The 72,089-nt window shown below is 39.2% G+C and overlaps 2 protein-coding genes across 3 annotated transcripts; both read right to left on the bottom strand.

Annotated features, from left to right (window-relative positions):
* Positions 1-3,362: 3,362 nt before the first annotated feature.
* Positions 3,363-4,331, bottom strand: LOC309859070 (olfactory receptor-like protein OLF4; the record flags this gene model as incomplete). The annotated part of the gene is made up of 1 exon (XM_082719477.1): positions 3,363-4,331. One exon carries the CDS (start codon positions 4,329-4,331, stop codon positions 3,363-3,365), a length of 969 nt encoding a protein of 322 aa, XP_082575603.1.
* Positions 4,332-17,834: 13,503 nt separating this feature from the next.
* LOC309852923 (olfactory receptor-like protein OLF4) lies at positions 17,835-43,916 on the bottom strand (the record flags this gene model as incomplete). 2 transcript variants are annotated; one of them, XM_082710455.1, is made up of 2 exons in its annotated part: positions 17,835-18,731; positions 43,842-43,916. In XM_082710455.1, 2 exons carry the CDS (start codon positions 43,914-43,916, stop codon positions 17,835-17,837), a joined length of 972 nt encoding a protein of 323 aa, XP_082566581.1. The 2 variants fall into 2 exon arrangements, with proteins under 2 accessions (XP_082566581.1, XP_082566580.1); XM_082710454.1 differs by lacking the exon at positions 43,842-43,916 and having other exon boundaries at positions 17,835-18,803.
* Positions 43,917-72,089: the final 28,173 nt, after the last annotated feature.

The following is a 72,089-nucleotide window of genomic DNA, read 5'->3' as shown; positions in this document are numbered from 1 at the left end:
CCTCAGATTGTTTTTTAGAGACTATAGTCTCTCATGGTTCACCTCCCCTTCCAATTTACCCCAACTCCCTTCTCCTCTCTAACTCCCCATGTCCTCCAGGCTATTTGTTATTCTCCACAAATAAGTCAAACCATATGATAATTGACTCTCTCTGCTTGACTTATTTCACTCAGCATAATCTCTTCCAGTCCTGTCCATGTTGCTACAAAAGTTGGGGATTCATCCTTTCTGATGGAGGCATAGTACTCCATAGTGGAAATGGACCACATTTTCCTTATCCATTCATTCGTTGAAGGGCATCTTGGTTCTTTCCACAGTTTGCAACCATGGCCATTGCTGCTATAAACATTGGGGTACAGATGGCCCTTCATTTCACGACATTTGTATCTTTGGGGTAAATACCCAGTAGTGCAATTGCTCTACTGGTCATAGGGAAGCTCCATTTTTAATTTCTTGAGGAATCTCCACACTGTTCTCCAAAGAGGCTGCACCAACTTGCATTCCCACCAACAGTGGAAGAGGGTCCCCTTTCTCCACATCCTCTCCAACACATGTTGTTTCTTGTCTTGTTAATTTAGGCCATTCTAACTGGTGTAAGGTGATATCTCAATGTGGTTGTAATTTGAATCTCCCTGAGGGCTAGTGATGATGCGCATTTTTTAATGTGTCTGATAGCCATTTGTATGTCTTCATTGGAGAAGTGTCTGTTCATATCTTCTGCTCATTTTCTTTTATGATTGTCTTGTTTTGTGTGTGTTGAGTTTGAGGAGTTTTTTATAGATCCTGGGTATCAACCTTTTGTCTGTACTGTACTTGCAAATATCTTCTCCCATTCCATGTGTTGCCCCTTTGTTTTTTTGACTGTTTCCTTTGCTGTGCAGAAACTTTTGATTTTAATGAAGTCCCATAAGTTCATCTTTGCTTTGGTTTCCTTTGCCTTTGGTGACATATCTTGAAAGATGTTGCTGTGGCTGATACCGAAGAGGTTACTTCCTATACTCTCCTCTAGGATTCTGATGGATTCCTGTCTCACGTTGAAGTCTTTTATCCATTTTGAGTTTATCTTTGTGTACGGTGTAAGAGAATGGTTGAGTTTCATTCTTCTACATATAGCTGCCCAGTTTTCCCAGCACCATTTATTGAAGAGACTGTCTTTTTTCCACTGTATATTTTTTCCTGTTTTGTCGAAGATTAATTGACCATAGAGTTGAGGGTCAATATCTGGGCTCTCTACTCTGTTCCACTCGTCTATGTGTCTGTTTTTATGCCAGTACCATGCTGTCTTGGTGATCACAGCTTTGTAGTAAAGCTTGAAATCAGGTAACGTGATGCCCCCAGTTTTCAAACAAAAACAGACAAACAATTAGACTGATAGAAGGGGAGGTGAACCATGAGAAACTATGGACTCTGAAAATCAATCTGAGGATTTTGAAAGCGTGGGTGGTGGGAGGTCTGGGTACCAGATGCTGGGTATTATAAAGGGCACGGATTGCATGGAGCACTGGGTGGGGTGCAAAAATAATGAATATTGTTATGCTGAAAATATAATATAAATTAAAAAAAGTATGTGACAAGAGAAAACTATATATATGTATGTATGTAAAACAAACAAAGAAAGAAAAAGAACCTTGTCCAAATGAACCCCAAGTATAAGATTTATATACTACCAGGACAAACACAGATACACAGAAACACTGTCAAAGAAAAAGATGGGAGAGTGGTTCTAAATTCTCAGTGTTTGGTGAGGAAGGTAATTTTGATTCTTTCTGAATGTATCTTGATATCTTTGTTAAAGGACCCATCTTTCCTACAATAAAGGTGGATTTAATATTGGTTTACCTAAAGGGTAACATTGATTGGGGAAATGGGACTACCTTGAATTTTAACTCTATATGAATACTTAAAAAATAAAGAGGCAACCCACGGAATGGGAGAAGATATTTGCAAATGACAGTACTGGCAAAAGGTTGATATCCAGGATCTATAATGAACTCCTCAAACTCAACACACACAAAACAGACAATCATATCAAAAAATGGGCAGAAGATATGGACAGACACTTCTCCAATCAAGACGTACAAATGGCTATCAGACACATGAAAAAATGTTCATCATCGCCAGCCCTCAGGGAGATTCAAATTAAAACCACATTGAGATATCACCTTACACCAGTTAGAATGGCCTAAATTAGCAAGACAGGAAACAGCATGTGTTGTAGAGGATGTGGAGAAAGGGGAACCCTCTTCTACTGCTGGTGGGAATGCAATTTGGTGCAGCCACTTTGGAAAACAGTGTGGAGATTCCTTAGGATATTAAAGATAGAGCTACCCTATGATCCTGCAATTGCACTACTGGGTATTTATCCCAAAGACACAGATGTCATGAAAAAAAGGGCCATCTCTCCCCCAATGTTCACAGCAGCAGTGACCACAGTCGCCAAACCATGGAAGTGGTCAAGATGCCCTTCAAGAGACAAATGGATAAAGACGGTATGGTGCATATATACAATGGGATATTACACCTCCATCGAAAAGGATGAATACCCAACTTTTGTATCAACATGGACAGCACTGGTGGAGATTATGCTGAGTGAAATAAGTCAGGCAGGGCGAGTCAATTATCATATGGTTTCACTTACTTGTACATGAAGGACATTGGGAGAAGAAAGGAGAAGGGAGTTGTGGGTAATCAGAGGGATAGATGAACCATGAGCCTGTGGACTCTGAGAAACAAATGGAGGGCTTTGGATGGGAAGGGCATGGGGTGTTGGGTGACCCTGGTGGTGGATATTAAGGAGGGCACGTATTTCATGGAACACTCGTTATGATGCATAAACAATGGATCTTGGAACACTGAGAAAATAAAATAACGCTTTAAAACTATACCTAAATAAATAATATACTACATATTCTGCACTTTTTCCACTTTATGTTTCTGAGAATTGCTTATATTGATACATGTTTATTTTGTTTTTCATTTTCACTGCTATAGTGTAAGATTCCATTGTATGAATACAGTGTTTTTGGTTTTTTTTTTTTTTTTTTCATTTCTCTGGGAAAAAAAAAAACTGGAAAAAATACTATGATATTTTATTTCAGAATAAACAGATTTATGTAGTCCTTTGAATAAGTGAGAATGCCCAAATATTTCACATCTGAGGTTGAGAATGACTTTGAGGAGGTAGAGAAATGACAAAAGAATAATCTGCTGTATACCAGAGCTATCAAAAGGCTTAATAAAACAAGTTATGAACATTTTTCAGCGAGGTCAAAAGAAAGGAAAGATCCTCGAAAAACATAGAGGAGGCATGTTCGACTTTCACATTCTGGTCAAAGTTTTGCCTCACACTTTGGGCCCGGCAGTCATGGACACTTCTTCAGTCCCAGGACAACTGGCCCTTTTAGAGCTGCCACCTCAGAGAATCTCATCAGAGCCTCCTTTATGTCTTTGTTCCTCAGGCTGTAGATGAAGGGGTTCAGCATGGGTGTCACCACCGTATACATCACTGAGGCCACTGCACTTGCATGGGAGCTCTGGGTAGCAGTAGAGCTAAAGTACACGCCTAGGCTCGTACAATAAAATAAGGAGACAACTGACAGGTGAGATGTACAGGTGGAAAAGGCTTTGTACTTGCCCTGAGCTGAAGAGATCCCAAGTATGGAGGAAACTATCTTAGAATAAGAGTAGAGGATCCCAAGGAAGGGACCACCAGCCAGGAACATAACTGCAAAATACATCACCACGTTATTGAGAAAGGTGTCAGAGCAGGCAAGCTGGATCATCTGATTGAGTTCACAGAAAAAGTGGGGGATTTCCACCTCTGTACAGAATGACAGCCGCAACGCCATTAAGGTTTCTAACAAGGCATGCAGGATACTTAGGATCCAGGACATCAGAACAAGCAGTCCACAGAGCTGGGGGTTCATGATGACTGTGTAGTGCAGGGGGTGACAGATAGCCACAAAACGATCATAAGCCATCACAGTCAGGAGAAAAATGTCTAACCCTGCAAAGAGTTGGAAAAAGTACATCTGTGTAAAGCAGCCTGCAAAGGTTATAACTTTTCTCTCTGTTTGTATATTCACCAGCATCTTGGGGATGGTGGTGGAGGTAACACAGATGTCTGTGAAGGACAGGTTGGCCAGGAAGAAGTACATGGGGGAGTGGAGGTGGGAGTCAGAGGTGAAAGCCAGGATAATGAGTAGGTTTCCAAGCACAGTGATCAGGTACATGGAGAGGAAAAGCCCAAATATGAGGAGCTGCACTTCAGTTTCCTCTGAAAATCCCAGAAGAAGAAACTCTGAAACTCCTGTAATATTCCCTGACTCCATCTGTTGGTGGTAACTAAAAGCATATAGAAAAACAAATGACTAATTTTCACACAAACAAGCATTCATGATCTGGCATGACTGTTAACCACTTACACTTTAGATTCGGGAAGTTAAATTCAATATATGCGGTGGGTCTCATACCATTAGGGCATCACATCCAAAATTCTGTTTCCACCTCTGTCTGTTCCTCAAGCATAAAGGAAATTCTCATTTTATTGAGAATGTTTTGCATCCCTTGAGGAATACATTCTGAGTATTGACCTTGTTCTAGGCACTGTTTGGGTGATGAATACAAGGTACTGATAAACAATTTCCTTATAATTCTATGATAGAGAGAGATTTTATGAATACATATAATGTCAGATGGTGACAGAAGCTGTGAAGACAGGAAAGCAGGCATAAGGAGAGACTTGATGAGGTGTTATTCTTTTACTGGATGTCCACACAAGACCTGCAAAGAAGGTGACATGTGAATAGGACCTCAAGGGAGATAGGAAGGGAGATTGAGGTTATCTAAGGAAGAGTTTTTTTCCAATAGGGACAAGGCTCAGTGTCAAGGCCCCAAGGAAGCTGCTTGATTCAGAAAATCAAGGCTCAAAAGAAAGCCAGAGTGTCGAAGGGGAAGAGGCATGAGGGATGATGATGAGAAATGGTGGCAGTACGTGTTGGGGAATGAAGCCACTCTGCACCAGCTGAAACTTCAAGATATGGGGAATCCTTCATTTTACTGATTTTGTAGGACTTTCTTAATTTTGTTATAAAGATATCCCATGAGTCGAAATGGACACCCCCATTAGTAACTTCTGTTGCTTGAGTTCTGGCCTCTGTCAATAAATGAGCCCTGGTACCCCTGCTCTGAGGACTGGCCCCAGTTCACAACACACACACACACACACACACACACACACACACACACTCGCATACACACACAATCACACACACATACACACACACTTTCTGGGCTACTGGCTGCCGTGCCTTTTTCACCCCCCAGCTACACTAGTTAGGCCAGCAGTGGATGCATGTCAAGCTCACCAGATCTTGATATCTCTCCCCTAAAGATGGCAGAAATAATACCCAGGAATTCCTATGGACAAATAAACTAGGCGATACCTATCAGTATGCTAATTTTCTGATATCAACTTAAAGAGACAAGAGCAATCTGATCAGTAAAGACAGAGAGAAAAGGGAGGAGCGACATGGACATGAGAGGAAACAAAACAAAACAAAACAAAACAACCAGATCAAATAGTGCAGGTGCCCCCAAAATACGAACCACGAGGAAGAAAAAGCATCTTTGGTTCTGGTGACACTCCTGCTCTCGTTAGATTCCTTGATACCCTGAAAAAAAAAATAAAGAATCTAAAAGATAAAAGTAGTAACATTTTCATGGTGTAAAACATGTGATAGATGGAATGCTCTGAGTGAAAATGGGCAAAAGGTATAAACCAACACTTCAGAACAGGAAATGTACAAGGTAGAACAGCAGGTAGGCTGTTTTAATACCAAGAAGCAGAAGGTTTGCTTTCCCAGTGGCTAGTTCATCTTTTTTTCCCTAATTTTTTATTTTTTCAGCGTAACAGTATTCATTATTTTTGCACCACACCCAGGGTTCCATGCAATCCGTGCCCTCTCTGATACCCACCACCTGGATCCCCCAATCTTCCACTCCCCACCCCTTCAAAACCCTCAGATTGTTTTTCAGAGTCCATAGTCTCTCATGGTTCACCTCCTTTCCAATTTCCCTCAACTCCCTTCTCCTTTCCATCTCCCCTTGTCCTCCATACTATTTGTTATGTTCCATAAATAAGTGAAACCATATGATAATTTTCTCTCTCTGCTTGACTTATTTTACTCAGCATAATCTCTTCGAGTCCCATCCATGTTGCTACAAAAGTTGGGTATTCATCCTTTCTGATGGAGGCATAACACTCCAGAGTGTATATGGACCACATCTTCCTTATCCACTCGTCCGTTGAAGGGCATCTTGGTTCTTTCCACAGTTTAGTCCATCTTTATTTGACCAATTTCTCTTTATTTGGCCTGATGAGTTTGGGAGCTAAATCAGACTTCTTCCTCATTTGTCTTGTGTGACATTTTTAAAATTTGTTATTCCTCTCTCTGCTTGGCTCATTTAACTTAGTTTAATCTCTTTCAGTCCTGTCCATTTTGATACAAAAATTGGGTTTGCATCTTCTCACAGAGGCATAATTCTCCATTGTATATATGGACCATATCTTTGTCCCTTTTTAGGTTTTTATTTAATTCAAGTTAGTTGACAGAAAATGTAATATTAGGTACATGTTCATCATAAAGTGATTCAAAACATCCATATAGCACCTGGTGCTCACTACAAGTGCCTTCCTCAATCCCCATCACCTGTTTTTCCCCCCATCCTCCACCATCTTTCTTCTGGTAATCAGGGGTGTTTCTCTTTGATTAAGAGTCCATTTCTTGATTTTCCTCTCTTTCTTTTTCCCTTTGCTTATTTGCTTTGTTTCTTAAATTCCACGTATGTCTGAAATCATGTGGTCTTTTTCTTTCCCTGATTGATTTATTTCACTTAGCATGATACTCTCTAGATCCATTGGTGTCATTGCAAATGACAAAATTTCATTCTCTTTTAGGCTGACTACTATATATACCACTTCTTCTTTTCCATTCATCTCTCCATGGACACTTGGATTGCTTCCATAATTTGGCTATTATATATACTGATGCTTAAATACCGGGGTGCATGAATCCCCTTTGAATTAGTATTTTTGTATTCTTTGGGTAAATCCCTAGCAGTGCAAATGCTGTATCATAGGGTAGTTCTATTTTTAACTTTCTGAGGAAACCCCATACTGTTTTTCAGAGCTCTGACAACATTTTACATTTCTAGCAACATTGCAAGAGGTTTCCTCTTTTCCACTTCCTCGCAACACCTGTGGTTTCTTGTGTTGCAACAGGTATGAGGTGATATGTCATTACAATTTCTATTTCTGTTTCCATGATGAGATATTTTGAGCATCTTTTCATGAGTCAGTTGTCCATCTGTATGTCTTCTTTGGAAACTGTCTATTCATTTCTTCTGCACATTTCTTAACTGGTTATTTCTGCTTTGGTTGAGTTCCAAAATTCTCTATAGATTTTTGCATATTTACCCTTAATCAGCTATGTCATTTGCAAATATCTTCTCTTATTCTGTAGGTTGCTCTAAAGGTATTTACCCAAAGCATACAAAAACACGAATTCAAAGGAGTACATGCACTCTGGTGCTTTTAGCAGTATTATCAACAATAAATAAACTGTGGAGAGAGCCCAAATGTCCACCAACTGGTGACTGGATAAAGAATATGCGGGTATGTATATATACAATGGTATAATACTCAGCCACCAAGAGGAATTCTCTTACCCCGTACACAAAGATAAACTCAAAATGGATAAAAGACATCAACATGAGACAGGAATCCCTCAGAATCCTAGAGGAGAATATAGGCAGTAACCTCTTCGATATCAGCCACAGCAGCTTATTTCAAGATATGTCTCCAAAGGCAAAAGGAAGAAAACCGAAAATAAACTTTTGGGACTTCATCAAGATGAATAGCTTCTGTACAGCAAAGAAAACAGTCAACAAAACGAAGAGGCAATCCATGAAATGGGAGAAGACATTTGCAAATGACAGTACAGACAAAAGGTTGATCAAAGATCTATAAAGAACCCCTCAAACTCAACACACACAAAACAGACATATAAAAAAATGGGCAGAAGATATGAACTGACACTTTTCCAATGGAGACGTACAAATGACTATCAGACACATGAAAAAATGTTCATCATCACTAGCCATCAAGGAGATTCAAATCAAAACCACATTGAGATACCACTTTACACCAGTTAGAATGGCCAAAATTAGCAAGACAGGAAACAACGTGTGTTGGAGGGGATGTGGAGAAAGGGGAACCCTCTTCCACTTTTGGTGGGAATACAAGTTGGTGCAGCCACTTTGGAGAACAGTGTGGAGATTCCTCAAGAAATTAAAAATAGAGCTTCCCTATGACCCTGCTATTGCACTCCTGGGTATTTACCCCAAAGATACAGATGTCATGAAAAGAAGGGCCATCTGAACCCTAATGTTTATAGCAGCAATGGCCATGGTCGCCAAACTATGGAAAGAACCAAGATGCCCTTCAACAGACGAATGGATAAGGAAGATGTGGTCCATATACACTCTGGAGTATTATGCCTCCATCAGAAAGGATGAATCCCTAACTTTTGTAGCTACACGGACGGGACTGGAAGAGATTATGCTGAGTGAAATAAGTCAAGCAGAGAGAGTCAATTATCATATGGTTTCACTTATTTGTGGAGCATAACAAATAGCATGGAGGAAAAAGGGGAGATGCGGAGGAGAAGGGAGTTGAGGGAAATTGGAAGGGAGGTGAACCATGAGAGACTATGGACTCTGAAAAACAATCTGAGGGTTTTGAAGGGGTGGGGGGTGGCAGGTTGTAGGATGCAGGTGGTGGGTATTGACAAGGGCACAGATTGCATGGAGCACTGGGTGTGGTGCAAAAACAATGAATACTGTTACGCTGAAAAGAAATTAAAAAAAAAAAAGAAGATGGGCACATATATATACAATGGAATAATATTCAGCCACCAAGAGGAATGAAATCGTGCCATTTACAGTGACCTGGATGGAGTTAGAGAGTATTATGGTAAGTGAAGTAGCTCAGTCAGAGAAAGACAAGTACCATATGATTTCACTTGTGTGTGGAATTTAAGAAACAAAGAAAATGAAGGTAGGGGAAAAAGGAGAGGATAATCAGGAAGAAGACCCTTAACTATAGAGAACAAACTGAGGGTTATTGGAGAGATGTGAACTTGGGGATAGGTGAAATAGTTGATGGTGATGAAGAAGGCCACCTGTGGTTATGAGCACCCTGATGTTGTACAGAAGTATCGAGTCACTCAGTTCTACATCTGATACTAATATTGCACTGTATTCTTACTAACTGCAATTTATATAAAAGCATGGAGAACAAATAAATTGCTATAGAATTCAATGATGAAGAAAGAAGATAGAGATAAAAAAATAAAATCATATACCATGTCCGATGGTGACCGGTGGTGCTATGAAGGAAAAAAAATAATCAGTATAAAAAGGAGTAGTTAATAGGAGTTCAGGAAGATCTGCAAAGAAGGTGGCATTTTAAGAGGGGTTTCCAGAAAGACAAAGCATGAGGCAGAAGGTTATCTAGTAGTGTGTATCAGCAGAGAAAACAGAGCAATGACCCTCCAGAAGGCACTTTCTTCACATAGGCAAATATCAAAATGAAGTCAATGTGTGAGAGAATGAGCAAGAGGGAGAGTGATGACAGGTGGTGGCAGAGAATGTTGAGGAATGAGATGGCCTTCCTGCCAGAGGGAATACTTCCTCCACATGATGTTCTTTGCATTTTATTAATTGTGTTTCAAGGAGTTCTGGGAATGGAGATAGATCCCTTCCTTATTTCCATCTGTTGGTTAACATTATGGCATTTAAGAACCACATATTTAAGTATACAAACTCAGGTACCATTGCCCTGATGATTTTTTAAGCCCCACAACACACACACACACACACACACACACACACACACACACGCCCACGCGCGCTCAAACACAACTCACACACAGATGCACAAAGTGCATTCTGACCTCCTGGCACTGTGTTACTACCATGCTTTTCTCACCCCGGGCACAATAATGTTGAAAGAAATGATACAAGGCAAGCTGTCAACATCAGATTACCGTTACCCTGAAGAATGTGTAAATAGTACATAAATTCTAGTTAATAAGCCTCCCAAGGACATGGAAACATGAGCTCCACTATAATACAATAATCTTGTGTCCTGTACTTACAGAACATAAAAAAGCAATTCCAGACATACAGAGAGGAAAGGGGAAAAAATCTAATAAGTTCAGGGGGTCCCTAAAAGACTGGGATGAGCAGAAATCTTCCCTGGTTCTGGCAGCATTCCAGCCCTGGGTCACATCCCCTGATGCCAAGAATAATTAACAACAAAAGAAAAAAATGCATCCAAACAAGAAACGAGTTGTATTTTTATGATGTCAAAATATTTTACTGTAGAAAAATGTGCAAAGGGAATAAACCTGCAATTTAGAACAGAATATACACAATGTAGAGCAGTAAAGGGGATTTTTAAAGATGAAGTAATAAAAGGCAATTTCAAATGTTTTTAAATGCAAAACTTTTGGAACCAGAAAACCAGGTTTTGAATGTTAGATCTACCACATGTAAGTTCTTTGAACTTGGGAAAGACAACCAATACATTCCAAATTGAATGTCCTTACTCAAATAGTGGGGATAGCAGTATCCATCCTCCTAAGGTGGCAGACATCATTAGTCAGTATATGTAAACAGTTTACCATATAGTTCTTTCCTGAAAGTAAATGAGTGATTATCACACCAGTAAAGAGATTTGGCTGGCTTTTTTTCTTCCACCTCACAAATGTGAATATAGTTTCAACAACTCTTAGTAATGAAGTATTGCAAAGTGAGGCGGATTAGCATACCCCTTTTTGTATATTAAATACAATTTTTATGTGAATAGTCACCTTGAGAGAGATGCTGAGAAATGCATGTAAATATAGAACTGCTGTTGCAAAGAAATAGCTGACTGCATGGGTCTGGGGCTTTCTATAAATACAGAACGTACTCAAAACCACCAAATGGTATTAAGTTCACAGCTCACATATCCAATCCTAATACTCTGTTTTCCTGCTCCCCTTACCAGCAAACTCATTGGATATATTCTAATTTCATTGGAACAACTTTAGGTCCTCCATTCCCTTTCCCTGTCTTCTCCAACTGGTCTTCCATTCCAACCACATATTGTCAACAATGTCTGTATTGCTGAGTCCAATGGACACTTCTCTTTTGAAGACACTATGTAAATAATCATAAATGATTCTACCTTGTAAATGAGTCTTAGGTGACCTCAGGCAAAACTTATCTGACTCCTTTCTCTCCAAACTTTTCCTGAAATACCTTCTGAGCTCTCAGACTCACTGGATGGTGTCTATAAGATGAAAGTCTCTATGTGAAGGTCCAAATTTTTCCCTGGATGGCTGATGGAGATGAAAGTTCTTTTTCTAGAAAGGATAACAGGAAGCAGCCTGGGTCCTCCAGGCAGGCTTAGGAACCCCAAAGCAACAACCATGTCTGGGTGATTCCAAGGATTCCCTTGCTTAAGTTCTACAGCAGAGGAGATATTTACAGCTCCCTGTTTCTGATCATTAGGTACTGTTTCCATTGTTACTCCAACCACATAACACTTCTTTCTCAGTGGGCCACTGATGTGGACAGAAAGGAAACATTCCCTGCTGAGACTCTGTTCCCAGGAGACCATATTAGAAGTCAGGTGAATCCAGTTTTGTAGTCCTCATACTCATGAACTTGCCTGCCTTCTAGAGATCTAAACTCCTTGCACATCCCTTTAACCTTGAGATGATATTGAATTGTTTTAGTTGAGGGTTTAATTTACCAGTTATAGCTTTGGGGTGATGTTAATAAATAAGCCGTGTGTTCCTTTTCATGTGTGAAATAAATTCTGTGTTTGATTTTTCAAAATGAAGGTTCCTAAGTGGACAGCAAATACACCACTAAAAAGACTTTCAGTGTGCAGAATAATGTCCTCAAAAATATTTCCACATCTTGATCTACAGAATCTGTGGATATGTCTTGTCATGGCAAGGGAGAATTGAAGTTGCAAATGGTATTAACATTAATAGTCAGCTGACCCTAAGATAAAGTTATTCTGATTACCCAGGTGGACTCAATAGATTACAAGGGTAATGCAAATGTGGAAGAGGGAGACAGAACCCTTGGGGTCAGAGAAAGATTTTGAGGTGCTATGTTTCTGGCTTTGTAGATAAAAGGAAGACACATGAGCCAGGGAGTACAGGTGGCTCTACACCTGGAATAGACAAGAAAACATATTCACTCCCAAACCTCTAGACTGAACACTCTTCTGCAGACAGTGATTTTAGCCCAGGGAGACCTGTTTCAGACTTGTGACTTCCAGAACTATGAGAAAATAAATTGATTTTTTTAAAGGCAGAACCATGGTAATTTGTTACAACCACAATAAAAATCTAATCCAGACATTTATCCAATAACACTTTGTTCAAGGTTAATGAATTCTGCCTTGGATCTTATTCATTTATATTATCTTGGATAATGATATTTGGTATTGAGATCCCAGTTTAAGTAGAAGAAGAAATCTGAAGTCACTTTGGAGTTGTTCAAACCCAATAGCTGGTTCAGAAAAATAAATCTTCCATGCCATAAATCACACTGACTTATAGGAACTAAGATAGAAAAATTGAATCATTAGGGCCACTTGTTCTATGTTAAATATTTGTATCAAAATGTTTACATAGTTTTAGTTTCACATTAATCCAAAGTTTCATTCTCTTTATTCTTATCCTATCCTAGTTTCTCTCAAGTTTGCTTGTGATATGAAAGATATCTTAATAATGAATCTGTACATGTGTATATGAGTGCCAATGTTTACTTGAAAGAAACATGTATAGACACACATGTATAAACACACACACACACACACACACACACACACACGTGTCTCCACATTGAATATTTTGATTTCAGCAAAGGCAGTCATAAGAGAGTAATATATTGCAATATAGGCTTTTCTCAAAAAACAGGAAAAGTCTGAAATACAAGACCTAACATTACACCTGAAGGAGGTTGAAAAAAAAAAAGAACAACAAATAAACCCTATATTCAGCAGAAGAAGAAAAATATGAATGATTATAGCTGAAATCAATGATATATTAATCTAAGAAATATTAGGACAGATTGATGAAACTAGGAATTGGTTCTTTGAAGGAATTAATGTGATAAATAAAACCCTAGCCAAATTGATCAAAATGAAAAATAGAAAGCACCCAAACATTTGTCAATCACAAATGCATACAAAGGGCCAACAGACACATGAAAAAAGTGTTCAACATCACTTGACATTGGGGAAATGCAAATCAAAACCAAGATGAGATACTACCTCACACCAGTCAGAATGGCTAAAATTAACAAGTCAGGAAACAATGAATGTCAGTGAGGATGGGGAGAAAGGGGAATGCGCAATTATTCTTAGAAAATATTTTGTAAGCCCTAAGGGGTGATTGTGGAAGCAGAGGAAATGCCAGCAGTGTTCCTGTTTTTGGACTATTGAATGCAATGGCCTGGCAGGAGCAGGATCCCTCAATCCCCAGAGCCTGGGCATAGATTAAGTGCTATGAAGGAATGTAATCCTCAGCACTCCCTTCCTGCATTTGGGGATTGCCAGACAAACATCCTGCACCACCCTTATTCCATGATTGATTCCCTGAGTGACTACACATAAGAGAGAGGCTGCTTTATGGGGTCCAAATACTTACTATCCATTCATACTCCTTTCCCATGCTTTGAGGTATCTCGCCTTGCTTTTTGGATAAAAAACAAAATAAAAGCTCTGTGCAGGACTCAGCTGCTGGTGCTCTCCCTTGCAGAGGCATCCATGCACAGCCACTCAGATTGGTGTCTGAGTACTTTATTTCAGTACATGATGACAGGGGAATCCTCTTGCACCATTGGTGGGAATATAAGCTGGAACTGCAACTCTGAAGACAGTTCGGAAGTTACTCAAGAAGTTAAATATAGAGGTACCCTATGACATAGCATTTGCACTACTAGGTATTTACCCAAATGATACAAGTGTGATCTGAAAGGATGCCTGCACCCCAATGTTTGTAGTAACATTATCCACAATAGCGAACTATTGAATCTATGGAATCTATGGAAAGATCACAGATATCCATCGAAAGATAAATGGATAAAGATGTGAGTGTGTGTGTCTGTATGTGTGTGTGTGTGTGTGTGTGTGTGTGAGTGTATCACACAGCCATCAAAAGGGATGACATCTTCTTTTTTTTAGATTTGCTTCTTGTTATTTTTTTTAATTTATTTTTTTATTTGTTTTCAGCATAACAGTATTCATTTCCACCACACCCAGTGCTCCATGCAATCTGTGCTCTCTATTATACCCACCACATGGTACCCCAACCTCCCACGCCCCCCGCCATTTCAAACCCCTCAGATTGTTTTTTAGAGACTATAGTCTCTCATGGTTCACCTCCCCTTCCAATTTACCCCAACTCCCTTCTCCTCTCTAACTCCCCATGTCCTCCAGGCTATTTGTTATTCTCCACAAATAAGTCAAACCATATGATAATTGACTCTCTCTGCTTGACTTATTTCACTCAGCATAATCTCTTCCAGTCCTGTCCATGTTGCTACAAAAGTTGGGGATTCATCCTTTCTGATGGAGGCATAGTACTCCATAGTGGAAATGGACCACATTTTCCTTATCCATTCATTCGTTGAAGGGCATCTTGGTTCTTTCCACAGTTTGCAACCATGGCCATTGCTGCTATAAACATTGGGGTACAGATGGCCCTTCATTTCACGACATTTGTATCTTTGGGGTAAATACCCAGTAGTGCAATTGCTCTACTGGTCATAGGGAAGCTCCATTTTTAATTTCTTGAGGAATCTCCACACTGTTCTCCAAAGAGGCTGCACCAACTTGCATTCCCACCAACAGTGGAAGAGGGTCCCCTTTCTCCACATCCTCTCCAACACATGTTGTTTCTTGTCTTGTTAATTTAGGCCATTCTAACTGGTGTAAGGTGATATCTCAATGTGGTTGTAATTTGAATCTCCCTGAGGGCTAGTGATGATGCGCATTTTTTAATGTGTCTGATAGCCATTTGTATGTCTTCATTGGAGAAGTGTCTGTTCATATCTTCTGCTCATTTTCTTTTATGATTGTCTTGTTTTGTGTGTGTTGAGTTTGAGGAGTTTTTTATAGATCCTGGGTATCAACCTTTTGTCTGTACTGTACTTGCAAATATCTTCTCCCATTCCATGTGTTGCCCCTTTGTTTTTTTGACTGTTTCCTTTGCTGTGCAGAAACTTTTGATTTTAATGAAGTCCCATAAGTTCATCTTTGCTTTGGTTTCCTTTGCCTTTGGTGACATATCTTGAAAGATGTTGCTGTGGCTGATACCGAAGAGGTTACTTCCTATACTCTCCTCTAGGATTCTGATGGATTCCTGTCTCACGTTGAAGTCTTTTATCCATTTTGAGTTTATCTTTGTGTACGGTGTAAGAGAATGGTTGAGTTTCATTCTTCTACATATAGCTGCCCAGTTTTCCCAGCACCATTTATTGAAGAGACTGTCTTTTTTCCACTGTATATTTTTTCCTGTTTTGTCGAAGATTAATTGACCATAGAGTTGAGGGTCAATATCTGGGCTCTCTACTCTGTTCCACTCGTCTATGTGTCTGTTTTTATGCCAGTACCATGCTGTCTTGGTGATCACAGCTTTGTAGTAAAGCTTGAAATCAGGTAACGTGATGCCCCCAGTTTTCAAACAAAAACAGACAAACAATTAGACTGATAGAAGGGGAGGTGAACCATGAGAAACTATGGACTCTGAAAATCAATCTGAGGATTTTGAAAGCGTGGGTGGTGGGAGGTCTGGGTACCAGATGCTGGGTATTATAAAGGGCACGGATTGCATGGAGCACTGGGTGGGGTGCAAAAATAATGAATATTGTTATGCTGAAAATATAATATAAATTAAAAAAAGTATGTGACAAGAGAAAACTATATATATGTATGTATGTAAAACAAACAAAGAAAGAAAAAGAACCTTGTCCAAATGAACCCCAAGTATAAGATTTATATACTACCAGGACAAACACAGATACACAGAAACACTGTCAAAGAAAAAGATGGGAGAGTGGTTCTAAATTCTCAGTGTTTGGTGAGGAAGGTAATTTTGATTCTTTCTGAATGTATCTTGATATCTTTGTTAAAGGACCCATCTTTCCTACAATAAAGGTGGATTTAATATTGGTTTACCTAAAGGGTAACATTGATTGGGGAAATGGGACTACCTTGAATTTTAACTCTATATGAATACTTAAAAAATAAAGAGGCAACCCACGGAATGGGAGAAGATATTTGCAAATGACAGTACTGGCAAAAGGTTGATATCCAGGATCTATAATGAACTCCTCAAACTCAACACACACAAAACAGACAATCATATCAAAAAATGGGCAGAAGATATGGACAGACACTTCTCCAATCAAGACGTACAAATGGCTATCAGACACATGAAAAAATGTTCATCATCGCCAGCCCTCAGGGAGATTCAAATTAAAACCACATTGAGATATCACCTTACACCAGTTAGAATGGCCTAAATTAGCAAGACAGGAAACAGCATGTGTTGTAGAGGATGTGGAGAAAGGGGAACCCTCTTCTACTGCTGGTGGGAATGCAATTTGGTGCAGCCACTTTGGAAAACAGTGTGGAGATTCCTTAGGATATTAAAGATAGAGCTACCCTATGATCCTGCAATTGCACTACTGGGTATTTATCCCAAAGACACAGATGTCATGAAAAAAAGGGCCATCTCTCCCCCAATGTTCACAGCAGCAGTGACCACAGTCGCCAAACCATGGAAGTGGTCAAGATGCCCTTCAAGAGACAAATGGATAAAGACGGTATGGTGCATATATACAATGGGATATTACACCTCCATCGAAAAGGATGAATACCCAACTTTTGTATCAACATGGACAGCACTGGTGGAGATTATGCTGAGTGAAATAAGTCAGGCAGGGCGAGTCAATTATCATATGGTTTCACTTACTTGTACATGAAGGACATTGGGAGAAGAAAGGAGAAGGGAGTTGTGGGTAATCAGAGGGATAGATGAACCATGAGCCTGTGGACTCTGAGAAACAAATGGAGGGCTTTGGATGGGAAGGGCATGGGGTGTTGGGTGACCCTGGTGGTGGATATTAAGGAGGGCACGTATTTCATGGAACACTCGTTATGATGCATAAACAATGGATCTTGGAACACTGAGAAAATAAAATAACGCTTTAAAACTATACCTAAATAAATAATATACTACATATTCTGCACTTTTTCCACTTTATGTTTCTGAGAATTGCTTATATTGATACATGTTTATTTTGTTTTTCATTTTCACTGCTATAGTGTAAGATTCCATTGTATGAATACAGTGTTTTTGTTTTTTTTTTTTTTTTTTTCATTTCTCTGGGAAAAAAAAAACTGGAAAAAATACTATGATATTTTATTTCAGAATAAACAGATTTATGTAGTCCTTTGAATAAGTGAGAATGCCCAAATATTTCACATCTGAGGTTGAGAATGACTTTGAGGAGGTAGAGAAATGACAAAAGAATAATCTGCTGTATACCAGAGCTATCAAAAGGCTTAATAAAACAAGTTATGAACATTTTTCAGCGAGGTCAAAAGAAAGGAAAGATCCTCGAAAAACATAGAGGAGGCATGTTCGACTTTCACATTCTGGTCAAAGTTTTGCCTCACACTTTGGGCCCGGCAGTCATGGACACTTCTTCAGTCCCAGGACAACTGGCCCTTTTAGAGCTGCCACCTCAGAGAATCTCATCAGAGCCTCCTTTATGTCTTTGTTCCTCAGGCTGTAGATGAAGGGGTTCAGCATGGGTGTCACCACCGTATACATCACTGAGGCCACTGCACTTGCATGGGAGCTCTGGGTAGCAGTAGAGCTAAAGTACACGCCTAGGCTCGTACAATAAAATAAGGAGACAACTGACAGGTGAGATGTACAGGTGGAAAAGGCTTTGTACTTGCCCTGAGCTGAAGAGATCCCAAGTATGGAGGAAACTATCTTAGAATAAGAGTAGAGGATCCCAAGGAAGGGACCACCAGCCAGGAACATAACTGCAAAATACATCACCACGTTATTGAGAAAGGTGTCAGAGCAGGCAAGCTGGATCATCTGATTGAGTTCACAGAAAAAGTGGGGGATTTCCACCTCTGTACAGAATGACAGCCGCAACGCCATTAAGGTTTCTAACAAGGCATGCAGGATACTTAGGATCCAGGACATCAGAACAAGCAGTCCACAGAGCTGGGGGTTCATGATGACTGTGTAGTGCAGGGGGTGACAGATAGCCACAAAACGATCATAAGCCATCACAGTCAGGAGAAAAATGTCTAACCCTGCAAAGAGTTGGAAAAAGTACATCTGTGTAAAGCAGCCTGCAAAGGTTATAACTTTTCTCTCTGTTTGTATATTCACCAGCATCTTGGGGATGGTGGTGGAGGTAACACAGATGTCTGTGAAGGACAGGTTGGCCAGGAAGAAGTACATGGGGGAGTGGAGGTGGGAGTCAGAGGTGAAAGCCAGGATAATGAGTAGGTTTCCAAGCACAGTGATCAGGTACATGGAGAGGAAAAGCCCAAATATGAGGAGCTGCACTTCAGTTTCCTCTGAAAATCCCAGAAGAAGAAACTCTGAAACTCCTGTAATATTCCCTGACTCCATCTGTTGGTGGTAACTAAAAGCATATAGAAAAACAAATGACTAATTTTCACACAAACAAGCATTCATGATCTGGCATGACTGTTAACCACTTACACTTTAGAGTCGGGAAGTTAAATTCAGTATATGCGGTGGGTCTCATACCATTAGGGCATCACATCCAAAATTCTGTTTCCACCTCTGTCTGTTCCTCAAGCATAAAGGAAATTCTCATTTTATTGAGAATGTTTTGCATCCCTTGAGGAATACATTCTGAGTATTGACCTTGTTCTAGGCACTGTTTGGGTGATGAATACAAGGTACTGATAAACAATTTCCTTATAATTCTATGATAGAGAGAGATTTTATGAATACATATAATGTCAGATGGTGACAGAAGCTGTGAAGACAGGAAAGCAGGCATAAGGAGAGACTTGATGAGGTGTTATTCTTTTACTGGATGTCCACACAAGACCTGCAAAGAAGGTGACATGTGAATAGGACCTCAAGGGAGATAGGAAGGGAGATTGAGGTTATCTAAGGAAGAGTTTTTTTCCAATAGGGACAAGGCTCAGTGTCAAGGCCCCAAGGAAGCTGCTTGATTCAGAAAATCAAGGCTCAAAAGAAAGCCAGAGTGTCGAAGGGGAAGAGGCATGAGGGACGATGATGAGAAATGGTGGCAGTACGTGTTGGGGAATGAAGCTGCCACTCTGCACCAGCTGAAACTTCAAGATATGGGGAATCCTTCATTTTACTGATTTTGTAGGACTTTCTTAATTTTGTTATAAAGATATCCCATGAGTCGAAATGGACACCCCCATTAGTAACTTCTGTTGCTTGAGTTCTGGCCTCTGTCAATAAATGAGCCCTGGTACCCCTGCTCTGAGGACTGGCCCCAGTTCACAACACACACACACACACACACACACACACACACACACACTCGCATACACACACAATCACACACACATACACACACACTTTCTGGGCTACTGGCTGCCGTGCCTTTTTCACCCCCCAGCTACACTAGTTAGGCCAGCAGTGGATGCATGTCAAGCTCACCAGATCTTGATATCTCTCCCCTAAAGATGGCAGAAATGATACCCAGGAATTCCTATGGACAAATAAACTAGGCGATACCTATCAGTATGCTAATTTTCTGATATCATCTTAAAGAGACAAGAGCAATCTGATCAGTAAAGACAGAGAGAAAAGGGAGGAGCGACATGGACATGAGAGGAAACAAAACAAAACAAAACAAAACAACCAGATCAAATAGTGCAGGTGCCCCCAAAATACGAACCACGAGGAAGAAAAAGCATCTTTGGTTCTGGTGACACTCCTGCTCTCGTTAGATTCCTTGATACCCAGAAAAAAAAATAAAGAATCTAAAAGATAAAAGTAGTAACATTTTCATGGTGTAAAACATGTGATAGATGGAATGCTCTGAGTGAAAATGGGCAAAAGGTATAAACCAACACTTCAGAACAGGAAATGTACAAGGTAGAACAGCAGGTAGGCTGTTTTAATACCAAGAAGCAGAAGGTTTGCTTTCCCAGTGGCTAGTTCATCTTTTTTTCCCTAATTTTTTATTTTTTCAGCATAACAGTATTCATTATTTTTGCACCACACCCAGGGTTCCATGCAATCCGTGCCCTCTCTGATACCCACCACCTGGATCCCCCAATCTTCCACTCCCCACCCCTTCAAAACCCTCAGATTGTTTTTCAGAGTCCATAGTCTCTCATGGTTCACCTCCTTTCCAATTTCCCTCAACTCCCTTCTCCTTTCCATCTCCCCTTGTCCTCCATACTATTTGTTATGTTCCATAAATAAGTGAAACCATATGATAATTTTCTCTCTCTGCTTGACTTATTTTACTCAGCATAATCTCTTCGAGTCCCATCCATGTTGCTACAAAAGTTGGGTATTCATCCTTTCTGATGGAGGCATAACACTCCAGAGTGTATATGGACCACATCTTCCTTATCCACTCGTCCGTTGAAGGGCATCTTGGTTCTTTCCACAGTTTAGTCCATCTTTATTTGACCAATTTCTCTTTATTTGGCCTGATGAGTTTGGGAGCTAAATCAGACTTCTTCCTCATTTGTCTTGTGTGACATTTTTAAAATTTGTTATTCCTCTCTCTGCTTGGCTCATTTAACTTAGTTTAATCTCTTTCAGTCCTGTCCATTTTGATACAAAAATTGGGTTTGCATCTTCTCACAGAGGCATAATTCTCCATTGTATATATGGACCATATCTTTGTCCCTTTTTAGGTTTTTATTTAATTCAAGTTAGTTGACAGAAAATGTAATATTAGGTACATGTTCATCATAAAGTGATTCAAAACATCCATATAGCACCTGGTGCTCACTACAAGTGCCTTCCTCAATCCCCATCACCTGTTTTTCCCCCCATCCTCCACCATCTTTCTTCTGGTAATCAGGGGTGTTTCTCTTTGATTAAGAGTCCATTTCTTGATTTTCCTCTCTTTCTTTTTCCCTTTGCTTATTTGCTTTGTTTCTTAAATTCCACGTATGTCTGAAATCATGTGGTCTTTTTCTTTCCCTGATTGATTTATTTCACTTAGCATGATACTCTCTAGATCCATTGGTGTCATTGCAAATGACAAAATTTCATTCTCTTTTAGGCTGACTACTATATATACCACTTCTTCTTTTCCATTCATCTCTCCATGGACACTTGGATTGCTTCCATAATTTGGCTATTATATATACTGATGCTTAAATACCGGGGTGCATGAATCCCCTTTGAATTAGTATTTTTGTATTCTTTGGGTAAATCCCTAGCAGTGCAAATGCTGTATCATAGGGTAGTTCTATTTTTAACTTTCTGAGGAAACCCCATACTGTTTTTCAGAGCTCTGACAACATTTTACATTTCTAGCAACATTGCAAGAGGTTTCCTCTTTTCCACTTCCTCGCAACACCTGTGGTTTCTTGTGTTGCAACAGGTATGAGGTGATATGTCATTACAATTTCTATTTCTGTTTCCATGATGAGATATTTTGAGCATCTTTTCATGAGTCAGTTGTCCATCTGTATGTCTTCTTTGGAAAACTGTCTATTCATTTCTTCTGCACATTTCTTAACTGGTTATTTCTGCTTTGGTTGAGTTCCAAAATTCTCTATAGATTTTTGCATATTTACCCTTAATCAGCTATGTCATTTGCAAATATCTTCTCTTATTCTGTAGGTTGCTCTAATGGTATTTACCCAAAGCATACAAAAACACGAATTCAAAGGAGTACATGCACTCTGGTGCTTTTAGCAGTATTATCAACAATAAATAAACTGTGGAGAGAGCCCAAATGTCCACCAACTGGTGACTGGATAAAGAATATGCGGGTATGTATATATACAATGGTATAATACTCAGCCACCAAGAGGAATTCTCTTACCCCGTACACAAAGATAAACTCAAAATGGATAAAAGACATCAACATGAGACAGGAATCCCTCAGAATCCTAGAGGAGAATATAGGCAGTAACCTCTTCGATATCAGCCACAGCAGCTTATCTCAAGATATGTCTCCAAAGGCAAAAGGAAGAAAACCGAAAATAAACTTTTGGGACTTCATCAAGATGAATAGCTTCTGTACAGCAAAGAAAACAGTCAACAAAACGAAGAGGCAATCCATGAAATGGGAGAAGATATTTGCAAATGACAGTACAGACAAAAGGTTGATCAAAGATCTATAAAGAACCCCTCAAACTCAACACACACAAAACAGACATATAAAAAAATGGGCAGAAGATATGAACTGACACTTTTCCAATGGAGACGTACAAATGACTATCAGACACATGAAAAAATGTTCATCATCACTAGCCATCAAGGAGATTCAAATCAAAACCACATTGAGATACCACTTTACACCAGTTAGAATGGCCAAAATTAGCAAGACAGGAAACAACGTGTGTTGGAGGGGATGTGGAGAAAGGGGAACCCTCTTCCACTTTTGGTGGGAATACAAGTTGGTGCAGCCACTTTGGAGAACAGTGTGGAGATTCCTCAAGAAATTAAAAATAGAGCTTCCCTATGACCCTGCTATTGCACTCCTGGGTATTTACCCCAAAGATACAGATGTCATGAAAAGAAGGGCCATCTGAACCCTAATGTTTATAGCAGCAATGGCCATGGTCGCCAAACTATGGAAAGAACCAAGATGCCCTTCAACAGACGAATGGATAAGGAAGATGTGGTCCATATACACTCTGGAGTATTATGCCTCCATCAGAAAGGATGAATCCCTAACTTTTGTAGCTACACGGACGGGACTGGAAGAGATTATGCTGAGTGAAATAAGTCAAGCAGAGAGAGTCAATTATCATATGGTTTCACTTATTTGTGGAGCATAACAAATAGCATGGAGGAAAAAGGGGAGATGCGGAGGAGAAGGGAGTTGAGGGAAATTGGAAGGGAGGTGAACCATGAGAGACTATGGACTCTGAAAAACAATCTGAGGGTTTTGAAGGGGTGGGGGGTGGCAGGTTGTAGGACGCAGGTGTTGGGTATTGACAAGGGCACAGATTGCATGGAGCAATGGGTGTGGTGCAAAAACAATGAATACTGTTACGCTGAAAAGAAATTAAAAAAAAAAAAAAGAAGATGGGCACATATATATACAATGGAATAATATTCAGCCACCAAGAGGAATGAAATCGTGCCATTTACAGTGACCTGGATGGAGTTAGAGAGTATTATGGTAAGTGAAGTAGCTCAGTCAGAGAAAGACAAGTACCATATGATTTCACTTGTGTGTGGAATTTAAGAAACAAAGAAAATGAAGGTAGGGGAAAAAGGAGAGGATAATCAGGAAGAAGACCCTTAACTATAGAGAACAAACTGAGGGTTATTGGAGAGATGTGAACTTGGGGATAGGTGAAATAGTTGATGGTGATGAAGAAGGCCACCTGTGGTTATGAGCACCCTGATGTTGTACAGAAGTATCGAGTCACTCAGTTCTACATCTGATACTAATATTGCACTGTATTCTTACTAACTGCAATTTATATAAAAGCATGGAGAACAAATAAATTGCTATAGAATTCAATGATGAAGAAAGAAGATAGAGATAAAAAAATAAAATCATATACCATGTCAGATGGTGACCAGTGGTGCTATGAAGGAAAAAAAATAATCAGTATAAAAAGGAGTAGTTAATAGGAGTTCAGGAAGATCTGCAAAGAAGGTGGCATTTTAAGAGGGGTTTCCAGAAAGACAAAGCATGAGGCAGAAGGTTATCTAGTAGTGTGTATCAGCAGAGAAAACAGAGCAATGACCCTCCAGAAGGCACTTTCTTCACATAGGCAAATATCAAAATGAAGTCAATGTGTGAGAGAATGAGCAAGAGGGAGAGTGATGACAGGTGGTGGCAGAGAATGTTGAGGAATGAGATGGCCTTCCTGCCAGAGGGAATACTTCCTCCACATGATGTTCTTTGCATTTTATTAATTGTGTTTCAAGGAGTTCTGGGAATGGAGATAGATCCCTTCCTTATTTCCATCTGTTGGTTAACATTATGGCATTTAAGGACCACATATTTAAGTATACAAACTCAGGTACCATTGCCCTGATGATTTTTTAAGCCCCACAACACACACACACACACACACACACCTACACACACACGCGCACACACAACTCACATACAGATGCACAAAGTGCATTCTGACCTCCTGGCACTGTGTTACTACCATGCTTTTCTCACCCCGGGCACAATAATGTTGAAAGAAATGATACAAGGCAAGCTGTCAACATCAGATTACCGTTACCCTGAAGAATGTGTAAATAGTACATAAATTCTAGTTAATAGGCCTCCCAAGGACATGGAAACATGAGCTCCACTATAATACAATAATCTTGTGTCCTGTACTTACAGAACATAAAAAAGCAATTCCAGACATACAGAGAGGAAAGGGGAAAAAAATCTAATAAGTTCAGGGGGTCCCTGAAAGACTGGGATGAGCAGAAATCTTCCCTGGTTCTGGCAGCATTCCAGCCCTGGGTCACATCCCCTGATGCCAAGAATAATTAACAACAAAAGAAAAAAATGCATCCAAACAAGAAACGAGTTGTATTTTTATGATGTCAAAATATTTTACTGTAGAAAAATGTGCAAAGAGAATAAACCTGCAATTTAGAACAGAATATACACAATGTAGAGCAGTAAAGGGGATTTTTAAAGATGAAGTAATAAAAGGCAATTTCAAATGTTTTTAAATGCAAAACTTTTGGAACCAGAAAACCAGGTTTTGAATGTTAGATCTACCACATGTAAGTTCTTTGAACTTGGGAAAGACAACCAATACATTCCAAATTGAATGTCCTTACTCAAATAGTGGGGATAGCAGTATCCATCCTCCTAAGGTGGCAGACATCATTAGTCAGTATATGTAAACAGTTTACCATATAGTTCTTTCCTGAAAGTAAATGAGTGATTATCACACCAGTAAAGAGATTTGGCTGGCTTTTTTTCTTCCACCTCACAAATGTGAATATAGTTTCAACAACTCTTAGTAATGAAGTATTGCAAAGTGAGGCGGATTAGCATACCCCTTTTTGTATATTAAATACAATTTTTATGTGAATAGTCACCTTGAGAGAGATGCTGAGAAATGCATGTAAATATAGAACTGCTGTTGCAAAGAAATAGCTGACTGCATGGGTCTGGGGCTTTCTATAAATACAGAACGTACTCAAAACCACCAAATGGTATTAAGTTCACAGCTCACATATCCAATCCTAATACTCTGTTTTCCTGCTCCCCTTACCAGCAAACTCATTGGATATATTCTAATTTCATTGGAACAACTTTAGGTCCTCCATTCCCTTTCCCTGTCTTCTCCAACTGGTCTTCCATTCCAACCACATATTGTCAACAATGTCTGTATTGCTGAGTCCAATGGACACTTCTCTTTTGAAGACACTATGTAAATAATCATAAATGATTCTACCTTGTAAATGAGTCTTAGGTGACCTCAGGCAAAACTTATCTGACTCCTTTCTCTCCAAACTTTTCCTGAAATACCTTCTGAGCTCTCAGACTCACTGGATGGTGTCTATAAGATGAAAGTCTCTATGTGAAGGTCCAAATTTTTCCCTGGATGGCTGATGGAGATGAAAGTTCTTTTTCTAGAAAGGATAACAGGAAGCAGCCTGGGTCCTCCAGGCAGGCTTAGGAACCCCAAAGCAACAACCATGTCTGGGTGATTCCAAGGATTCCCTTGCTTAAGTTCTACAGCAGAGGAGATATTTACAGCTCCCTGTTTCTGATCATTAGGTACTGTTTCCATTGTTACTCCAACCACATAACACTTCTTTCTCAGTGGGCCACTGATGTGGACAGAAAGGAAACATTCCCTGCTGAGACTCTGTTCCCAGGAGACCATATTAGAAGTCAGGTGAATCCAGTTTTGTAGTCCTCATACTCATGAACTTGCCTGCCTTCTAGAGATCTAAACTCCTTGCACATCCCTTTAACCTTGAGATGATATTGAATTGTTTTAGTTGAGGGTTTAATTTACCAGTTATAGCTTTGGGGTGATGTTAATAAATAAGCCGTGTGTTCCTTTTCATGTGTGAAATAAATTCTGTGTTTGATTTTTCAAAATGAAGGTTCCTAAGTGGACAGCAAATACACCACTAAAAAGACTTTCAGTGTGCAGAATAATGTCCTCAAAAATATTTCCACATCTTGATCTACAGAATCTGTGGATATGTCTTGTCATGGCAAGGGAGAATTGAAGTTGCAAATGGTATTAACATTAATAGTCAGCTGACCCTAAGATAAAGTTATTCTGATTACCCAGGTGGACTCAATAGATTACAAGGGTAATGCAAATGTGGAAGAGGGAGACAGAACCCTTGGGGTCAGAGAAAGATTTTGAGGTGCTATGTTTCTGGCTTTGTAGATAAAAGGAAGACACATGAGCCAGGGAGTACAGGTGGCTCTACACCTGGAATAGACAAGAAAACATATTCACTCCCAAACCTCTAGACTGAACACTCTTCTGCAGACAGTGATTTTAGCCCAGGGAGACCTGTTTCAGACTTGTGACTTCCAGAACTATGAGAAAATAAATTGATTTTTTTAAAGGCAGAACCATGGTAATTTGTTACAACCACAATAAAAATCTAATCCAGACATTTATCCAATAACACTTTGTTCAAGGTTAATGAATTCTGCCTTGGATCTTATTCATTTATATTATCTTGGATAATGATATTTGGTATTGAGATCCCAGTTTAAGTAGAAGAAGAAATCTGAAGTCACTTTGGAGTTGTTCAAACCCAATAGCTGGTTCAGAAAAATAAATCTTCCATGCCATAAATCACACGGACTTACAGGAACTAAGATAGAAAAATTGAATCATTAGGGCCACTTGTTCTATGTTAAATATTTGTATCAAAATGTTTACATAGTTTTAGTTTCACATTAATCCAAAGTTTCATTCTCTTTATTCTTATCCTATCCTAGTTTCTCTCAAGTTTGCTTGTGATATGAAAGATATCTTAATAATGAATCTGTACATGTGTATATGAGTGCCAATGTTTATTTGAAAGAAACATGTATAGACACACATGTATAAACACACACACACACACACACACACACACACACACACGTGTCTCCACATTGAATATTTTGATTTCAGCAAAGGCAGTCGTAAGATAGAAATATAATGCAATATAGGCTTTTCTCAAAAAACAGGAAAAGTCTGAAATACAAGACCTAACATTACACCTGAAGGAGGTTGATAAAAAAAAAAAGAACAACAAATAAACCCTATATTCAGCAGAAGAAGAAAAATATGAATGATTATAGCTGAAATCAATGATATATTAATCTAAGAAATATTAGGACAGATTGATGAAACTAGGAATTGGTTCTTTGAAGGAATTAATGTGATAAATAAAACCCTAGCCAAATTGATCAAAATGAAAAATAGAAAGCACCCAAACAAATGAATCACAAATGGATACAAAGGGCCAACAGACACATGAAAAAAGTGTTCAACATCACTTGACATTGGGGAAATACAAATCAAAACCACGATGATATACTACCTCACACCAGTCAGAATGGCTAAAATTAACAAGTTAGGAAACAATGAATGTCAGTGAGGATGAGGAGAAAGGGGAATGTGCAATTATTCTTAGAAAATATTTTGTAAGCCCTAAGGGGTGATTGTGGAAGCAGAGGAAATATCAGCAGTGTTCCTGTTTTTGGACTATTGAATGCAATAGCCTGGCAGGAGCAGGATCCCTCAATCCCCAGAGCCTGGGCATAGATTAAGTGCTATGAAGGAATGTAATCCTCAGCACTCCCTTCCTGCATTTGACGATTGCCAGACAAACATCCTGCACCACCCTTATTCCATGATTGATTCCCTGAGTGACTACACATAAGAGAGAGGCTGCTTTATGGGTTCAAAATATTTACTATCCATTCATACTCCTTTCCCATGCTTTGAGGTATCTCTCCTTGCTTTTCGGATAAAAAACAAAATAAAAGCTCTGTGCAGGACTCAGCTGCTGGTGCTCTCCCTTGCAGAGGCATCCATGCACAGCCACTCAGATTGGTGTCCGAGTACTTTATTTCAGTACATGATGACAGGGGAATCCTCTTGCACCATTGGTGGGAATATAAGCTGGAACTGCAACTCTGAAGACAGTTCGGAAGTTACTCAAGAAGTTAAATATAGAGGTACCCTATGACATAGCATTTGTACTACTAGGTATTTACCCAAATGATACAAGTGTGATCTGAAAGGATGCCTGCACCCCAATGTTTGTAGTAACATTATCCACAATAGCGAACTATTGAATCTATGGAATCTATGGAAAGATCACAGATGTCCATCGAAAGATAAATGGATAAAGAAGATGTGAGTGTGTGTGTCTGTATGTGTGTGTGTGTGTGTGTGTGAGTGTATCACACAGCCATCAAAAGGGATGACATCTTCTTTTTTTTAGATTTGCTTCTTGTTTTTTTTTAATTTATTTTTTTATTTGTTTTCAGCATAACAGTATTCATTTTCACCACACCCAGTGCTCCATGCAATCCGTGCTCTCTATAATACCCACCACATGGTATTTTTTCTAGAAAAAATAAAAATAAAAATAAATTAAAGTTGTATCTATGAAGTAGTGGCAGTTGTTCTCTTGTCGTCTTCCCCCTCCCCGGTTTGGCTTTCTGGGGAGGGGCCTGCTGCATGGGTTTTCAGGCAGTGTTTCCTGAATTAAGTCCTCCTGTCCCCACAAGGGGACTGTGAAGAAACCGATTTTTCAGGCTTTTGTCCTCTGGAGGTGTTTGTGTGTGTTTGTTTGTTTTCTCTCCCCTTGTCAGCTCTTGATGGTTTTTGGAGGTTTAGAGGAAAGCAAACTGCACCCGGACCTCCCTCTCAGAGAAAAGCTTCCATCTGTTTCCCTCTTGGTGCTGCAGAGCACATAAGTTCCCCCTTGGCCAATGACAGAGCACCTTCCCAGTTGCGGTCCCTGGGGTACAGGAACTCCTACTTTTACCCAAAACCACAACAGCGGTGGCTGTCTAGGCAGCACCAGACCTCCAGAGAGGTTCCAAGCAGTGATCACTCACCGAGATTTTCCTGCTGGTCAGGGCTGGGAGTACTCAGGCTTTCAAGGACCTAGAGGTCCTGCCTGGCGCCTGCGCGGACCTCACTCAGGGAAGGGTGTTGGGCACGATTCAGGCTCTGATAGCATAGCGTAGCATATGCACAGAAAGGCTGTGTTTCTGCCGGCTGGCGAGCTCCCAGCCACACATGGGAGCCACATCCCATGTGCCCTCAGGCACACTTACTCGTGTCTCGCACTCTCTCTGGCTCAGCACCAGGGGTGGCTGTCCTCGGACTAGGGACTTAAGCCCCTGTCCTTAACAGCCCTGATTCCCACAATTTCCCCCTCATGGTCTTTTGCTCTTTTTTTAAGTAATTTAATTATTTTCAGCATAACAGTATTCATTATTTATTCACCACACCCAGTGCTCCATGGAATCCGTGCCCTCTATAATACTCAACACCTGGTACCACAGCCTCCCCCCGCCCCCGACACTTCAAACCCCTCAGATTGTTTTTCAGAGTCCATAGTCTCTCATGGTTCACCTCCCCTTCCAATTTAACACAACTCCATTCTCCTCTCTAACTCCCCATGTCCTCCAGGCTATTTGTTATGCTCCACAAATAAGTGAAACCATATGATAATTGACTCTCTCTGCTTGACTTATTTCACTCAGCAAATCTCTTCCAGTCCCATCCATGTTGCTAAAAAAGTTGGGGATTCATCCTTTCTGATGGAGGCATGATACTCCATAGTGTATATGGACCACATCTTCCTTATCCATTCGTCCGTTGAAGGGCATCTTGGTTCTTTCCACAGTTTGGCGACCGTGGCCATTGCTGCTATAAACATTGGGGTTCAGATGGCTCTTATTTTCATGACATCTGTATCTTTGGGGTAAATACCCAGGAGTGCATTGCAGAGGCATGGGGAAGTTCTATTTTTAATTTCTTGAGGAATCTCCACACTGTTCTCCAAAGAGGCTGCACCAACTTGCATTCCCACCAACAGTGGAAGAGGGTTCCCCTTTATCCACATCCTCTCCAACACATGTTGTTTCCTGTTTTGTTAATTTTGGGCATTCTAACTGGTAAGGTAATATCTCAATGTGGTTTTAATTTGAATCTCCCTGAGGGCTAATGATGATGAACATTTTTTCATATGTCTGATAGCTATTTGTATGTCTTCATTGGAGAAGTGTCTGTTCATATCTTCTGCCCATTTTTTGATATGATTGTCTGTTTGTGTGTGTTGAGTTTGAGGAGTTCATTATAGATCTTGGATATCAGCCTACTGTCATTTGAAAATATCTTCTCCCATTCCATGGGTTGCCTCTTTGTTTTCTTGACTGTTTCCTTCATCAAAAGCATTTTTTTTTTTGATATGATTGTCTGTTTTGTGTGTGTTGAGTTTGAGGAGTTCATTATTGATCCTGGATATCAACCTTTTGTCTGTACTGTCATTTGCAAATATCTTCTCTCATTCAGTGGGTTGCCTCTTTGTTTTCTTGACTGTTTCTTTTGCTGTGCAGAAGCTTTTGATTTTGATGAAGTCCCAAAAGTTTATTTTAGCTTTTGTTTTCTTTGCCTTTGGACACATATCTTGAAAGAAGTTGCTGTGGCTGATATCAAAGAGGTTACTGCCTATGTTCTCCTCTAGGATTTTGATGGATTCCTGTCTCACATTGAAGTCTTTTATCCATTTTGATTTTATCTTTATGTACAGTGTAAGAGAATGGTCCAGTTTCATTCTTCTACATATAGCTGTCCAGTTTTCTCAGCACTATTTATTGAAAAGACTGTCTTTTTCCCACTGTATATTTTTTTCCTGTTTTGTCGAAGATTAATTGACCATAGAGTTGAGGGTCCATATTGGGGCTCTCTACTCTGTTCCACTGGTCTATGTGTCTGTTTTTATGCCAGTACCATGCTGTCTTGGTGATCACAGCTTTGTAATAAATCTTGAAATCAGGTAACGTGATGCCCCCAGCTTTACTTTTGTTTTTCAACATTTCCTTAGCCTTTCGGGGTCTCTTATAATTCCATACAAATTTTTGGATTATCTCCATCCATTTTGAATGTCAATCTTGCTGGATAAAGTATTCTTTCCTGCCTTTTCTTCTCATTTAGTGCCCTGAATACATCTTTCCAGCCTTTCTGGCTTGCCAGGCTCTGTGGACAGGTCTGACATTATTCTGATGGGCTTTCCTCTGTAAGTAAGATGGCTCTTTGCCCTAGCGGCTTTCAAGAGATTATACCTACAATTATATTTCCTGTATTTGACCATCAGGTGTGTGATGTTTTTATGGAATGTATAATCTTGGGTGGAGACCGTTCAGCCTCTAGTACATGAACACTGGTTCCATTGGCGAAATTGGGAAAATTTTCATGAAGGACTTATTCCACTATATCTTCTAGACTTCTTTCTTTTTTTTCCTTTTCAGGGATTCCAATAATTCTGATGTTGGAACGTTTCATGGCATTATTTATTTTCCTGATTCTGTTTTCATGGTTTCTAAGCTGTTTGTTCCAGGCTTCCTCCTCATCCTTCCTCCCTATCTGTTTGTTCTCCACATCACTAATTCTATCTTCTGTCTCAGTTACCCTAGTTTTGAGAGAGTTTAGATTAGATTGGAACTCGTTGAGAGCATTGTGAACTTCCTCCCTGGTAGATTTAAACTCCGCTCTAACATTGTGAACATCATCTCTCGTCGCTTTCAGCTCGGCCCTAATCAATTCTGTTTGGTCATCCATGGCTTTCTCCAACCTAGCTATTGCCTGGATAATTGTTAGCCTAAATTCTCTTTCCGACATTTTGTCTATGTTTATAGCCATTAGCTCTGTTGCAGAAGGTCCATCCTCTGTATTTTTCTTCTGTTGGGCATTCCTCTTCCTAGACATTTTTGTGGGAGATGACAGAACAGATGTAGCTGGATGTATCAACTGTGGTGCAGTCAAGGTGCACCTTGGAACACTTCTGAGCAATCAGGATTCCCCACCCAAACGAGAGACAAAAGAAAAGAAAAAGAAAAAGAAAAAAAGAGAGAAAGAGAGAGAGAGAGAGAGAGAGAGAGTCAGGAAAGAAAGGGAAAATGAAAGAGAAGGTTCAGCCCAGATGGGCCCCAAGGTAAGATTTATGATTAGACAAACAAAAACAGACAAACAAAAAGACTGATAAAATTATATGACAAGACTATATATATATATATATATATATATATATATATATGCAAATAAAGGAAGAACCTCGTCATAAGAACCCCCAAGTGTAAGATTTATATACTATCAGGACAACCACAAAAGCACAGAAACACTGGTGGAAGAAAAAGATGGGAGAGTGGTTATAAATTTTTAGTGTGTGCTAGGAAGCTTGTTTTGATTTCCTGGATGTATCTTGATATCTTTGTTAAAGGACTCAACTTTCCTAAGATAAAGGGGGATTAAAAATTGGTTTACCTATAGGGGTAGTATTGATTGAGGAAAGGGGATTACTTTGAAGTTTAACTCCAAATGAATATTAGAAGATAAATATAAAAAGGAATAAACTAGACTAAACTAAACTAAATTTAAAAATAGGTATTCAAAAATTAGAAATGCAAAAGAAAAACATAGGTGTATGTATCAAAAAGTTCAGGTTAGATGGGTATTATGGAATTTGATGTACTGTACAGCTCGCTGTGATGGTAAATAGGTTAAAAAATTACCTATGTATATATATAAAAAAAAGAACCAGAATAGTGGGAATGAGTGAAAAATAAAAAATTTTCCTGTGAAGTAGTGGTTGTTCTCTTGTAGTCCTTTTTTTTCTCTCTCTCTTTTTTTTTCTTTCCTGGTTTGTTTTCAGGCGAGGGGCCTGCCATGTGGGTTTTCAGTCAATCATGTTCCCTGAGTTAAGTCCTCCCGCCCCCCTCAAGGGGGTGGGCTCTGAGGAAACTGGTTTTTTTCAGGCTTTTGTTCTCTGGCGGTTTTTATGTTTGTTCACTTTTTTTTTCCTCTCACTTTGGCCGCTTTTGATGGTTTTTGTAGTTTTAGAGGAAAACAAACCGCACTCTGACCTCCCTCTCAGAGAGAAGCCTCAGTCTGGCTGCAGCACCTAAATAAGTTCCTCCTTGGCCGCTGGCAGAGCAGGTTCCAAGTCAAGGTCCCTGGGGACACAGGATCTTTTGATTGTACCCAAAGCCAAGGCAGTGGCGGCAGTCTGGGCAGCTCCAGACCACCAGAGAGGTTCCAAGCAGCAATCACACACTACAATTTTCCCGCTGGCCTGGGCTGGGAGTGCCTTGTCTTTCTGGGTCTAAGAGTGCTGGGCTTACATGCACCAATTTCAGGGGAGGCTGTGGGTCACGCGCAGGTCTCAGACTCTGAGAACGGGGCGCAGGTCTGAAAGCACCAGGCTGGGCCTTTGCACACCTCTTTGGGGGGAGAGTTTGGTGGGTGCATCTTAGGCTCTGAAACAATGGGCGCAGGCTGGGCCTTTGTACCTCTTTCAAGGGAGTATCTCAGGCTCTATAGCAGGGCTCGCGCTTTCTGCTATCTGGCATGGCTCCCATCCCCTCACTGGAAATGGACCCCACATGTTATCGGGTGCGCTGGTGGCTTAGGGACCAAGACCTGGTTTCTCTGCCACACTCTCTCTGCCTCAGCACCAGGGGAGGCTGTCCTGGGACTGGGGACTTAAGCCCCTGTCCCTAGCCACCCCGAGATGTTCCCACTCAGCTTTACCTGCCCACTGGTGTCTTCTGTCCCTGTAGAGATCCAGACGTGTATAGTTCTGATCTCAGGCTGATTTCATGGGTGATCGGAGTTCTTTGGTAGGTAATCAGCTCACTTTGGGGTGCCGGCTGAAAAGGCGCCTCCTTCTACTTCCCCGTCATCTTGTCTCCTGATCTTTTGCTCTTTTTGAGTGCTTTCAACCAGACTCCAAGTTAATGCTGGGCCCAGTTGCAAGGCACTCTCATATTGGGGTATTACTTTCCAATTGGTCACTTCTGGTGGCTCCATCCCCCTTTTGTTTATCTTTGGATATCAGTCTGTCGTTCCCACTCTGCTTTACCTGTCCACTGGTGTCTTCTGCCCCTGTAGAGATCCAGACATATATAATTCTAATCTCAGGCTGATTTCATGGGTGTTTGGAGTTCTTTGGTAGATAATCAGCTCACTCTAGGGTATAGGTTGTAAAGGCACCTCCTCCTAGTTCTCTGCCTTATTTATTATATTTAATTAATTAAATTAAATTAAATTAAATTAAATATAATATTAAATTAACTATAATAAATATTTATAAAAATAAATAGATTTTAAAATTTCTATAAATTCTATTGCATGACTCGGGGTCAGATCTGGAGCACAGTTAGCTGAGTCATACATAAAGTGGTGTGGCAGCTCTCTTCCAATTGTGAAAAAGCAAACATTCACATGTGGATATTAAAATAATGAAATTAAATTAAGACAATTCATATGTGATAAGATCATTTTTGTATACTAGAAGCTTAGTCTACATATATCAAAGGAGTAAAATGACATAAATTTGTTCAAGACAGGGAGGAGTCAAGATGGCGGAGAAGTAGCAAGCTGAGACTGCTTCAGCTAGCCGGAGATCAGCTAGATAGCTTATCTAAAGATTGCAAACACCTGAAAATCCATCGGCAGACCGAAGAGAAGAAGAACAGCAATTCTGGAAACAGAAAAACAACCGCTTTCTGAAAGGTAGGACCGGCGGAGAAGTGAATCTAAAGCGATGGGAAGATAGACCCCGGGGGGAGGGGCCGGCTCCCGGCAAGCGGCGGAGCAACCGCGCACAAAATCAGGACTTTTAAAAGTCTGTTCCACTGAGGGACATCGCTCCAGAGGCTAAACCGGGGCGAAGCCCACGCGGGGTCAGCGTGGCCTCAGGTCCCGCAGGGTCACAGAAGGATCGGGGGTGTCTGAGTGTCGCATAGCTTGCGGGTATTGGAACGGGAAAGCCGGCTACAGAAACAGAGCCGACAGTAAGCTCACAGCTCGGTGTTACCTTGAACCGATCGCAGGCTCGGTGAGCTCGGAGCGCGGCCGGAGGTCAGGCAGACGGGAATAACTGGGCGCTGTTCTCTGAGGATGCACTGAGGAGTGGGGCCCTGGGCTTTCGGCTCCTCCGGGCCGGAGACCAGGAGGCCGCCATTTGTGTTCCCGTCCTCCGGAACTCTACGGAAAGCGCTCAGGGAACAAAAGCTCCTGAAAGCAAACCCGAGCGGATTACTCACCCCGGCCCCGGGTAAGGGAGGTGCAATTCCGCCTGGGGCAAAGACACTTGAGAATCACTACAACAGGCCCCTCCCCCAGAAGATCAACAAGAAATCCAGCCGAGACCAGGTTCACCTACCAAGGAGTGCGGTTTCAATACCAAGGAGAGCAGCAGAATTCCAGAGGAGGAGAAAGCCAAGCACGGAACTCATGGCTTTTTTCCTGTGATTTTTTTTTTAGTCTTGCAGTTAATTTAATTTTTTCTTTTTCATTTTTTTTTTTTCTTTTTCTTCTCACCTTCGGGTAAAATTTTTTTTTTTTTTAACTGTTACCTTTTTCTTTTTTAACGATTTTTTACTAGTTTATCTAATATATATATTTTTTCTTTTTTACATTTTTCTCAGGTGTTTTCTTTTTTTAAAAAAATTTTTTTTTCTTTTCTTTTTTTTTCTTTCTTTCTTTTTGAACCTCTTTTTATCCCCTTTCTCCCCACTCACGATTTTGGATCTCTTCTAATTTAGTTAAAGCATATTTTTCTGGGGTTGTTGCCACCCTTTTAGTATTTTACTTGCCCCTTCATTTACTCTTATCTGGCCAAAATGACAAGACGTAAAAACTCAACACAAAAAAAAGAACAAGAGGCAGTACCGAAGGCTAGGGACCTAATCAATACAGACATCGGTAATATGTCAGATCTAGAGTTCAGAATGACAATTCTCAAGGTTCTAGCCGGGCTCGAAAAAGGCATGGAAGATATTAGAGAAACCCTCTCGAGAGATATAAAAGCCCTTTCTGGAGAAATAAAAGAACTAAAATCTAACCAAGTTGAAATCAAAAAAGCTATTAATGAGGTGCAATCAAAAATGGAGGCTCTAACTGCTAGGATAAATGAGGCAGAAGAAAGAATTAGTGATATAGAAGACCAAATGACAGAGAATAAAGAAGCTGAGCAAAAGAGGGACAAACAGCTACTGGACACGAGGGGAGAATTCGAGAATTAAGTGACACCATAAGACGAAACAACATTAGAATAATTGGGATTCCAGAAGAAGAAGAAAGAGAGAGGGGAGCAGAAGGTATACTGGAGAGAATTATTGGGGAGAATTTCCCCAATATGGCAAAGGGAACGAGCATCAAAATTCAGGAGGTTCAGAGAACGCCCCTCAAAATCAATAAGAATAGGCCCACACCCCGTCACCTAATAGTAAAATTTACAAGTCTCAGTGACAAAGAGAAAATCCTGAAAGCAGCCCGGGAAAAGAAGTCTGTAACATACAATGGTAAAAATATAAGATTGGCAGCTGACTTATCCACAGAGACCTGGCAGGCCAGAAAGAGCTGGCATGATATTTTTAGAGCACTAAACGAGAAAAACATGCAGCCCAGAATACTATATCCAGCTAGGCTATCATTGAAAATAGAAGGAGAGATTAAAAGCTTCCAGGACAAACAACAACTGAAAGAATTTGCAAATACCAAACCAGCTCTACAGGAAATATTGAAAGGGGTCCTCTAAGCGAAGAGAGAGCCTACAAGTGGTAGATCAGAAAGGAACAGAGACCATATACAATAACAGTCACCTTACAGGCAATACAATGGCACTAAATTCATATCTCTCAATAGTTACCCTAAATGTGAATGGGCTAAATGCCCCTGTCAAAAGACACAGGGTATCAGAATGGATAAAAAAACAAAACCCATCTATATGTTGCCTCCAAGAAACTCATTTTAAGCCCGAAGACACCTCCAGATTTAAAGTGAGGGGGTGGAAAAGAATTTACCATGCTAATGGACATCAGAAGAAAGCAGGAGTGGCAATCCTTATATCAGATCAATTAGATTTTAAGCCAAAGACTATAATAAGAGATGAGGAAGGACACTATATCATACTCAAAGGGTCTGTCCAACAAGAAGATTTAACAATTTTAAATATCTATGCCCCCAACGTGGGAGCAGCCAACTATATAAACCAATTAATAACAAAATCAAAGAAACACATCAACAACAATACAATAATAGTAGGGGACTTTAACACTCCCCTCACTGAAATGGACAGGTCATCCAAGCAAAAGATCAGCAAGGAAATAAAGGCCTTAAACGACACACTGGACCAGATGGACATCACAGATATATTCAGAACATTTCATCCCAAAGCAACAGAATACACATTCTTCTCTAGTGCACATGGAACATTCTCCAGAATAGATCACATCCTCGGTCCTAAATCAGGACTCAACCGGTATCAAAAGATTGGGATCATTCCCTGCATATTTTCAGACCACAATGCTCTAAAGCTAGAACTCAACCACAAAAGGAAGTTTGGAAAGAACCCAAATACATGGAGACTAAACAGTATCCTTCTAAAGAATGAATGGGTCAACCGGGAAATTAAAGAAGAATTGAAAAAAATCATGGAAACAAATGATAATGAAAATACAACGGTTCAAAATCTGTGGGACACAATAAAGGCAGTCCTGAGAGGAAAATATATAGCGGTACAAGCCTTTCTCAAGAAACAAGAAAGGTCTCAGGTACACAACCTAACCCTACACCTAAAGGAGCTGGAGAAAGAACAAGAAAGAAACCCTAAGCCCAGAAGGAGAAGAGAAATCATAAAGATCAGAGCAGAAATCAATGAAATAGAAACCAAAAAAACAATAGAAAAAATCAACGAAAGTAGGAGCTGGTTCTTTGAAAGAATTAATAAAATTGATAAACCCCTGGCCCGACTTATCAAAAAGAAAAGAGAAAGGACCCAAATAAATAAAATCATGAATGAAAGAGGAGAGATCACAACTAACACCAAAGAAATACAAACTATTATAAGAACATACTATGAGCAACTCTACGGCAATAAATTTGACAATCTGGAAGAAATGGATGCATTCCTAGAAACATATAAACTACCACAACTGAACCAGGAAGAAATAGAAAGCCTGAACAGACCCATAACCAGTAAGGAAATTGAAACAGTCATTAACAATCTCCAAACAAACAAAAGCCCAGGGCCAGATGGCTTCCCGGGGGAATTCTACCAAACATTTAAAGAAGAACTAATTCCTATTCTCCTGAAACTGTTCCAAAAAATAGAAATGGAAGGAAAACTTCCAAACTCATTTTATGAGGCCAGCATCACCTTGATCCCAAAACCAGACAAGGATCCCACCAAAAAAGAGAGCTATAGACCGATATCCTTGATGAACACAGATGCGAAAATACTCAACAAAATACTAGCCAATAGGATTCAACAGTACATTAAAAAGATTATTCACCACGACCAAGTGGGATTTATTCCAGGGCTGCAAGGTTGGTTCAACATCCGCAAATCAGTCAATGTGATACAACACATCAATAAAAGAAAGAACAAGAACCATATGATACTTTCAATAGATGCTGAAAAAGCATTTGACAAAGTACAGCATCCCTTCCTGATCAAAACTCTTCAAAGTGTAGGGATAGAGGGCACATACCTCAATATCATCAAAGCCATCTATGAAAAACCCATCGCAAATATCATTCTCAATGGAGAAAAACTGAAAGCTTTTCTGCTAAGGTCAGGAACACGGCAGGGATGTCCATTATCACCACTGCTATTCAACATAGTACTAGAGGTCCTAGCCTCAGCAATCAGACAACAAAAGGAAATTAAAGGCATCCAAATCGGCAAAGAAGAAGTCAAATTATCACTCTTCGCAGATGATATGATACTATATGTGGAAAACCCAAAAGACTCCACTCCAAAACTGCTAGAACTTATACAGGAATTCAGTAAAGTGTCAGGATATAAAATCAATGCACAGAAATCAGTTGCATTTCTCTACACCAAGAGCAAGACAGAAGAAAGAGATATTAAGGAGTCAATCCCATTTACAATTGCATCCAAAACCATAAGATACCTAGGAATAAACCTAACCAAAGAGACACAGAATCTATACTCAGAAAACTATAAAGTACTCATGAAAGAAATTGAGGAAGACACAAAGAAATGGAAAAATGTTCCATGCTCCTGGATTGGAAGAATAAATATTGTGAAAATGTCTATGCTACCTAAAGCAATCTACACATTTAATGCAATTCCTATCAAAGTACCATTCATCTTTTTCAAAGAAATGGAACAAATAATGCTAAAATTTATATGGAACCAGAAAAGACCTCGAATAGCCAAAGGGATATTGAAAAAGAAAGCCAACGTTGGTGGCATCACAATTCCGGACTTCAAGCTCTATTACAAAGCTGTCATCATCAAGACAGCATGGTACTGGCACAAAAACAGACACATAGATCAATGGAACAGAATAGAGAGCCCAGAAATAGACCCTCAAATCTATGGTCAACTAATCTTCGACAAAGCAGGAAAGAATGTCCAATGGAAAAAAGACAGCCTCTTCAATAAATGGTGCTGGGAAAATTGGACAGCCACATGTAGAAAAATGAAATTGGACCATTTCCTTACACCACACACAAAAATAGACTCAAAATGGATGAAGGACCTCAATGTGCGAAAGGAATCCATCAAAATCCTTGAGGAGAACACAGGCAGCAACCTCTTCGACCTCTGCCGCAGCAACATCTTCCTAGGAACAACGCAAAAGGCAAGGGAAGCAAGGGAAAAAATGAACTATTGGGATTTCATCAAGATCAAAAGCTTTTGCACAGCAAAGGAAACAGTTAACAAAATCAAAAGACAACTGACAGAATGGGAGAAGATATTTGCAAACGACATATCAGATAAAGGACTAGTGTCCAGAATCTATAAAGAACTTAGCAAACTCAACACCCAAAGAACAAATAATCCAATCAAGAAATGGGCAGAGGACATGAACAGACATTTCTGCAAAGAAGACATCCAGATGGCCAACAGACACATGAAAAAGTGCTCCATATCACTCGGCATCAGGGAAATACAAATCAAAACCACAATGAGATATCACCTCACACCAGTCAGAATGGCTAAAATCAACAAGTCAGGAAATGACAGATGCTGGCGAGGATGTGGAGAAAGGGGAACCCTCCTACACTGTTGGTGGGAATGCAAGCTGGTGCAGCCACTCTGGAAAACAGCATGGAGGTTCCTCAGAATGTTGAAAATAGAACTGCCCTATGACCCAGCAATTGCACTATTGGGTGTTTACCCTAAAGATACAAATGTAGTGATCCAAAGGGGCACATGCACCCGAATGTTTATAGCAGCAATGTCCACAATAGCCAAACTATGGAAAGAACCTAGATGTCCATCCACAGATGAATGGATCAAGAAGATGTGGTATATATACACAATGGAATACTATGCAGCCATCAAAAAAAATGAAATCTTGCCATTTGCGACAACATGGATGGAACTAGAGCGTATCATGCTTAGCGAAATAAGTCAAGCAGAGAAAGACAACTATCATATGATCTCCCTGATATGAGGAAGTGGTGATGCAACATGGAGGCTTAAGTGGGCAGGAGAAGAATAAATGAAACAAGATGGGATTGGGAGGGAGACAAACCATAAGTGACTCTTAATCTCACAAAACAAACTGAGGGTTGCTGGGGGGAGGGGGTTTGGGAGAAGGGGGTGGGATTATGGACATTGGGGAGGGTGTGTGCTTTGGTGAGTGCTGTGAAGTGTGTAGACCTGGTGATTCACAGACCTGTACCCCTGGGGATAAAAATATATGTTTATAAAAAATAAAAAGTTAAAAAAAAAATTTGTTCAAGACAAAAGAACACTACAGCCATATACCTCAAAAATGAGCCTTAGAAACACAATGTAGAGATTTTCTCATGACTGAGGACTCAAAAACAGATCTGCTGAAATCAGAACAACTACCTATAATACAATCCCTTCAATAATAAAGACATTATATGAATGAATTTTATTTTAGCATGCTTCCTATGCAGCAATAGCTAACTGGTACAGTAATCAAATCAGGCAGAAAAGACATTTGTTATAATCTGATCCTTGTATTCTAGGCATTCATTCTGATAATTGAAGGTAGCCTCCATGAGTACTCTTTTTGTGAAATTCATTTCATGTGACTGTATAAAAAATGACTCCATTGGATGTGTCTGGGTGGCTCAGAGAGTTAAGCACCTGCCTTTGGCTAAAGCCATGATCTCCAGATCCTGAAATCAAGCCCCACATTGGCCTCCCCACTCAGTGGGAAGTCTGCTTCTCCCTCTCCTTCTGCCTTTCCCCCTTCTTGTGCTCTCTCTATCTCTCTCAAGTGAATAAATAAAATCTTTAAAAAATGACTCCATTGAGACCCTTTTTCAGTAATATGGAAGGGTGGGAAGGACATGTATGTGGGTCCAAAACCTGTGACTCTGAATAACATAGCTGGACAGGATACCAAGCTTGCTGGTGAGTCATCCTGCGATTATAAAGATCATACTTAGTGGATGATACTGATATAGTTCATTCACTACCCCTTTTATGGTTATGGCAAAATTTCAAAGAGTGGGAAATATTTCATTTTGAGAAATGGAAAGAATCATATTTGTATGTAGCACTAGAAATTTTCAATCAGAAATGAGAATAATTTAAACTACAAACATGCGTTCAGTCTTTAATATTAGTGAAAATATACCTTACAGATGGAAACTGATATTCCATTTTTCAGAGAGTAGGTGGAATATATGATGTAATATCTTGCTTCATCATCCTTAAAATAAAGTGAGATTCTAAGACTGTATTATGTCAATCAATATATTCCATATTTGTATTTCTGTGTAGATTCTACTTGGAGACATGTATTCTATTGTTATTTCTTTAACCGGAGACTATGGTAGGCATGGTGGATAGAAGCTGTGTAACAACAGGATCCTAATATATATAAAAAACTCCATGATCAGCTACAACCACCAGTATGTCCAATTCTGCATTCTCAGAAAGAGCAGTTAAGGTAGAGATATAAAAAGGAATGATGTTCAGAAAAGTGAAGCATAGTAGTTTCAGATTTTTCTCTGTTATAAACTTACATAAATAGCTGTGGTGGCCAAGAGTAGATTTCCCATAGGAGTAGTATGTCAAACCAAATAAATAATACTCACTATGATGTATTTTATTTAAGAAGAAATTACCTTAACACATCCATGTAGTCCTTTGAATAAGTGAAAATTTCCAAATATTTAAAATCTAAAGTTAGGATTACCATTGAAAGTAAGAAAATAACAAAGGAAAGTCTCTTGGATATCAGAGATACCACAAAACTTAATGAAGTAATTTACATAAATTATAGAGGGGGCAAAATAAAAGAAAAGTAATTCCCAGAAAAAAAATAGAGAGGGCATGTTCCACTTCCTGAATCTAATTTTTAAAAAAAATGTCAACACTTGGCTCAGGCTATGTTCTTGGTGATTCTGCACAATTTTTCATACCCAGGACAATTGGTCCTTTTAGACCTTCCCTCCCAGAGAATCTCACCAAAGCCTCCTTTATGTCTTTGTTCCTGAGGCTGTAGATGAAGGGATTCAGCATGGGCATGGCCACGGTGTACATGACTGAGGCTACTACACTTGAGTGGGATCCATGGTTAGCAGCAGAGCTAAGGTATACTCCTAGACTTGTACAATAAAATAAAAAGACAACTGAGAGGTGAGATGCACAGGTGGAAAATGCTTTATACTTGCCCTGAGCTGATGAGATCCCATATATGGAGGAAATTATCTTACAGTAAGAGTAAATGATCCCTGCAAAGGGAACAACAGCCAGCAGCATAACTGCAAAATACATCGCTATGTTATTGAGAAAGGTGTCAGAACATGCAAGTTGTATCATCTGTTTGAGTTCACAGAAAAAGTGAGGGATTTTTAAGACTCTACAGAAGGACAGACGCAACACCATTGAGGTTTGTAATGTGGAATGCAAGACACTCAGGAACCAGGACACCAGAACCAGCAGTCCGCAGAGCCAGGAGTTCATGATGATCGTGTAGTTTAGTGGATGACAGATGGCCACAAAGCGGTCATAAGCCATCACAGTCAAGAGAAAGTTGTCTAATCCTACAAAGAGAGTGAAAAAATACATCTGGCTGAGGCAGCCTTCATAAGTGATCACTTTACTCTGAGTCTGGATGTTCCACAGCATCTTGGGGATGGTGGTGGAGGTGAAACAGATGTCAGAGAAGGAGAGGTTGGAGAGGAAGAAGTACATGGGTGTGTGGAGGTGGGAGTCAGAGTTGACAGTCAGAATGATGAGCAGGTTTCCAAACACAGTGATCAGGTACATAAAGAGGAAAAGCCCAAAAATGATGGGCTGCAGTTCTGGTTCCTCTGATAATCCCAAAAGAAGAAACTCTGAAATTCCTGTGTAGTTTCCTGGATCCATGTGGTGGAGATGACTACCAGCACAGAGGAAAATAAAAGGACAAATTTTCACACTAATGCACTTTGCTCAGATTCTGGAAATGCTACAGAGTATATTTTCCAGTCAAGAAGCTAATTTCAATAGTTTTTAATGGATCTGGGCCCTTTGAGGGGATCCCTATGTTCTCTCTGATTATCAATTTCCATCCCAACAAAATATATATCCCCCAAAGATCAGTTATTGTACAGTGTATATAAGAAGTTATTTTATGCATTATGGAATTTATGGAGTGTTGACTTGTTTTGGAAATTCTTAGTGATAAAGTAGAGGGTGATGAAGAGCAAAAGTTCCTACAATTCAGTGATGGTAATAGGATAGAAGCAGGTTTAAAGATTAAATAATCCCAAGATGAGAACAGATGCTATGAAGAAACAGAAACAGCCTAATAGAGAATGGGTATTAGAGAGGGCATGGATTGCATGGAGCACTGGGTGTGGTACAAAAACAATGAATACTGTTATGCTGAAAATAAATTAAAAAAAATAAAAAAAAAATAAAAGAGAGAGTGGGTGGGGTGTTAGGTCGTGGGTTCAGTCAAGATTGGATAAGAAGATATCGTTTGAACAAAGACCTCAAGGAAGAGAGGGTGAAAGACAGGAAAATCAAGGCTCAGAAGAAAGTCAGTGCATTGAGGGGAATGGACAAGAAGGAGAATGATGAGAGGTGGTGGCAGTGAATTTCTTAAAACCATGTGGCTTCACAGCTGCTTCAAGTTCAAGACACAGGGAGTTCTTTGTCTGCACTATGTACCTCTTGCACTTTATGAATCTCATTTTAATAGGGTCCAGTCAATTGAACATTCCTCCTTAGTATCACCTGTTGGTTGAATTTGGGCTGTGTATTATAATAAGGGTCATCTTGGAACATTGGAAAAAAAAGAAATAGAGGGGCCTGTGTATCCCTGCTCTGAGGACTGCTTTCACCCATCAAGGTGCGTGATCACACAGGCACACACACACACACACACACACACACACACACAGTCATATACACAAAACAAAGCATACCATGTCCTCTTGGTGTGTGTTACTCTATGCCCTTCTCACCTATCCCCATCCTGTTCAATGCACTATCTATGACATGAATACATACACATCACATTACATTTCCTATAAGAAATGTAAAAATAGTACCCAGAAATCCCTATTGGTAGCTTCCCAAAGATAAATCTTGGGGTTCCACTTTGGAATGGCCATTTTCTAATCTGTGTGTAAGGAAACATTAACAATTGTGTTCAATAAGTGAAGAGATAGATAGATAGATAGATAGAGAAGGAGAGAGAGGGAGATGGAGAAATGAGATGTACATAAAGAGTAAAATGATCTAATAAACTCAGTTGTCCTGAGAGACTGAGGAATTAGAGCTTCTTTGGTGCTGGTGGCATGCAATCCTGGTTCTATCCCATTTGTACCCAGAAAAATTAATAAAAGAGCAAAAATAAATTATCCAAAAGACAAAAGTAGTGACATCTTTATGATGCAAAACACCTTACAGATTGAACATCAGAAGAAAAAAAGAGTAAAGAGAATAAACCAACACTTCACAAAAATTGGCATTTTTATTATCAGAAAGCAGACAGCAGAAGACTTGTTTTCCTGTGCCTATTCCATGATTATTTGATGAGTTGGTTTTTTGTTAGGTCCAATAGAGGATGAGGAAAGCCTCTTAATTACTTTTCTTAAATGACACCATTTGTTGTTGTTGTTGTTTATTTGTCATTATTAGCCTTTGGGTTTTAGTCATTTTCTTGACAATTCCAATGAGCACAACTACTCATGGTTCTGTTCCTTGTCCACCATGCAAAGGCCTCCCCAGACTCTGTGAAATCCTACACATCCCTTGACAATCTATTCTCTTATTGTGAATACTCTTCATGTGACTTACTGAAGGACATTATCTTGGACTCACATCTCACTCTGCTTTTGTCTGTTCTGATGTAAGGATCAAAGCAACAGGGACTTCATCTGTACTGCTCATCCTTTTCTTTATGGGTGTCAATGTATATGCACTTATATAGAAACAAATTCAAGAAAATCAGACACTATGAAATGAAAAGAATGTCAGAAGAGATAAAACCAGGTTAAAGAGAGCAGTTTCCGTACAACTACTCAATAACACTGAAAGAAGTTTAGAGAAATAACTGAAACAGTATCTACAGAAGCAGTAATTCCACAAAATCAACATGGACAAATAATAAAATTCCCCAAGGTCTTGAAATGAAAGGGTATAATATATAAAGTTCTATGGAAAGAGCCAAGATGACCTTCAGCAGATGAATGGACAAAGAAGATATAGTCCATATATACAATGGAATATATGCCTCTATCAGAAAGAATGGATACTCAACTTTTATATCAACATGGGTGGGATTGGAGGAGATTATGCTGAGTGAAATAAGTCAAACAGAGAGAGTCAATTATCATGTGGTTTCACTTATTTGTGGACCATAAGGAATAACATGGAGGACATTAGGAGAAGGAGAGAAAAGTGAATTGGGGGAAATTGGAGGGGGAGATGAAGCATGAGAGACTGTGGGCTCTGAGAAACAAACTGAGGGTATTGGAAAGGAGGGGGTGAGGGGATGGGTGAGCCTGGTGGTGGATATTAAAGAGGGCATGTATTGCATGGAGCAGTGGGCATGGTGCATAAACAACGAATCTTGAAATACTGAAAAAAATAAAATATATATAAAAATTTCTGGCACAAAGAAGATGCTCCTTTAGTATGCCACATTATGGAGTTAGGTCTTATTATATGTGAATATTTACTTTTTTAAAAAAAATTTAATTTATTTATTTTCAGAAAAACAGTATTCATTATTTTTTCACCACACCCAGTGCTCCATGCAATCTGTGCCCTCTATAATACCCACCACCTGGTACCCCAACCTCCCACACCCTCGCCACTTCAAACCCCTCAGATTGTTTTTCAGAGTCTATAATCTCTTATGATTCACCTCCCCTTCCTCCTTTCTCCTCTCTAACACCCCTTGTCTTCCATGATATTTGTTATACTCCACAAATAAGTGAAACCATATGATAATTGACTCTCTTTGCTTGACTTATTTCACTCAGCATAATCTCTTCCAGTCCCATCCATATTGCTACAAAAGTTGGGTATTCATCTTTTCTGACGGAGGCATAATACTCCATAGTGTATATGGACCACATCTTCCTTATCCATTCGTCCGTTAAAGGGCATATTGGTTCTTTCCACAGTTTGGCGACCGTGGCCATTGCTGCTATAAACATTGGGGTACAGATGGCCCTTCTTTTCACTCTATCTGTATCTTTGGGGTAAATACCCAGGAGTGCAATGGCAGGGTCATAGGGAAGTTTTATTTTTAATTTCTTGAGGAATCTCCACACTGTTCTCCAAAGAGGCTGCACCAACTTGCATTCCCACCAACAGTGGAAGAGGGTTCCCCTTTCTCCACATCCTCTCCAACACATGTTGTTTCCTGTTTTGTTAATTTTGGGCATTCTAACTGGTGTAAGGTGATATCTCAATGTGGTTTTAATTTGAATCTCACTTTTATTTATTTTTTTACTCTTTAAAAATTTATTTTCTTTTTTAATTTAAATTCAATTAGCCAACATATGGCATATCACATTTTTGATATAATATTCAATGATTCATTAGGTGCATATAACACTCAGTGCTCAACACATCATGTACCCTCCTTAATGCCCATGACATAGTTACCCCATTTCCCCTCCCACTTCCCCTTCTTAAATCCTCAGTTTGTTTCCTGGATTCAAATCTCATATGGTTTGTCTCCCTCTCCAATTTCTTTCACTTTAGTTTTCCTCCCTTCCCCTGCTGTCCTCTGTAGTATCCCCTATGTCCCACACATGAGTGAAAACATGATAATGGTCTTTCTCTGACTGACTTATTTCACTTAGTATAATACTGTCTAGCTCTATCCATGTCGATTTTAGTGATAGATATTCATCTTTTCTGTTGGCTTAGTAATATTCCATTGTATATATGAACATCTTTATCCACATATTTGTTGAAGGACATCTCGGCTTTTTTCCACAGTTTTTTTTTAAAGATATTATTTATTACAAACACACACACACACACACACACACACACACACACACACACACAGAGCAAGAATAAGCAGGCAGAGTGACAGGCAGAGGGAGGGAGAAGCTGGCTGCCCGCTAAGCAAGGAGCCTGATGTGGGACTCAATCCCAGGACCCTGGGATCATGACCTGACCTGAAGGCAGTCACTTAGCTGACTGAGGCACCCAGGCACCTCTCTTTCTACAGTTTAACTATTGTGGACATTGCTGCTATGTTCATTGGTGTGTTAGTTCCCCTTCTTTTTTAAAAAAATTATTTTTCATTTATTTCAGCATAACATTATTCATTATTTTTTCACCACACCGAGTGCTCCATGCAATCCATGCCTTCTATAATACCCACCACCTGGTACCCCGACCTCCCACCTCCCGCCCCTTCAAAACCCTCAGATTGTTTTTCAGAGTCCATAGTCTCTCATGGTTCACCTCCCCTTCCAATTTCCCCCAACTCCCTTCTCCTCTCTAACTCCCCATGTCCTCCATGCTATTTGTTATGCTCCACAAATAAGTGAAACCATATGATAATTGACTCTCTCTATTTGACTTATTTCACTCAGCATAATCTCTTCCAGTCACGTCCCTGTTGCTACAAAAGTTGGGGATTCATCCTTTCTGATGGAGGCATAATATTAGTTCCCCTTCTTTTCACTACATCTGTATCTTTGGGGTCAATACTCGATACCACAATTAAGGGGTCATAGGGTAGCTCTATTTTTAAAATCTTGAGGAACCTCCATACTTCTTTTCAGAATGCCTGTACCAACTTGCATTTGCAATCATGGTGTATACATAGATATTTAATATATGATAAATTTGCATTTCAATTTAATTGGAAAAGATTGAATTGTTGATGGAAGTTGGCACAAATTTTATTCCACGTGGAAGGGAGTGAAGAGCTTCCTTATCTCACATATCTCATCAAGAGGAATAAACTCTCAGTTTAGGAGTAATCATTCCATTTTAGATACACATATAGAAACCCACATTTAAAATCCAGAGGTGGGCCAGCCACCATAATTAAGGTTGAGACCTTAGAAGTAAGATGATAGATATATTTAACTGAAGAAAATTTAAAACTATTTTATAGTTAAAAAAATACCTAACTACAGACAAAAGGTTGATATCCAGGATGTATAATGAACTCCTCAAACTCAACACACACAAAACAGACAATCATATCAAAAAATGGGCAGAAGATATGGACAGACACTTCTCCAATCAAGACATACAAATGGCTATCAGATACATGAAAAAATGTTCATCATTACTAGCCATCAGGGAGATTCAAATTAAAACCACATTGAGATAACATCTTACACCAGTTAGAATGGCCAAAATTAACAAAACAGGAAACAACATGTGTTGGAGAGGATGTGGAGAAAGGGGAACCCTCTTCCACTGTTGGTGGGAATGCAAGTTGGTGCAGCCTCTTTGGAGAACAGTGTGGAGATTCCTCAAGAAATTAAAAATAGAACTTCCCTATGACCCTGCCATTGCACTCCTGGTTATTTACCCCAAAGATACAGATGGAGTGAAAAGAAGGGCCATCTGTACCCCAATGTTTATAGCAGCAATGGCCACGGTCGCCAAACTGTGGAAAGAACCAAGATGCCCTTTAACGGACGAATGGATAAGGAAGATGTGGTCCATATATACTCTGGAGTATTATGCCTCCATCAGAAAGGATGAATACCCAAGTTTTGTAGCAACATGGACGGGACTGGAAGAGATTATGCTGAGTGAAATAAGTCAAGCAAAGAGAGTCAATTATCATATGGTTTCACTTATTTTTGGAGCATAACAAATAGCATGGAGGACATGGGGAGTTAGAGAGGAGAAGGGAGTTGGGGGAAATTGGAAGGGGAGGTGAAGCATGAGAGGCTATGGACTTTGAAAAACAATCTGAGGGTTTTGACGGGGTGGGGGAGTGGGAGGTCGGGGTACAAGCTGGTGGGTATTATAAAGGGCATGGATTGCATGGAGCACTGGGTGTGGTGAAAAAATAATGAATACTGTTATGCAGAAAATAAAAAAATAAATTAAAAAAATACCTAACTAAAAGTCATTAGAGAAACTGATTCACAACAATTATTTGGAATGCTGATAACTACCTATAAATAGGCATATATAATGTGAACATATAATAGTAATAATAGGCTAATAGACATGGTGATCAAATATAGGAATCTTCACTTGAGCTCACTAATAGTTTAAAAATTCATCAAGAAATTTCTATCACACTCATAACTCTGGGAAAACTCTCAAAGGGCTGTCACATTGAGTGGGGTTGGAACTTTTAACAAATGGCAAAGGGGTACTTTCTAATTTTGCTGTCAGAATTGTGAAGTGTTACAATATCTTGGTGTGGCTCTGAACACAGTTACAGATATTAAAAATATAGATGCTCTTTGGGGAGACTGGCTGGCTCATTCAGTAGATTATGAGGATGTTGAGCTTGGGATTATGAGTTCAAGCCCCATGATGGGTATAGAGATTACTTAAAAAGATAAAATATTTTTCTGAGTATAGATTCTGTGTCTCTTTGGTTAGGTTTATTCCTAGGTATCTTATGGTTTTGGATGCAATTGTAAATGGGATTGACTCCTTAATATCTCTTTCTTCTGTCTTGCTGTTGGTGTAGAGAAATGCAACTGATTTCTGTGCATTGATTTTATATCCTGACACTTTACTAAATTCCTGTATAAGTTCTAGCAGTTTTTGAGTGGAGTCTTTTGGGTTTTCCACATATAGTATCATATCATCTGCGAAGAGTGATAATTTGACTTCTTCTTTGCCGATTTGGATGCCTTTAATTTCCTTTTTTTGTCTGATTGCTGAGGCTAGGATCTCTAGTACTATGTTGAATAGCAGTGGTGATAATGGACATCCCTCATGAAAGAAATTGAGGAAGACACAAAGAAATGGAAAAATGTTCCATGCTCCTGGATTGGAAGAATAAATATTGTGAAAATGTCTATGCTACCTAAAGCAATCTACACATTTAATGCAATTCCTATCAAAGTACCATTCATCTTTTTCAAAGAAATGGAACAAATAATGCTAAAATTTATATGGAACCAGAAAAGACCTCGAATAGCCAAAGGGATATTGAAAAAGAAAGCCAACGTTGGTGGCATCACAATTCCGGACTTCAAGCTCTATTACAAAGCTGTCATCATCAAGACAGCATGGTACTGGCACAAAAACAGACACATAGATCAATGGAACAGAATAGAGAGCCCAGAAATAGACCCTCAAATCTATGGTCAACTAATCTTCGACAAAGCAGGAAAGAATTTCCAATGGAAAAAAGACAGCCTCTTCAATAAATGGTGCTGGGAAAATTGGACAGCCACATGCAGAAAAATGAAATTGGACCATTTCCTTACACCACACACAAAAATAGACTCAAAATGGATGAAGGACCTCAATGTGCGAAAGGAATCCATCAAAATCCTTGAGGAGAACACAGGCAGCAACCTCTTCGACCTCTGCTGCAGCAACATCTTCCTAGGAACAACACAAAAGGCAAGGGAAGCAAGGGAAAAAATGAACTATTGGGATTTCATCAAGATCAAAAGCTTTTGCACAGCAAAGGAAACAGTTAACAAAATCAAAAGACAACTGACAGAATGGGAGAAGATATTTGCAAACGACATATCAGATAAAGGACTAGTGTCCAGAATCTATAAAGAACTTAGCAAACTCAACACCCAAAGAACAAATAATCCAATCAAGAAATGGGCAGAGGACATGAACAGACATTTCTGCAAAGAAGACATCCAGATGGCCAACAGACACATGAAAAAGTGCTCCATATCACTCAGCATCAGGGAAATACAAATCAAAACCACAATGAGATATCACCTCACACCAGTCAGAATGGCTAAAATAAACAAGTCAGGAAATGACAGATGCTGGCAAGGATGCGGAGAAAGAGGAACCCTCCTACACTGTTGGTGGGAATGCAAGCTGGTACAGCCACTCTGGAAAACAGCATGGAGGTTCCTCAAAATGTTGAAAATAGAACTGCCCTATGACCCAGCAATTGCACTATTGGGTATTTACCCTAAAGATACAAATGTAGTGATCCAAAGGGGCACATGCACCCGAATGTTTATAGCAGCAATGTCCACAATAGCCAAAGTATGGAAAGAACCTAGATGTCCATCAACAGATGAATGGATCAAGAAGATGTGGTATATATACACAATGGAATACTATGCAGCCATCAAAAGAAATGAAATCTTGCCATTTGCGACTACATGGATGGAACTAGAGCGTATCATGCTTAGCGAAATAAGTCAAGCAGAGAAAGACAACTATCATATGATCTCCCTGATATGAGGAAGTGGTGATGCAACATGGAGGCTTAAGTGGGTAGGAGAAGAATAAATGAAACAAGATGGGATTGGGAGGGAGACAAACCATAAGTGACTCTTAATCTCACAAAAGAAACTGAGGGTTGCTGGGGGGAGGGGTTTGGGAGAAGGGGGTGGGATTATGGACATTGGGGAGGGTGTGTGCTTTGGTGAGTGCTGTGAAGTGTGTAAACCTGGTGATTCACAGACCTGTACCCCTGGGGATAAAAATATATGTTTATAAAAAATAAAAAATTATAAAAAAAAGATAAAATATTTTAAAAATACAGATATTCTTTAACTCCCTCTTTCTCAACCTGCACTATGGACATTCTGGGCTAGAAATTTCTCTGTGGTGGACTGTGTCTTGAGCCTTTTGGTATGTTTACATCACCCCTGGCCTACATTCACCCCTGCCAGGGTGACATTCCAAAATGTTTTTGAACATTGCTCAATGTTTCCTAGAGACAAAATCATCTTTGGTAGTGAAACATAGTTTTAACTATTTGAAGATTTTTGTACCATTGACATAATCATAATATAATAAGAAAAGAAAAAAATCACAAGAATTTTAAATGGCACAGTCACACCATTTAATGTCATGCAGGCACTGAAATAATGAATAAGCATTACACTGGTTGTGTAGAGAGATGTGTAGACAGTATCCCGGAGTCAGAAGACTGGAGTGGAAAAGCTAGAAAAAAGGTTGTGCTAGAACATAATGAGTACTTACAATATGCAGAGGTGTCTTTTCACACAGCCAGTTGAAAGTGCATGAATGTGTACATGTGTATAGCTCAGAATAATTTACTTTTTATGTTTTAAAAGATTTTATTTACTTATTTATTGGGGGGGGGGAGAGCACAAGCAGGGGGAGCTGCAGGCAGAGGGAGAAGCAGACTCCTGGCTGAGCAGGAGTCCAATGTGGGACTTGATCCCAGGACCCCGGGATCATGACCTGAGCCAAAGGCAGATGCTCAACCAACTGAGCCACCCAGGCATCCCTAGCAGAGAATAGTTTTAAAAGAAATGAAGCCTTTCAAAATAAAGAACAGTAAAAATGCATTTAGTTTAAGCAGAGTGGCACAAAACAACTGTCTGAAAAGAAATTGAGATTATGCTGAGTGAAATAAGTCAAACAGAGAGAGTCAATTATCATATGGTTTCACTTACTTGTGGAGCATAAGGAATAATATGGAGGACATTGGGAGAAGGAAAGGAGAAGGCAGTTGTGGTAAATTGGAGGGGGAGACAAATAATGAGAGACTGTGGATCCTGAGAAACAAACTGAGGGTTTTGGAGGGGAGTGGGGTGGAGGGTTCAGTGAGCCTGGTGGTGGGTATTAAGGAGGGCATGTATTACATGGAGCATTGGTTGCTGTGCATAAACAATGAATCTTGGAACAGTGAAAAAATAAAATAAAGTTTACATTTAAGAAAAAGAATATGCTTATCATTATAGAAATGTATAGAATTGTTGGATCTCTACATTGTACACCTGAAACTATTATGTAGTATGTTAATTATACTTAAATAAAAAAATTCCAAAGGGAATAAAAAAGAAATTGAAAGAAGGCTCAAAACCAAATTCTGAACAAAAAAGATTGAAAAGAGGAATAATTTAATGAAATCGACATGGATCCAAATACAAATTAGATTGCCAAAGACTTGGGAATAAAATAATTTGGAAGTCTTTTAATGTGGATAAAAGCACAATTTAAAGTTTTAGTATCACCTCACATAGAGATATATGGGGTAGCTATGTTTATGGAAAGTAAAGGTGATTCTTGGTCAAATGTAAAGAAAAATACCTTCAAGTGATGTCATATCTATTTTAGAAATAGATTCAATAATAAAAGGTCACAATGGGGAATACAGAGATGTAAACACTAGTTGAAATATGTATAATGGGTGATTTGTAAACAATAAGTACGAGGGAGGACATTCACTTCCATTTTTGGGAAAGCAGGTATTCACAAGTGAAGAGTATTAAGGTGATAGTCAATTCTAGAAAAGTAGTGGATGGAATATATTATTACTAATGCACAGATTTTACCACAAGAAACTCATACACTGTCGCTCATTCTACACAAATATGTCTACACATACATAAAAAAGGAAAATAGCAAATAGCTAACTTGGTGAAATAAACAGAAATTCTTTACTTGAAAGAACACAATAAAAAACAGGGATAAAACCACTCTGACCCCACTCTACAAAACCCAGAAGCTCCTACAGATAAATTTCAATAGAGAAAGTGAGTGACTAGCCAAGCAAGACCATATTCAGGCTCACAGGTAATCAGGTAGTAGGAAATGAAGTTCATTAGCATGCCTCTTTTCACACAATATACTTAAAAATTTCATTTAAATACTCAAGTGAGAGGAAGTACTGTGATATATATGTTTGATGTACTGGTCTTGCAAGGATGTACTTGTGAGAATTCTTTCATCTGGATTTTCTCCTCAGTATGGAACCGTAGTCTAATATGTCCAATTTTAAACTTGAAAAGACATGGCCTCACTTCACTGTATATCTCTCCACAACTAATACATGACTTTTCTACTGTGGTTAAGTATAAAAATCTTTGGTCTCATGTTCTTCTTTTATGCTTCCCATCCCCTGTCTAATCGGATTTCTATTATTATTATTTAGTCGTTAAGTTTGAACCTTGCATATCTTAGTTCAATATGCACTTCTATTTTAGCATAATAAATACATAAATGAATCAATCAATAAATTTCTTAATCAAACCAGAAAACAACCACAGCAAACTCTCAGCTCTGGGCTAGGCTGGGTTGGCCCTCAGGTGACCTCAGGTAAATGCTCTTGACTTTCATTGTCTTGACCTTCTCCTGCCCTGACCCTACTGGGTGGTAAAACTCATCTAGATAGGGTCTCTGAGAAGAAGGCCTCTACTCTACATGGAAATCAAAATACCTGTCTGGTTGATAGATGATGGAGGATGAAGCTCTGTCCCCAGACAAGAGAGAAGGAATGGGTCAAACTTCAGTGCCCCACCCAGACAGACTTAGGACTGCACAAGGAAAGACCAGGTCTTGTCCAGTCTGAGGTTGCCCATACTGTGGGACTGCAGCAGAGGAGGTATTTACAGCTGCTTTGGTCTGCTCATTAAGCACATTTCTCTTGCTCCTCCCACCTTTAGGCATATGATATCACTGTGGGACACTAGTGTGGAAAGAAGGAAAATTTTTCTTTTTGAATTTCTGTTGTTAGGAGACTGGCTGATAAGCTGGGTGAAGTTTTTCCTACTCTTTTTATGTGACTTTTGACTTTCAGAGATCTAAACTCCCAGCACCTTATCCCACTCCCGAGTGAACATCTTCTCTTTCTTAATTTGTTTTAATCTTTTAATTTAAGTTCAGTTAGCCAACACATAGTACATCTTATGTTTTTGTTTTTAATTTAATTTTATTTTTTCAGTATTCCAAGATTCATTGTTTGTGCATGACACCCAGTGCTCCATGCAATAAGTGCCCTCCTTAATACCCACCACCAGGATAAAATTCCACATATGAGTGAAATAGAGTATTTTTCTTTCTATGACTGACTTATTTCACTTAGCCTAATACCTTCTAATTCCAACTATATTGTTGCAAATGGCAAGATTTCATTCTTTCATGGCTGAGTAATATTCCACTGTGTATATATACCACATCTTTATAAATTCATCAGTTGATGGGCATTTGGGCTCTTCCCATATTTTGACTATTGAGGATAGTGCTGCTATAAACATTAGGGTGTGTTTATTTTATATAAGGACACTTGAGTGGCATAAAATAATATACTTTTGGAAAATACTTTTTAAAATTTATTTACTTGACAGACAGAGATCACAAGTAGGCCAGAGAGGCAGACAGAGAGAGAGGAGGAAGCAGGCTCCCCACTGAGCAGAGAGCCCAATGCGGGGCTTGATCCCAGGACCCTGGGATCATGAACTGATCTGAAGGCAGAGGCTTTAGCATACTGAGGCACCCAGGTGCCCCAACTTTTTTTTTTAAGAGATAGAGAGAGCTTGTTGGAGCAAGAGATGGGGGCAGAGAGGGAGAGAGAAATCTTAAGAAAACTTCATGTCAGTGTGTAAGCCTGACAATTCACAGACCTGTACCCCTGAGGCTAGTAGTACATTATATGTCAATTAAAAAAAATAAACAAATAAAAAATAGGAGAAAAAAAAAGAAAACTTTATGCCAGTTGTGATGTTTGATGCAGGGTTCAATCTCAGGACACTGAGATCATGACCCGAGTGCAAATCAAGTCAGATGTTTAACTGTCTAGGCCACCCAGGTACCCTGCAAAAGACTTTCTAGTATGTAGAATAAGAGCCACCTGAAGTTATTCACATTATAATCCCTAGAAACTTTGAATATGTTATTTTTTAATAGGAAGAGGGGTTTAAGGTAGGAAATGGAATAATTCTACTAATCAGCAGTCCTTAAACTGAGATTGGACAAAATAATGCATTTGGAACTAATGTAATCATCATGGTCTTCTGAATGTGGGACAGGAAGGCAGAATAGTTGGATCAGAAAGACATGAAGATATAGCATTGCTGGCTTTGAAGGTGAAGAAAGGGTAATGAGCCAAAGAACGCTTGTTATCACTAGAAACTACAATAGGAAGGAAAACAGAGCAGAGATTTCTTGGAGCATCCAGAAGGAACCAGGCCCTGCAGACATCTTGATTTTAGCCCACTGAGACTTATTTCAGTCTTCCCATCTCCAAAACTGTAAGAGCAAAAATTTGTTTCTTGAAGCCTCTAGTGTGGTAATTTGCTACAGCAGAAATAAGAATGAAATACAGATATTTATCCAATAAAATTGTTTTGGAGGAAAGTAAATTTTGGTCTCTTAATTAATTCATTTCTCTTCCCTTGGGTAAGGAAATTTTGTGTTGAAATTCAAGGTTAACTGAAAACAACAACAGCAGCAACAAAATAAATTCAGTTTGATCTTCTGCTCCACTGCTTAAGGGGAAAGGTAAAAGTGAATTCCCCATTGCTAAAATATAAATGTGACTTATTTACTTATTTGTTTGTTTGCTTAATAAATAAACTCTATGTCCAACGTGGATCTTGAATTTTACACTCTGAGGTTAAAAATTGCATGCTCCACTGACTGAGCCAGCCAGGGGTCCTGTGAATTCAGATTTAAATATAAATTCTGACTTTGAGTCCTTAGTGCATTCACATTAGAAAAAAAGATTTATTACTAAAGTTACATTCACTGGAGGACTGAGTGGTGAAGTGGGTTAAGCATCAGACTCTTGGTTTTGGCTCAGATCATAATCTCAGGTGATGGGATTGAGCCCCACATAAGGTTTTGCGCAGTGGGACATCTCCTCTCCTTCTGCCTCATACCATTAGTGTTTTCTCTCTCTCTCTCTCTCATTCACTCAAATAAATTAAAAAATCTTTAAAAAATTAAATTAAGTTAGGAAATTCTAAAGTCTTTCTGTCTAAATTTCTACATCCTTTTAACTAATGCTAATTAAATACCCACTCTTTTGATTTCTATCCTCTCCAAATTTCTTTCAAATGTCCTTTCAACATAAAGGATGGTATTACTGAGTGTGTGTTGTACATAAATGTGTAAAAGTGTATTTGTATGAAATAATGTACAAATGCACACATACATATATGTACATGCCCTCCTCACCCATGAAAGACTTAGTAGACTCACCAACTATTTTCAAACACTGTATTTTTTCCCAGCAACATCCACCTGAATTAGGTCTATTAACCCACATCGCCAACAGAAATAAGAAAACAGAGGATTCTAGTTTATGACATTTTTTACAATTATGTAACAAAATTTTAAAATTTTTGTGCACTCTTTTGGCCTATATACAAATGGACTGAAGAAGTATGCACTCTTAATTTTTGTATGATTCCTTGAATCCAGAAAATTTTGCATTTTAAATATGTTTAGTTTATATTGTGTAATTGTATTTCAATAAATTGTTTAAAAGAAAAAGATCTGTTGTAATTAATCAATGAATGCTGTAGGTCATAAAGTCAATATATAAAAATTGATTGCATATCCATACACTAATAACAATCAGAAAAAAATCAAGAAAACAAATCCCATTTACCACTGCAACAACTAGAATAAAATACCTGAAAATAAATTTAACTAAGGACACAGAAAGACACAAAACCTGTACACTAGAAACTATTAGATATTGATGGAAAAAAATGAAAATGACACAAGTAGATAGAAAGTTATGACAGGCTCATTAATTGGAAGAATTAATATACTAAAATGTACATACTACCTAAAGCAATCTGTGGATTCAATGCATTCCTTATAAAAATTCTAATGTCATTTTTACAGAAATAGAACAAAAACTCCCACAATGTTTAGGGAATCACAAAAACCCCAAAGAACCACAGAAGTCATAGGAAGAAGAGAAAAGCTGGAGGCACCATACCCCTTGATTTCACAGTATATTATAAAGCTATGGTAGTCAAAAGAATATGAAAATAGCACAAAAACACACAAATCAATGTAACAGGCTAGAGAACTCAGAAATAAACTGACAAATATGTGGTTAATTAGTTTACAAGAAAAGAGGCAAGGATATACAACAAGGAAAGAATAGTCTCTTCAATAAATGGTATTGAACTGGACAGCCATATGCAAAAGAATGAAACAGGACCAGTATCTTATATCAGAGGCAAAACTAAATAAAAATGTATTAAAGACTTGAATGTAGGACCCAAAGTCATAAAAGACTGGAAGAAACCATATTGGTCTTGACAATGAGTTTTAGAATATCCCACCAAAAGCAAGGGAACAAAAGCAAAAATAAACAGGTCTACCTCAAACTAAAGACTTTTGTACACCAAAGGAAACCATCAACAAAATGAAATGCCAACTTCCCAAATGGCAGAGAATATTTGCAAATCATATATATGATAAGGAGTAAATATTCCAAATATATAAAGAACTCATATAAGTCAATAGCAACAAAACAAACAAACAAACAATCTCACTAAACAATGGGTAGAGGATGTGAATAGACATTTTGCCAAAGAAGACGTACAGATGGCCAACAGGTACATGAAAAGATTCTCAACATCACTACTCACGAGGGAAATGAAAATCAGAACCACAATGAGATATCACCCCACTCCTCTTGAAATGGTCAGTATCAAAAAGGAAAGAAACAAGTATTGGTGGGATGTGGAGAAAAGGGAATCCTGTGCTTTGCTGGTGAAAATGGAAATTGCAGCCACTGTGCAAACAGTGTAGAAGTTTCTTGAAACATTAAAAATAGAACTACCATATGATACATTAATTCCATTTGGGAGCATTTATCTGAAGAAAACAATAACCCACTTTCAAAAAGTTATAGCAGCATGCTTATAATAGCCCACACATGGGAACAACCCAGATGTTCATCAGTGGATGAATGGATAAAGTAAGTTGCTGTACTAGGTGATGTACGGAAGTGTTGAATCACTATATTGTACAAGTGAAAGTAATGTAACACTGTATGTTAACTACAGTGTAATTAAAATAAAATAAAACAAAAAAGAAATTGTGCTCTCTCTATATATAAAATATATGTAATGGTATATAATATACCCATTCAAAAGAATAAAATATTGGCATTTGTGACAGCATGGATGGACTCTGAGGTCATAAGGCTCAATGAAATAAGTCAGACAGAGGAAGATAAGTACTATGATCTCATATATGTGGAATATTAAAAACAGAACCAGGTGGTGGGTATTGGAGAAGGCATGGATTGCATGGAGCACTGGGTGTGGTGCAAAAATAATGAATACTGTTACGCTGAAAACAAAACAAAACAAAACAAAACAAAACAAAAACCAAACCAAGCTTGTGGATATGTAGAACTGATTGGCAGTATATGGAGCTAGAGTGTGGGGAGTGGGTAAAATGGGCAAAAGTGTCAAAAGCTTCAAATTTCCAGTTATAAAATGAGTAAGTCATAGGGATGTCATGTCCAGCACGGTGACTCTAGCCAACAAAACAGTATTGTAGATTTGAAAGTAGCTAGGAAAGGGAATCTTGACAATTATCATCATGAAAGAAGTTCATAACTGTATATGTATATGTGATGGACTTGACTGAACTTACTCTGATCACATTGCAATATCCCTTTGTACACCGGAAATTAATGCAACGTGATGTCATTTATATGTTAACAACATCAACAGCAACAATAATAATAGTGACAAAAGACAGTTTATCCAGAACATCAGCTCAGGGCTAAGTCACAAGTACTGTAGGCCCAGGTGAGTGTCACAGGCATTCTTAGCCAATAACATCACTATCTACAGGCTGAGGCTTAAAGAGGATGATGATATAATCTATGTAATCAGAAGAGCAGTTAAGGAATAAAAAGAATGACAACAGATTCAACATGAAAACTGTGATTTTGCATTTTCCTCTATAATGAAATTATGTAAATGTCTTTAGATGCCAAGTGTAGTCTTATCTATAGGAGTGAGACAACTCATGATTATTCCTTCAGGAAGACATAGGGAAATTTTGCATGGCATGATATATGTCTTTTGAAAAGAAATAATTTTTGAGGTATCAAAGTGGTCCTGTAAATGATACGGAAGTTTTTAAATATTTCTGATTCAGAGTTGGGAAGAACTGTGGGAATGTATGAAAAGAGACAAAGGGAAAAACTGTACGTATATTGGACAATACAGAAAGCTTAGTAAACAGAGTTTTTTGAAATTGTATAGAGAAGCTGAATTCTTTTTATAAATTTTATTTTATTTAAATTCAATTTAATTAACATATAATGTATTATTGGTGTCAGAGGTAGAGGTAAGTGATTTCAGAGGTAGAGGTCAGTTGCATATAACACCCAGTGCTCATTATATCACAACCCCTCCTTAATGCCTATCACCCAGTTACCCCATCCAACCACCCACCTCCACTCCAGCAACTCTCAATGTTTCCTACAGTAAAAAGTCTCACATGTATTGTCTTACTCTCTGATTTCATCTTATTTTATTTTCTCTCCCTTCATCTGTGATCCTCTGTTTTGTTTCTTAAATTATACATATGAGTGAAATCATAGGATAATGGTATTTAGTGAAGTTGAATTGTAAGAAATGGAAATTTCTGGAAATACATAGGAATGGACTCTATTTCATAGTTATCAAAGAATCACATTTTACATGAAAGATTTATAGCAGCTATGTTTTGGTTTTGAACAGGAAGGAAGGACCTGGGAGGCTCAGTTGGTTAAGCATTTGTCTTTGGCTCAGGTCATGCTCCTAGGTTGACATTGCATCAGGCTCCTTGCTCAGCAGGGAGTCTGCTTCTCCCTCTCTCACTGTCCCACTCCCCCCACTCCTGTGCTCTCTTTTCTCTCAAATAAGTGAATAAAATCTTTATAAAAATAAAAGGAAAGGATGTTTATTATTATTATAAAAACCTAACAGAGACAGAAGAGGAAAGGAATAGTAGGCAACAAATGAGAATATGGCAAAGTTACATTAAACCCAGTATGTACGTATGTATTTATGTATGTATTTATTTATTTATTCTGTTTCTTTCCTTTATTGTATTTTTAAATTTTTATTTTATTTTTAATATTTCTTTATTATTTTTAAAAGATTTTATTTATTTATTTGATAGTCAGAGATCAAAAGTGGGCAGAAGGCAGGTAGAGAGAGAGAGGAGGAAGCAGGATCCCTGCCAAGCAGAGAACCCGATGTGGGGCTCCATCCCAGGACTCTGGGATCATGATCTGAACTGAATGCAGAGGGTTTAACTCACTGAGCCACCCAGACACCCCTAAATTTTTTATTTTTTAATTTCTTTTAAGTGTACCAGAATTCATTGTTTATGCACCACACTCAGTGATCCATGCAATACTTGCCCTCCATAATACCCACCACCAGGCTCAAACAACTTCCCACCCCCTGACCCTTCAAAACCATCAGATTGTTTTTCATAGTCCATAGTCTTTCATGGTTCATGCACCCCTCCAATTTCCCTCAACTCTCTTCTCCTCTCCATCTCCCTATGTCCTCCTTGTTATTAGTTATGCTTCACAAAAGAGTGAAATCATATGATAATTGACTCACTCTGCTTGACTTATTTCAATCAGCATAATCTCTTCCAGTCCTGTCCATGTTGCTACAAAAGATGGGTATTCATCCTTTCGGATGGAGGCATAATAATCCAAAGTATATATGGACCACATCTTCTTTTTTGGTTTTTTTTAAAAGATTTTTTATTTATTTGACAGAGAGAGATCACAAGTAGACAGAGAGGCAGGCAGAGAGAGAGAGAGGGAAGCGGGCTCCCCGCTGAGCAGAGAACCCAATGCGGGCCTCAATCCCAGGACCCTGAGATCATGACCTGAGCCGAAGGCAGCAGCTTAACCCACTGAGCAACCCAGGCGCCCAGATCTTCTTTATTCATTCGTCTTTGAAGGGCATCTTGGTTCTTTCCACATTTAGGTGACCGTGGCCATTGCTGCTATGAACAGTGGGATACAGATGGACCTTCTTCACACTACATCATATCTTTGGGGTAAAAGCCCAATAGTGCAATTGCAGGGTCATAGGGAAGCTCCATTTTTAATTTCTAAAGGAAACTCCACACTGTTTGCCAAAGTGGCTGCACCAACTTGTATTCCCACCAACAGTGTAAGAGGGTTCCCCTTTCTCCAAATCCTCTCCAACACATGTTGTTTCCTGTCTTGCTAATTTTGGCCATTCTAACTGGTGTAAGGTGGTAACTCAATGTGTTTTTTTTTCTTTTTTTTTCCCTTCTTCTTCTTTTTTTAAATTAAATTAATTTATTTATATTCAGAAAAACAGTAATCATTATTTTTTTCACCACACCCAGTGATCCATGCAATCTGTGCCCTCTATAATACCCACCACCTGGTACCCCAACCTCCCACTCCCCCGCCACTTCAAACCGCTCAGTTGCTTTTCAGAGTCCACAGTCTCTCATGATTCACCTCCTTTTCCAATTTACCCCAACTCCCTTCTCCTCTCTAACACCCCTTGTCCTCCATGCTATTTGTTATGCTCCACAAATAAGTGAAACCATAAGATAATTGACTCTCTCTGCTTGGCTTATTTCACTCAGCATAATCTCTTCCAGTCCCATCCATTTTGCTACAAAAGTCGGGTATTCATCTTTTCTGATGGAGGCATAATACTCCAGAGTGTATATAGACCACATCTTCCTTATCCATTTGTCCATTGAAGGGCATCTTGGTTCTTTCCATAGTTTGGCGACAGTGGCCATTGCTGCTATAAACATTGGGGGTACAGATGGCCCTTCTTTTCACGACATCTGTATCTTTGCGGTAAATACCCAGGAGTGCAATTGCAGGGTCATAGGGAAATTCTATTTTTAATTTATCAATGTGGTTTTAATTTGAATCTCATTGATGGCTAGTGATGATGAACATTTTTTCATGTGTCTGATAGCCATTTGTATGTCTTCATTGGAGAAGTGTCTGTTCATGTTCTCTTTCCATTTTTTGACATGATTATCGTTTTTTTAAAGTTTTTTTTTTTTTTTTAGTTTTTTCAATTTATTTATTTTCAGAAAAACAGTATTCATTATTTTTTCACCACACCCAATGCTCCATGCAATCCGTGCCCTCTATAATACCCACCACCTGGTCCCCGAACTCCCACCCTCCCACCACTTCAAATCCCTCAGATTGTTTTTCAGAGTCCATAGTCTCTCATGGTTCACCTCCCCTTCCAATTTACACCAAGTCCCTTCTCCTCTCTAACACCCCTTGTCCTCCATGCTATTTGTTATGCTCCACAAATAAGTGAAACCATAAGATAATTGACTCTCTTTGCTTGACTTATTTCACTCAGCATAATCTCTTCCAGTCCCATCCATTTTGCTACAAAAGTCGGGTATTCATCTTTTCTGATGGAGGCATAATACTCCAGAGTGTCTATGGACCACATCTTCCTTATCCATTTGTCCATTTAAGGGCATCTTGGTTCTTTCCATAGTTTGGCGACAGTGGCCATTGCTGCTATAAACATTGGGGGTACAGATGGCCCTTCTTTTCACGACTTCTGTATCCTTGGGGTAAATTCCCAGGAGGACAATTGCAGGGTCATAGGGAAGTTCTATTTTTAATTTCCTGAGGAATCTCCACACGGTTCTCCAAAGAGGCTGCACCAACTTGCATTCCCACCAACAGTGGAAGAGGGCTCCCCTTTATCCACATCCTCTCCAACACATGTTGTTTCCTGTTTTGTAAATTTTGGGCATTCTAACTGGTGTAAGGTGATATCTCAATGTGGTTTTAATTTGAATCTCCCTGAGGGCTAATGATGATGAACATTTTTTCATGTGTCTGATAGCCATTTGTATGTCTTCATTGGAGAGGTGTCTGTTCATATCTTCTGCCCTTTTTTTTTTGATATGTTTGCCTGTTTCATGTGTGTTGAGTTTGAGGAGTTCATTATAGATCCTGGATATCAACCTTTTGCCTGTACTGTCATTTGCAAATATCTTCTCCCATTCCGTGGGTTGCCTCTGTGTTTTTTTGGCTGTTTCCTTTGCTGTGCAGAAGCTTTTGATTTTGATGAAGTCCCAAAAGTTTATTTTCGCTTTTGTTTCCTTTGCCTTTGGAGACATATCTTGAAAGAAGTTGCTGTGGCTGATATCGAAGAGATTACTGCCTATGTTCTCCTCTAGGATTCTGATGGATTCCTGTCTCACTTTGAGGTCTTTTATCCATTTTGAGTTTAACTTTGTGTACGGTGTAAGAGAATGGTCGAGTTTCATTCTTCTACATACAGCTGTCCAGTTTTCCCAGCGCCAATTATTGAAGAGACTGTCTTTTTCCACTGTATATTTTTTCCTGTTTGATCAAAGATTATTTGACCATAGAGTTGAGGGTCCATATCTGGGCTCTCAACTCTGTTCCACTGGTCTGTCCTGTTTTTGTGCCAGTACCATGCTGCCTTGGTGATCACAGCTTTGTAATAAAGCTTGAAATCAGGTAACGTGATGCCCCCAGTTTTATTTTTGTTTTTCAACATTTCCTTAGCGATTCCAGGTCTCTTCTGATTCCATGCAAATTTTAGGATTATTTGCTCCAGCTCTTTGAAGAATATCGGTGGAATTTTGATCATAATGGTATTAAAAGTATAGATTGCTCTAGGCAGTAGAGACATTTTAACAATGTTTATTCTTCAGATCTAAGAGCATGGAATGGTCTTACATCTATTTGTGTCTTCTTCAATTTCTTTCATGAGTGTTCTGTAGTTCCTTGAGTACAGATCCTTTGCCTCTTTGGTTAGGTTTCTTCCCAGGTATCTTATGGTTCTTGGTGCTATAGTAAATGGAATCGATTCTCTACTTTCCCTTTCTGTATTTTCATTGTTAGTGTATAAGAAAGCCACTGATTTCTTTCATTGACTCTGTATCCTACCACGTTGCTGAATTGCTGTATGAGTTCTAGTAGTTTGGGGGTGGAGTCTTTTGGGTTTTCCATATAAAGAATCATGTCATCTGTGAAGAGAGAGAGTTTTACTTCTTCATTTCCAATTTGGATACCTTTTATTTCTCTTTGTTTTCTGATTGCTGTTGCTAGGACTTCTAATACTATGTTGAACAAGAGTGGTGAAAGTGGGCATCCTTGTCTTGTTCCTGATCTCAACGGGAAGGCTGCAAGCTTTTTCCCATTGAGGATCATATTTGCTGTGGGTCTTTCATAGATAGATTTGATAAAGTTCAGGAATGTTCCCTCTATCCCTGTACTTTGAAGCGTCTTAATCAGGAATGGATGCTGGATTTTGTCAAATGCTTTTTCTGCATCAATTGAGAGGACCATGTGGTTCTTCTCTCTTCTCATATTAATTTGTTGTATCTCATTGATTTGCGACTGTTGAACCATCCTTGTAGCCCAGGGATGAATCCCACCTGATCATGGTGGATAATCCTTTTAATGTGCTGTTGGGTACGTTGGCTAGGATCTTGTTTAGAATCTTAGCATCCATATTCATCAGTGATATTGGTCTGAAATTCTCCTTTTTGGTAGGGTCTTTGCCTGGTTTGGGGATCAGAGTAATGCTGACTTCATAAAGAGTGTGGAAGTTTTCCTTCTGCTTCAATTTTTTGAAACAGCTTCAGGAGAATAGGTGTTATTTATTCTTTGAAGGTTTGGTAGAATTCCCCAGGGAATCCATCAGGTCCTGGGTCTTGTTTTTTGGGAGGTTTTTGATCACTGCTTCCATCTCGTTACTAGATATAGGTCTATTCAGGTTGTTGATTTCTTCAATTTTGTAGAAATTTTGATTTCTTCAATTTTGGGACTTTATATTTTTCCAGGAATGCATCCATTTCATCTAGGTTGCTAAGCTTATTGGCATATAACTCTTGATAATAACTTCTGATGATTGTTTCTACTTCCTTGGTGTTAGTTGTGATCTCCCCCTTTTCATTCATAATTTTATGAATTTGGGCTTTCTCTCTTTCCTTTTGGATTAGTGTGGCCAATGGCTTATCGATCTTATTGATTTTTTCAAGAAACCAGCTTCTAGTTTCATTGATACTTTCTACTGTATCTTTGGTTTCTACTTCATTGATCTCAGCTCTAATCTTGATGATTTCCCTTCTTATGTGTGGTGTTGGTTTGATTTGTTGTTTATTCTCCTGTTCTTTATGGTCTAGAGACAACTACTGTGTTCTGAATTTTTCAGTTTTTTTTTTTTTTTTTTTTTTTTTTTTTTTTTTTTTTTTTTTTTTTGTGGGAGGCTTGGATGGCTATGTATTTCCCCCTTAGGACTGCCTTTGCTGTATCCGATAGGTTTTGGACTGAAGTGTCTTCATTGTCATTGGTTTCTATGAATTGTTTCAGTTCTTCTTTGATCTCCTGGTTGATCCAAGCATTCTTTTTTTTTTTCATTTATTTATTTTCAGCATAACAGCATCATTATTTTTTCACCACACCCAGTGTTCCATGCAATCCGTGCCCTCTATAATACCCACCACCTGGTACCCCGACCCCCCCCCCCCCGCTACTTCAAATCCCTCAGATTGTTTTTCAGAGTCCATAGTATCTCATGATTCACTTCCCCTTCCAATTTACCCCAACCCCCTTTCCTCTAACTCCTCATGTCCTCTATGTTTTTTGTCAGGCTCCACGAATAAGGGAAACCATATGATAATTGACTCTCTCTGCTTGACTTATTTCACTCAACATAATCTCTTCCAGTCCCGTCCATGTTGCTTCAAAAGTTGGGTATTTGTCCTTTCTGATGGAGGCATCATACTTCATAGTGTATATGGACCACATCTTCCTTATCCATTCATCCGTTGAAGGGCATCTTGGTTCTTTCCACAGTTTTGTGACCGTGGCCATTGCTGCTATAATCATTGGGGTACAGATGGCCCTTCTTTTCATGACATCTGTATCTTTGGCGTAAATACCCAGGAGTGCAATAGCAGGGTCATAGGGAAGTTCTATTTTTGATTTCTTGAGGAATATCCACACTGTTCTCCAAAGAGGCTGCACCAACTTGCATTCCCACCAACAGTGGAAGAGGGTTCCCCTTTCTCCACATCCTCTCCAACTCATGTTGTTTCCTGTCTTGCTAATTTTGGCCATTCTAACTGGTGTAAGGTGATATCTCAATGTGGTTTTAATTTGAATCTCCCTGATGGCTAGTGATGATGAACATTTTTTCATATGTCTGATTCTTTCAAAAAACCAGCTTCTAGTTTCATTGATATGTTCTACTTTATCTCTGGTTTCTACCTCATTGATCTCTGCTCAAATCTTGATGATTTCCCTTCTTATGTGTGGAGTTGGTTTGACTTGTTGATTCTCCATTTCATTAAGATGGAGAGACAGCTGCTGTGGTCTGCATTTTTAAATTTTTTTGAGGGAGGGTTAGATGGCTATGTATTCCCCCCATAGGACCGCCTTTGCTGTATCCTATAGGTTTTGGACCGAAGTGTCTCCATTCTCATTGGTTTCCATGAATTGTTTCAGTTCTTCTTTTATCTCCTGATTGATCCAAGCATTCTTAAGCAAGGTGGCCTTTAGTTTCCAGGTGTTTGAGTTCCTTCTGAACTTTTTCTTGTGATTGAGCTCCAGTTTCAAAGCATTGTGATCTGAGAATGTGCAGGGAATAATCTCAGTCTTTTGGTATCCGTTGAGTCCTGATTTGTGACCTAGTATGTGGTCTATTCTGGAGAGGTTCCATGTGCACCAAAGAAGAATGAGTATTCTGTTGTTTTAGGGTGGAGTGTTCTGTATATATCTATGAGGTCTATCTGGACCAATGTGTCATTCAATGCTCTTCTTTCTTTATTGATTTTCTGCTTTGATGATCTGTCTATTTCTATGAGAGGCATGTTGAGATCTCCTACTATTAATGTATTCATATCAATATGACCCTTTATCTTGATTTACAAGATAAAGGGTCATATTTATGACCCTTTTGTTTTGTTATGTTTTGTTATGCACTTGGCTTCTCCCATATTTGGGGCATCGATATTTACAATTGTTAGATCATCTTGGTGGATAGTCCCTTTAAGAATGATGTAGTTTCCTTCTGTATCTCTGACCACAGTCTTTAGTTTTAAATCTAATTTACCTGACATAAGATTTGCCTTCCTGGCCTTCTTTTGAGGCCCATTGTCATGAAAGATGCTTCTCCATTCCTTCACTTTCATTCTCTGTGTATCCTTAGGTTCAAAATGGGCCTTTTGTAGATAACACATGGATGGGTCCTGTCATTTTATCCAATCTGCAACCCTGTGCTGTTTTTTGGGCCCATTTAGGCCATACACATTGAGAGTAATTATTGATACTTACGTTTTTATTGACATCGTGTTACCTTTGAAATCTTTCTTTCTGTAGATTGTCTTTATATTTCTGTTCAATGCTATTCTTAGGATTTTTCCTCTTTTATAGAACCCCCATTAATATTTCTTGCAGTGTCGGCTTGGTGGTTGCATAGTCTTTTAAGCCTTTCTGGTCTTGGAAACTCTTTATCTCTCCATCCATTTTGAATGTTAGTCTTGGTGGATAAAGTATTCTTGACTGCATGTTCTTCTTATTTAGTGCCCTGAATATATCTTGTCAGCCCTTTCTGGCTTGCCAGGTCTTGGTGGACAGGTCTGTCATTATTCTGATATGCTCTCCTCTGTAAGTAAGGAGCTTCTTTGTCCTAGAGGTTTTCAAGAGGTTGTATCTACAATTTGATTCCCCAATTTGACTATGAGGTGCCTTGATGTTTTTTGGAACCTATAATTGGATGGAGATCATTCGGCCTTTAGTATGTGGACACTGGTTCCAGTCGTGAGATTTGGAAAATTTTCCTGAAGAATTTGTTCCACTCTATCTTCTAGACTTCTTTCTTTCTCCTCCCTTTGAGGGATTCCAACAATTCTGATGTTGGAACATTTCATGGCATTATTTATTTCCCCGATTGTGTTTTTGTGTCCTCTAAGCTGTTTGTTCCAGGCTCACTTCTGATCCTTTCTATCTGTTTGTCCTCCAGATCACTAATTCTATCTTCTGTCTCAGTTTCCCTAGCTTTGAGAGAATTTAGATTAGATTGAAACTCATTGAGAGCATTGTGAACCTCATCCCTGATAGCTTTCAACTCTGCCCTAACATTGTGAACATCATCCCTTGTCACTTCAGTTTGGCCCTAATCAAAAGAAATGAAAAAGAGAGAGAGAGAGAGAGAGAGAGAGAGAGAGAGGTGGAGAGAGAGAGACAGGAAAAAAAGGGAAGATAAAAGAGATGGATCAGCCCAAATAGGCCCCAAAGTAAGAGTGATGAAGTATACAAACAAAAACAAACAAAAAGACTGATAAAAGTATATGACAAGAGAAAAAAAATATATATGCAAGTAAAGGAAGAACCTGGTAAAAAATAACCCCAAGTGTAAGATTTATATACTACCAGGACAAACACAAAGACACAGAAACACTGGCTGAAGAAAAAGATAGGAGAATGCTTGTAAATTCTCAGTGTGGGCAAGGAAGGTTGTTTTGATTCTTCCTGGATGTATCTTGATATCTTTGTTAAAGGACTCAACTTTCCTAAGATGAAGGGGGATTAAAAGTTGTTTTACCTATAGGGGTAACATTGATTGGGGAGAGGGGATTACCTTGAAGTTTAACTCCACATGCATATTAGAAAATAAAAATAAAGAAAGGAATAAACTAGATTAAACTAAACTAAAATAAAAAAACTAAAAAAAATAGAAATGCAAAATTAAAACACAGGTGTATGTATCAAAAAGTTCATGTTAGAAGGTTATTATGGAATTTGATGTACTGGACATCTCACTGTGATGGTAAATAGGTTAAAATTATCTACATAAAAAAATAAACCAGAATAGTGGGAAGGAGTTAAAAATAAAAGTCGTCCTATGAAGTAGTGGTGGTTGTTCTCTTATAGTCTTTATTTTCTTTTTCTTTCCTGGTTGGTTTTCTGGGGAAGGAGCCTGCCACATGGGTTTTCAGTCAATGATGTTGCCTGAGTTAATTCCTCTTGCCCCCATCAAAGGGGTGGGCTCTGAGGAAACCAGTCTTTTCAGGCTTTTGTTTTTTAGAGGTTTTTATGTTTGTTCACTTTTTTTCCCTCACTTTGACTGCTTTTGGTGGTTTTTGTAGGTTTATAGGAAAGGAAACTGCACCCTGATCTCCCTCTCAGAGAGAAGCCCCAGTCTGGTCCCTTGTGGGTGTTGTAGAGACCATATAAATCCTCCCTTGGATGCTGGCAGAGCAGGTTCCGAGTCGTGGTCCCTGGGGATGCAGGATCTTCTGCTTGTACCTCAAACCATGGCATCATTGACTGTCTGGGCAGCTCCAGACCACCAGAGAGTTTCCAAGCAGTGATTGCACACTGAGATTTTCCCGCTGTCCCCAGCTGGGAGTTCCTGGTCTTTCTGGGTCTAAGAGTGCCGGGATTGTGTTTACCTCTCTCAGGGGAGGGTGTGAGCCATGCGTGCATCTCAGGCTCTTATAGCAGGGTGCGGGTTCGAGAGCACCAGGCTGGGCCTTTGTGCACCTCTCTCAGGGGAGAGTGAGGGGCACGCGCGTCGCAGGCTCTGTTGGCACAGCTTGGCATTCTGCCATCTGATGAGTCTCCCAGCCCCTCACAGGGGCTGGACTCCACACGTTCTCGGGTGTGCTGGCGGCTCAGGGACCAAGACCTGGTTTCTCCACCACACTCTCTCTGCCTCAGCACCAGGGGAGGCTGTCCTGGGTCCAGAGACTTAAGCCCCTGTCCCTAGCTGCCTAGATTCCTACAATTCCCCCCACCCCCACCGCGATCCTTTGCTCTTTTTTTGAGTGCTTTCAACCAGTCTTAAAGTTAATGCTGTTCACCAGTAGCAGGACACTCTTGTATTAGGGGTATTACTTTCCAATAGGCTGCCTCTGGTGACTCCCTTCCCTTTTTGTTTATCTTCTGATATCATTACGATGTTCCCACTCTGCTTTACCTGCCCACTGGCATCTTCTTCCCCTGTAGAGATCCAGACGTGTATAATTCTGATCTCAGGCTGATTTCATGGGTGATCTGAGTTTTTTGTAGGTAATCAGCTCACTTTAGGGTACAGGTTGAAACAGAGCCTCCTCCTACTTCCCCACCATCTTGTCTCCCCTACCATCCCATTTTTAAAGCTA

Source organism: Mustela nivalis (genome assembly GCF_964662115.1).
Source record: "Mustela nivalis genome assembly, chromosome: 1".
Lineage (NCBI taxonomy): Eukaryota > Metazoa > Chordata > Mammalia > Carnivora > Mustelidae > Mustela > Mustela nivalis.
Note: the sequence above shows the minus strand (reverse complement) of the source record. Positions and strands in the feature narration are given on the sequence as shown.